Below are 72,089 nucleotides of genomic sequence, written 5' to 3' on the forward strand. Positions count from 1 at the left end.
TGAGCCAAGATCATGCCACTGCACTGCAGCCTGGCGACAGAGCAAGACTCTGTCTCAAAAAAAAAAAAAAAAAAGTTCTAAATTATATTCAGTTAAATCTGGTTAAGAGGGCAGAGCCATTTTTAACTCATTTTAGAAATATTTTCATAAAATAGTTTAATATTTTAAGTGCTATTACATTTAAGCTCCCTGGATAACTCACTTATATGTTTTATTTCATGTCCCAATGATGCAGGGTAAGCCACATTGTGTTGAATGCATCCTATACACAGGATTATAAATGCACTCACTTGTTTACTCATTAAGTAGAGAGCAGAGAGCTTCCTCTATCTCTACTTAAAGTGCTGTGAGTTCATGAGAGGCACAGAAAAGGTGATGGAGAATTACAGGAGGGATAGACACCCAACTTGAATATCAAGACAGAAATGGCCCTTCTTCCACACCTGCAAAGGCTGCAGCACATCTGATGTGCAGTGATGGGAGGAGGCTCTCCTGGAAGAAACAGGGAGTAGGGGCAGGAAAGTGTAGAAGGTACAGCTAGAGGACAGTGGGGTTTGGTAGGGACAGAGGAAAATTGCTAAGGGGTGGGTTATGACTGATGTGGAAAGATAGGTGGATGTTCTTGGCAATAAAGCATTTTGACTTTTACTTGTAGACTATGATACATGATTGAAGGTGTGATAGGATCAGAGCCGTGCCTTTAGAAGTATGTTCTGCAAACAATATGTAGGCTGCACTGGCATAGGGAGAGGTTGGAGACAGTAAGACCCAGGAAGAGGTCAACCGAAATAGTTCAGTTAAGAATTAATGAAAGGTCCCAAGCAAAGACTTGTACACGAACGTTCATAACTGCTTTAGTTGCAATGGCACCAAACTGCAAACAACCAAATGTCCTACAACAGGATAATGGATAAACAAATTGTGTTACATTCACACAGTGGAATACTACTCAGTAATATACAGGAATTAACTACTGGTACGTGTAACAACATATATGAATCACAAAATCTTTATGCTGAGTGAAAGAATCCAGACTCCCCCCAAAAGAGCATATATTGTATGATTTCATTTACATAAAATTATAGAAAATGCAAACTAACCGACAGTGATAAAAAGCAAATCAGGGGTTGCCTGGGGCATTGGAGGGAGGGATGGACTGCAAACAAGGCAAAAAGAATCTTTTGGGGATGATGGAAATATTTTGTATCTCAATTGTGGTGGAGGTTTTATAGATGTAGACTTCCATCACAACTAATCAAATTGCACATTTTAAATGGATGCAGCTTAATGTACATGCATCACACCCCAGTAACGTTTATTTTAAAAACTAAGAGAGACTTCTGGATAAAGATGATAGATGGAATTTATCTACCTCCATTCCTTCTATCACATAATAGTAAAAACATTGTTTTTTAAAGACATGTGTCTCCAAGGGCAGTAAAATGTAAAAGGAGTCATTAGCAGCAAAATTAATAGATGAAGAAAAGAATAGAGCAGATTTGAGATGACCTAATCCTGACAGAACACGGAGAAAGTCAAGGCCAACCCATCACTCAGGGCGGATGGAATCAGTGCAGGTGAGGTGAGGGCAGCTAAAACAAGGAAGACTGAAAATCTCCTCCTAAGCACTTAGCATTCTAAGCACTGACATCCTTCCCTACCCCTCTCTGGAGAAGACAAAAGGGAGTGTCTATGGACTGAGGGACAATAGTCATGGTTGAGGGAGGGGAAAATATGCCAAAACCAGAGGTGTCAAGAGATTGTCTACCTGTAAGTTTAGATCCTACCTGTTTATTTATTTAGGTTCCAGAAAGCTGGTAACCAGGCCTCCATCTTCCAAGGGGAGACCAGTAGAGTCTTTGGACAGTTTGATCAGTCTGAAAGGGACAACTTATAATACTGTCATTAATGTTTTCCCAACTCACAGCCTAGTTAGGTCATCTTATGAAAGAGAAAGCCAAGGGCTTCAGTTCCCCTCCTGTTTCCAGAGCTTTACGTTAGCATTTCATCCCTCCACTCTTAAATATGATAAGACAACCAAGCATATAATATAAAACATAGAAAACAAAACAAATGAACATTAAAAAGCAATCTAGTGGAAACCCATAGTATGTTAATTAGAAATAAACCTCTAAGAGATAAGATATTGCAATCTTGAAACAAGAACAGATTACCATAAAAAGGAATATTTTGATTAATAAAAGAGCTCAAAGAATTTAAAATATAGCAGAAATGCAACCCTCATTTGAAAACTTGGAACATGAATTGAGAATATTCCCTAAGAAATAGAGCAAAAAAATTCAAGTTGTTCTAGAAAGAGAGGGTAATTTTTTTTAAAGAAGGGGGATATAGCAATAAAATATTTAAAGAAAGCTTCCCATAATTGAAAGGCATTAGATGGTAAATTAAAAGGGCCCACTAAGTACCCAGGACAATGAATGAAAAAGATCTTGTAAAAGTGCATCAACACAAGCTTTCAGAACACAGGAGACAAAGAGAAGAAATTACAAGCTTCCAGAGGAAAAAGAGAAAAAAAACCAAGAACACATCATACACAGAGAATCAGGAGTCACAACGTCTTCAGATTTCTCAATAGCAATATGGAACCTAGAAAGCAGCAGAGTAAGACTCCAAATTTAGAAGAAAAATTAATTCCAACCTAGAATTCTCAACTCAGGCTGTCAAACAATTACAGGGTGGATTAAGGCATTTTCAGACGAGATCGGGCACGTTCAGGGTGGTATGGCCATAGACAGATAACGCATTTTCAAGCATGTAAGTGCCAAAAAAACCCCTTCTCCTCTGTATTCTTTCTTGGGAAGCTCTGGAGGAAGTGACTCACCAAAACAAGAGATTGAGTAGGTGGAAGGTGTGGGGTACAGGTGATAAGAGCTCAACATGAGAGGGAGGGAAAGGAAATTCCTAGAAGATGATGTAGGGAGACCCCAGAATGATACTTTTGCTCTGCAATTAAGAGTTGTTTTTCCTATTAGGACTTGTAGACACATGGCATCTCTTGTTCACTGAAAGATTTTTTTTTACATATAAAAAATAATCTTAATTACTAAAAGAGTTTTTAAACATTATTTTGTACAAAAGAATTACCCATAGGCTTACTAAAAATACAGATTATATTGCTTCCCATTCCAAGAGATTCTGTTTCAGGAGGTCTGGGTGAGATCCCAGGAAAATGCATTTTGATCAGTTATCTTGGGTGATCCAGTGCAGGTGGGTCATAGACCATGTCTGCAAAACATTAGTCTAAACAACAGTACCAATAGCTGAGTAATGTAAGCTCGGCTATCATTTTTATAATCTGCCAATATTTACTTTTTAAATTTGAGATATAATTCACATACCATAAAATTCATCATCTTAAAAGTGTGCAGTTCAGTGATTCTTAGTATATTCACAGAGTTGTCTAACCATCACCACTGTCCAGAAGATTTCCATCCCCACTAAAAAAAATTCCAGATTTCCATCCCCCTAAAAAAAAAAAAGAAAAAGAAAAAAAGCCCTGTACTCATTAGTAATTAAGTCCCATACCTGACTCCTCTTCCTATGGACATTACTTTCTGTCTCTACGCAATTGCCTACTCTGGACTGTATAAATGGAATCATTACAATATGTGGCCTTTTGTATCAAGCTTATTTAACTTAATATAATGTTTTCAAGGTTCATCAATGTTGTCACATACATAAGCACTTTGTTTTTTTATCTGAATAGTATTCCATTGTATGAATATACTGCACTTTGTGGATCCATTTATCAGTTGACAGACGTTTAAGTTGTTTCCATCTTTTGTCTGTTGCAAATAATGCTACAATGCATGTTTATGCACAAGCTTTTGGGTGAACACCTGTTTTCAGTTCTTTTGGTATCTACCCAGGAGTGGAATTACTGGGTCATATGGTAACTCTTTAACTTTTTGAGGAACTACCAAACTGTTTTCCACAGTGGCTGCACCATTTTATGGTCCCACTAGCAATATATGAGGATTCTAGTATCTTCACATCTTCACCTACACCTGTTATTGTCCGTTATTATTATTATTACTATTATTATTAATCATAGTCATTAAAGTGAGTGTGACCTGGTGTCTCATTGTGTTTTTGATTTACGTTTCCCTAATGACTTGCCAGGATTTATTCCTGCATACTCCTCATTCCCCCTGACTCCTACTTTTTGTCTGTGCTATATATATATGGTCAGATCATATAGCTAGTACATATTACAAATGTCCTTTGCTCTTTATTCTCAATTCCACACGTCTCCATGTAGAGAATGCTCACTATCAGTCATGACCATGTCTGACATGGTCTCCATGGGAATGGAGAGATCACATCAATGTCTCTCCAGTCTGAAGTTCATTCTTTACTAGATTCCTTAGGAAGAGTTCATGGAATAATTTTCCCTATATATTTGCATGATAATAATAGTTCATGTATGAATTATTTTTTATCTGAAGATCAGTTTTGATAAATTAAAATCCTTGGCTCACATTTTCTTGAGTATCTTAAATATGCCGCTCTGTTACTCTATTTTCTTATGACCCAAAGCATTGCCTTGAAATGTCTAACAATAACTAATTTTCTTTCCCTTTTAAGTTACAGGCTCTTTTGCTAGAGATTCCTTTTTTTCTTTACCAGCAATTTTACTAGTTTACTGCAATTTGTCTTGGTGTTGGACAAGACCCAGTAATTACATTACAGTATGGTTTTGTGTTCATTATTCTGGGTAACATTCTCAGGTACATAGCATGCTTTTTCAACATGTGTTTTCAGATCATTTTCTTTCTGATTTTTGAAAACATTGCTTGAAGCAGAGTTTTTAGTAGTTGTTCTGTTTCCTTGCATTAGATTTCCTCTTCAGTACTTCTGTTATCTATATTTTGTCTTCTTTTTTTTTTTGAAATTTTTCTCCTTTTCCTTCCCTATTTCTCTTAAAATATTACTTGCCATTTATTTCCTCTCTGTTCCTTCTGGATTACTCTTCTTCTAAAATTATTTTTCTTTGTAGTTTTTTCTTGCATTCTAGTGCCTCATTCCTGAGTTTTTCTAATTCTGATTTATGCTGTTCTTTCACAGCCCATGTCATTTTCTAATGTCTTTTAGCCTGTTTTGAAGGGGTACATTATAATTTCTGTGAGCTTTATATTTTTTTCACTGCCTGTAGGAATGTCATTCGGCTCCTTATTCTCTTTTAACTTTATATGGCATATTTTTGCTGTTATCTACATGTGACTTCAGTTTTCCTAAACTTGTAGAGGGAAGATTGGCTCAATGAGCTTTTCTAACTTCACAGGGTTCTGAATATTCTCTATCTCTCTCTTTCTCTTTCTCTGTGTGTGTGCATGTGAGTGAATAAATATGTTGGCTCGCCTTCTGTGAATTTCTGGCTGTTTCCCTCTGTAACTGTACCCTGCACCTTCCCTTTCCTTCTTCATCTCTGTTCTCCCTAGTCTACCCACTTCATTCTCAGTTTTTAGGAGCTCTGTGGACTCCATTTTGAGAGTTCACAGGGGCCCGGCTGCTCCAGCCCCTAAAGGTTTTATTGCGGGTGTCTTGCACCTACCCTTTCAGCTTTACCTGTTCCCAAATTGTGTTGCTCTGCTTCCCCGTGCATATCTGGTGTCTATTCTGAAGTTATCCTGCTCTCCAGCACATACCTGGTGGCTATTTGGAAGTTTTCTCTGATCTCTCAGATGCCCTGTTGCTTACCTCTGCTTTCTCCTGCAGAGATGCCAATTATAGGCAGGTCTCTAAGTTGTTAAAGGGTTTTCCCCAACCACTTGAACGCTGGAGTTCATGGTTTGGGTGTCTAGTTGCTGTGACTTTTTTTTTTCTTTAATGTGGAGATTTGGAGAAATCTAAGAACTATGTTGCCATCATCATCACAATCTTGTGGAGTTCACTAGTTTAATGGGTAAGCAAATAGCCTAGGGGGGAAAAAATGATAGAATAGGACAGGGACAATTAACAGATTTGTGGATTGTTTATATATACCAGCAAATTTAAAACAACAGTCTTCTTGCAAAATTTTTAAAGTGAAGAATTAGTGAGGTTTTATTCAAATCTGTATATTTGGTTTCTCCTTAAAACAGAAGACCTGGTAATACTGGGCCTCTGTGTCTGGCCTACCAATCCCTACTCCACACATGTTCTCATTTATGTTATTTATGTTATCTGTCTGTTCCCTGAAGGCTTTGGGGTTAGAACCTCCTCCAGTCTAGAGTAAAAGCCACCATGCCCATGTGATTCAAAGCTCAAGAACTATGAATGAAACACAAATTCTAAACAGACATGTTAGCTCATCATAATTTTAAATTCCTCAATTAATTTTACCAAATATATACATATATAAGCTTATTTTCTAATAAAGTGTGATTAGAAAATAAGGTTGGTTTGTCTATTTAAAAAATTAATGAATGCTACTGTCACACACAACATGAGTATATCTCACAAGCATAAGATGAACAAAAGAAGCTTGACACAAAAGGATCTCACACTTTAAGATTTCATTGATATGAAGCGCAAGAACAGGCAAAACCCTCTAGGATCAGAATGGTGGTTACCTCTGGGTGGAGGTGGTGATTGACTGGGAAGAGATGTTAGAAATATCTTGATCCAGGAAGAGGTGGTTTCATGGGAATTACATATAAATTCATCAAGCTATGCACTTAAGATTGACTACTTTTACTGTATATATATTAAAACTCAATAAAAATTTTTGACTAAGTGTCATTTTAAAACTATGCTACAAATATGTACTACGTACATCGATTGGAGGTGGCACAAGAAGCATCAGTAAGGAGCCTCCACATGGCCACCACCACCACCAACTTGAAAATAGGTTAGTCTCAGAGGATTAAATTCCAATTCTGTGCCTAAAAGATGGGCGCACAGACAAGCAAAGTCACTTTAGAGAGACCCAGAGGACATGAATCTGATAGAATGTATTGACATGGAAAAAGGAAGAAGGCACCCATCAGAATGGTGGTGCTGGTGCCAGGTGGGTCGAGGGGCGAGGAGTCTGCTGAAGTTTAGAAAAGGGAGTCATCATGGCTAAAGATAGCTGACTGCGATTTTGGGCCTCTTGTGTCATTTTCTTACAAGAGGAGACGCTAATCCATGGATGCAAGAGTCCAGTTCCCTGGGGAGTTTCGTGTCTTCTTGTAAATTAATCAATTAGCATCTTGTTTACATAAATTGGGCTCTTATAAGTAAAGTCAGCACAAGTCAGCTTCACTGCATGGGAATACCTCTGAAACGCTGGCAAGGCCAGATGGCTGGGTCTGCACAACTGGGGGCCAGACTCAGACTCTGGCAACTCCCCCAAAGTCTAGCCTTGCAAGAAAACCTCTCTGTGGCCAAATAATGGGGAGTCTTCGGGGTGGCCTCAGCCTGCACCATTGTGGCCCCTGGGCCCTGCCCAGGCAGTGGCTGCACTACTGCCCTGCAATGGGGACATGGAACATGTGTGAGCACGCAGTGTGGGTGGCTGGGACTCTCATGACAAACAGCACATAAGCTGGAGGCTCTTTGTGAAGAAGCACTGACAGCTCTGGTCACTTCCCATCTGGCAGGAACCCCTAAATATTTATTTATTTGAAAACCTCAACTGTAATTCTCCTAAAATTCTCCAGATCAAAAACACTTTGTCCTTTCCTAACAAAATAGAATCATTTGAATGGGATTATTACAACAATGCACCAATTTCAAAGTTCTTATAAGCCACAAAATGAGGGGAATTTGTGTTTAGATGTCTTTCAAAGCAATGGATTTTTAGTTAAAAATTGAAAGTGGAGGAAAAGCTCAGCTGTAATGGAAGGGCTCCATATCCATGCTCTGGGTAGTTTACTACAGTGACAAAGTTGATACAGTTTTTATATTTGCTAACTAGTATCACATTATTCAAAAATTATTTTGCCGATGGATCTTCAACTGAATCATGCTTATAGTTACTCAGAAATTTTCTGGCATATGTCCTTTTAACTAGTTGATGATAATAATAGGAGTGATTTTTCACTATGCTATATCCATGTCCTCCTAAAGTATTGCATGTCTGCATGGCACCAAAGGCCAATGAACCCTCACCCTTCTACAGAATCCAGCAGGGAGAGTTTGAGGCCAGGGGAGCCTGGTCATTCTGGGAATGAATGGGAAGCACCCTTGTATGGTCAGTGGTCAAGCTGCTGCATTCCTAGGGATGGTTTTCCCACCTGGTGAAGCCTCTTTTAGAACCATGGTTCCTTTTAGAGCAGTGGTGGATCATAGCAGATGTAAAAGCTCTAAGTAGAAGCTCTTCAACAATAGAGGAAAACAGAGGCTGTGACTCAATGATGCTGCTCAGAGTGGGAGACAGGTGTGTAGAAAGGCTGAGGGCCACAAGCGATGCTCCCAATGGAGCAGGTTGCTGTGGGGATCTGGGGCGGGGTGGGCCCACATGCCGGCCCTGCTCCCATTAATTAGCAGCCCTGGGATCCAGAAGCCTGGACACTGTGTGGACTTGACAAATTCTACTGATTGTGCAAGTGCTTTGTTCAAGCTCTAAGTGTACCCTGCCTCCTTCTCCTCAGAGGACCTTTGCAGAGGCTGTTCCCTCTGCACAGAGCCCTCTTACACTCTCTTGTTCTAGTTCACTTTCTCCCTTTCTAGAGCTGAGCTCCATTCTCCTTTCCTCAAGGAAGTCTCCCCAATCAAGTCACATTCCCCATCTTACTCTCCCTCCTAAAACCACAAACTCCATTAGAGCATTTATCCCAGATAGACTTTTTATGTATCTGGGTGATTCTTTGATGACGTCTTTCTTTAGCATTAGACTGTAAGCTACAAGAGGGAAGTGACTGCACAAGAGAAGGCTAATTCTTCTTCTTTTTTTTTTTTTTGGCTCACCATTCTATCCCCATGACTAGTACAGTGCCTGGCATGTGCTGGCATACAATGCTAAGGGTGTCCTAAATGAATAAATAACTGAATACATTTCTTCTCATTTTGCTGAGTCTAGACAACCAAATTCCTCTGGTTCAAACTTTCCTCCTTCTCCTAATTCATTCATCTACCTATTCTCTACCCCGGGCAACCACAGCGCTCAAATGCACATCTCGTGTCTCCCATCCCTGTTGGCTGCACCAGAAGGGGCCCGTTGGTTGTGCGGGAGTTCATGTCCTAAGTATGCTGCCGCTGTCAGCTGCCATTCTTTGCGCCGGGTGAGGCCTCCATAATCCTACACCTCACTGGCCTCTCAGAAGATGGGACTTGAACTTCCATGCAGATGTGTGGTTTGCCCACGCCTTCTTTCCTCTCATTACCAGATGGCCCACTCGACATGCCAGGGGCCATTGTGTTACTAATGGACTAGCAGAGGTTCGGGCTTGCCGTTTACCATGGGTTTGGTCTTAGGAAAGTTGTGTAACTTCTTTGCATGTAAGCTTCCTCGTGTGCAAGATAAGGATAATAGTATATACTTCACAGAGTTGTAAAATTAAATAAGATAATGCTTAAGAAGTACTTAGCATGGTGTTGGGCACATAGGAAAAAATGGCAGTTCTATCTCAGTACACGTGAGGATCTGCACAGACTATGAAACTGACACCTGTCACACCGGGCCTCACACCCTGGCAGGTATCATGATAACGAAGTTGGTCCACCCTTGCCTGTAGGGTGTCAATTACTCCACAAGCCAGGTATCTGGTTGGGTACAGCTGAGCCTGGAGTCCCTTCCTGTTAAAGCGCCCTGAGCAACATATGTCATACTCTTCTTATCCAGATGAAATTGCACTTATAGAGCACCAAAGGCAGCCTGAAAGAACACAAATCTGAAAGGGGCAACCAAAAGCAGTGTTTCTCTAGCTGTACAGGAACAGTACTAGACGTGTGGGTGGTGATAAAAGCAACAATAAAGTAATAATAATAATTATACTTAGCTGCAATTGACCATGTTTTATTGCTGAATTGTCACAACAGCCCTGACCAAGTAGTTATTATTGCCCTCCCTAACAGAAAAATGACCCAAAAAAGTTACCCAAGATCAGACTAGTGAGTAGAACCAGTATAGAAACCTAGTTATCTGTGTATTCCATCCTCCAGGCGGCACACCACTGCCATCTCCTTTATCTTAAATGTGTGTGGGAGTAAGAGAGCCAACGTTATGTGTGGCTTTAAATTTTTGAGCCCCAGTCCATGGTACTAACCCATCTACTTTCCTTGAATCTCTTCCTAGACAGGCCCCCTGAGCCAGACAGCAAATCCACCGGTATTTAAAAAGATAGGCTATGTGCATGGTACATGACAGGCTAGCAGTAACTCCCTTCATCCTGATTTCCCACCCTCTTGCTGGGTACCTCAGTGTCCTCTTGTTGTAAAAGTCATTAGGTATGTTTAAAATCCGAATGCAATGTGTATCTGAATAAAGATGCTTATTCGCTCCTACCAGTTACTTTTCATTTGTATGTGTCAGAAAGTGTTCCTTGCATAAACAGGTGTTATTTCCATGTACTTATGCTCAGGTTCTTTGGATACCATGATCTTAGCTATCTGCAAAGCTGCCCAGGGCTAGAACTCCATTTTACCACCTCTGACATCCACTCTTTGCCGATAGAGAAACTTGCTTCAGGACAAGATCTAGCTTGGAGCAGGTCGTAGCAGAGGACAGACATTTTACAATGTTCAGAGATTATTGTTACGTCCACTTTATTATTTTTGGTACTAGGAAACATGAGGACCAGTGATGAAATGTTTGGGGAAGAGGTTTCAGTCAACTGTCACTATCTTCGGCATCCACCCAAGAGTGATCTAACCTTTGCAAAGCCTTCACTGATTTGGGAACCTCAAATGCGTTTTCATTGTTAGGTTGCACCGTTAATTCTCTGTTGCATTACCCATCCTGTTTAAAAAAATAAATTAAAACAATCTAAGAAGCCAGACAATGTTTAATGGAAAAGGGCAGCGATGGACTAATGGTTGCCTAGCAACCACTAGACATTGTTTTGCTGCTTCACTCTAGAGAAGCCAAAATGGCGGCTGTAATCCTTCTCCGGCCCCCTGGACAGTGTACGTGTGACAGTTCCCTCTGGGCCCACATCATTTTCTTGTCTTGGGCAGCAGGTCATTCCTTTCTCAGCTTCCAAATGGGGCAAACTCTCTGCCTGGTTCTTGAGTATGCTAATGCCTACACTTTCATCTTCTCAGAAAATCTATGGCTGAACTTTTCAGGTTCTTCCTTTGGGCAGTACTGCTTAAGGGTTTTCATACCACTTTCCATTTCCTGCTTTGAGCTGCCCTTCCTGTCAATCAATTACCAACCAACCCTGCTTCTGTATTTTTTTGAGGTCAAGCTAGGTACTTGATATGATTTGGTTTTGGAAAACCTCCTCCTGCTTCCAGAAGGTTTTGTTTTTTTTTTTCTTTTTAGACAGGGTCAGGCTGGACTGCAGCGGTGCGATCACGGCTCACTGCAGGCTCGACCTCTCGGGTTTAAGTAATCCTCCCACCTTAGCCTCCCGAGTAGCTGGGGACTACAGAGGTATAACTACCACATATGGCTAATTTTTTATTTTTTGTAGTGATGGAGTCCTGCTATGTTGCTCAGGCTAGTCTTGAACTCCTAGGCTCAAGCAATTCTCCCTCCTCGGCCTCCCAAAGTGCTAGGATTACAGGAGTCAGCGACCACACTTGGCCCAGAAAGGTCTTGAGTGCTCATTCCCTAAGGCCGAGGGAAGCTTGACAATTATTGGACAACTGGGTTTTCTCACAACTAGAGAATGGAAGAGAAGAGAAATATGGTTACAAAAAGTACATGTGGAATCTTCAGAATTACAAGCATGATCAGTAAGACTGAATGAACCTATTTTTACTAACAATTTTTCCATTAGCACGTCCTGAAAACCATAATTCTGTATAAATAGGAATCTAAAATACTTGAATTGCTTTAATCCTTTGCTATCCCTAAATCACAAGTAGATTGGAAGTGGGTCTTGTGTGGCCTTGATTATAGAGGAACAAAGTAGCAACTGTATTGAGGACCGTCCATGACAGCTTGCTGATTTGGGGGAGATGAGTGGGATGTGATTTCTTGGCCATCTTAATGGGCTGGACACCCTAGAATGGAAGTTTAAGCAGGGTCCTCTAGGAGGAAAAGTTCAGGTGGTCTCTGAACCACGGAAATTGTGTGCAAAATGCAGTGCTTATGTTCACATGTCCATCTTTCTAGAGAGAGGGTTTGTAGCCCCCAGCAGCTGAAAAGCCAGTGGCACAGAGGGAGGTGAGGAAATGAGGAGCTTTGGGAAAAACTTGGCTTTCAAAAAAATATACTGAGGATGATTTAATGCAGAAATATCTTGAAAGAAAAGATGAAAGGACGTATTACTTCTTTTGTTCACTCAAGCCAATTAAATCAACAAATATTTACTGAACACCTACCATGTATGAGTCATTGAGAAATATCCTAGGAATACAGTCATGAAAATTGAATGGCCCATTAAATCATGGTGTTGTAGCCTAGGGCACTGATTAACATTGGCTGAACACATATTATATGCTAGGACTATTATGCACATTAATAAAATCATCCAAAACAACCACATAAACTTCAAAGCATTATATATCATATTAAATCTCGAAGTATATATCCACTGAGAGCTGTCTGACTCCGAAGCCAGTCCTTTAGCCACCCACCTATAGGAGCTTAGCCCTGGGGAATTCTTTGGGCAGAATCCAGGGACATACTGAGTTGGGGTTTGGTGGTTCCAAGGAAAGCAGCTTCCACCTGAAAGGAAGTACAGTACTGGGGCCTTACTTCCCTAAAGACCCAGGGAGGGGAGAGAAAGTGCTCTGCTTGTCACTTAAGCATAAAAGCAATACAGCAACACCAGTAATGGTAACTGAGTGCTTACTGCATGCCAGACCTGTGCTAAGCTCTCTCCATGCACTATCTTAATATTCACAACCTCACAAAGTAAGCATTATTAGCAACAGCACTTTACAAATATAAATTTGAGGCTGAGTTGCCATAGCTGGTGAGCATCCACAGCCTACATTCAAACCCAAGTTTTATTCCAAAGCTTTGCTTTCCTGCTGCTGTACGTCTTTTGTGTCATCTTCGCATATTTAACCTCCTTGGCTCAACTGGGAACTCTTTGAAGGCTAGGGCCATCAATTACATTTTTGTTTCTTCCAGAAAATTGGCACGTAATGTAGAGTAATAACAACAGTAGTACTGACAAACACACACTTTCACAGAATTGTCAAGAACTACGAAGGGTCTGAGATTTCACCCTACTTGCAAGTTAGCAAGTCAGTTGGCCAGTTTTACAAATGCTGAAAGAAGACACTAGACTTTTGGTTCAGACATTTACTCACAATAGAAATAGCCATCAGCATTTTTGCATTGATTCCTCCAGTATGACAGTAAGAGGGCCAAAAGACACCTGTACACTGCATGGCTTTCATTCAAGAACAGAAACTCTGAGTTGGGAAACCAAATCTTTTGTAATGGGAGTAAGCATGTCTGTTCTTTGCTCTAGAGTGAGACACTATCTCAGTCTTCCAAGGATGTTATATACAAACATCCTTGCAAAGATAGTTTGGAACAAAAGGGTACTTAGTGCCTTGCTTCCAAGACGTATAGAAATGCAAGAATTGTCCAGAGAATTGTCTCCCAACAAGTATATTGTTTGCTATGTGTGAGAATCTATTCTCAGCACTTTCATATGCATTAGTTCCTTTAATCCTCACATCTCTATCAGATAGCTACTACTATTATCTCCATTTCTCAGGAGAACCCAAGGTACAGAGAGATTAAGTAGCCTGCCAGAGGTTACACAGCCTGTAAGTAGCAGAGCTGGGATTCAAATCTGGCTTGCTTCATAGTCCAGGGTGTAGCAGTTTCACTATTCTAACATTTGCTGGCATCAGCAACACACCTGCCTCCGCCCTGTCTTTTTCTCCATAGTTTATCACCATATGAGAGTCCAGTGGTTCTCACACTTCAGTGTCCCAGCAGAAGACACAAGGTCTTGCTACCACAGTTGAATTCACATCTGGCCTGGCGCCTGAGCACTTGCATCTCTTTATTTCCTAGGTGATGTTGTATGACACTGCAGAGTCTGCTTATTATGTCTTTCCCTCTAGGATATGAGCTCCATGAAGATCCAGCTGCTTTGTTCAGCATGGCATCCTCAGTGCCTGCTGTAGTGCCACACACATCACAAGCCTTCAATGCACATTTATTGAAAGAATGAGAAAAGGAAATGCAGGAAGAGGGATCCATTTCTTCCTGATTCTGTTATCTGACCTTAACCTTGGAAAATCCTCTAGTGCCATCCTGGCAGTTAAGGCCCTTGAGCAGCCCTCACTGCCACAGGTTACGGAGGTAAAGGAAGCAGCAAACCAAATCTTGAAAAAGGCAGCTTGCTCCCGATGGAGCTGCATGAGTTACAAGGTTTTTAACTGCAATTGTTGGAGCCAATTCTGGTAATATATGAATTTCATAAAAATGTTTTCCAAGGTGCACAGAAACATCTGAGGACTTTAATTAAGCCCTCCACCATCGGGAATGGAACTTTTATGTACATGGACTTTGGATTTTCTTTTTCTCTTTTTGAGCACTGCTGGCAAGGAAGCAAGTACCAAGCGAGGATTCCAATTGAGTTCTTTGACACGGAACCTTTCTTCTCCTTTTTTGGAAAATGGAAGTAATGTACTAGTACAGGCAGTCTGTTTGGGAATATGAGCATTTATATTAATGGCATTAGACTCAGTATTTATACCACAAGGCACCTCCTTCCCTATGGTTTGTGATAAGACATGTGCAAGTTGCACTGACTTGCTTTCCTCTTTCCCATCCCAGACTCTCCGTGTAAGAAGCGGGTGCTGCTCCAAGACAATCAGTCTTCTTTGTATGCACTAATTACAGAGGAGCTTTTTAAAATGTGGAATCCCAGGACCTGCCCCCAGAGACGGACCCTGGAGTTTACATTTTTAACAAGTGATTCCGCTTGTAGGTGGGCATGGATCCCACTTCAAGAACCACTGGAATGGGGTAGGGAAGAGGCAAAGGCCTGGCCTGGGTTCTAATGTCAGCCCTTTTATGCTAGATGAATGGCTGTAGAGTTCTCTTAAACTTCCCAGCACCTTGATTTCCTCATCTATAAAACAAGTATAATGTGTCTTTGGCTTTCTTAGAGGAATAGTGCAAGAGCACCGTATGGAAAGAGTAATGAAAGAAGAATTTCAGATTTTCAATCTGCTAGACATTTATATGTATGTAGAACCAAGATGTCTCTCCAAGGCAAGGAGCATATATAACAATGAATCCTCAAAGTGTTTTTAAAAAATTTACAGAACAGTAACAGTACTTCTAAGGCTTATATTCTCAGTCATGATTATTTATTAAATAGTTTAACTGGAAGGACCAGGTATGTATCCTCCACCCCTTCCATTCATCCCTCCTTTCATCCCATGTAAAATGCTGACACTGACAGACTGATACAGGGTTTAAAAGCCAGCTCCAGCCGGGCGCGGTGGCTCATGTCTGTAATCCCAGCACTTTCGGAGGCTGAGGTGGGTGGATCACGAGGTCAAGAGATTGAGACCACCTTGGCCAACATAGTGAAACCCTGTCTCTACTAAAAATACAAAAATTAGCTGGGCGTGGTGGTGCATGCCTGTAGTCCCACCTACTCAGGAGGCTGAGGCAGGAGAATTGCTTGAACCTGGGAAGCAGAGGTTGCAGTGAGCTGAGATCATGCCACTGCACTCTAGCCTGGCGACAGAGCAAGACTCCGTCTCAGAAAGAAAAAAAAAAAAAGAAAAAGCGAAAAAAAACAGCTCCTTTGCCACAAGCAGAGTTCACAGAGCCCTCTCCCCCCAGCACAAGGACAAGGCTTTACCCCTTTCAGGCATTCCCCTTCCTCATTGGCTTTGCTCCCTCCCTTATGAATGTTTCCTGAAGTGCATACTTTTACAAATCACCTCCACAAGAGATCTGAGGCACTGTTTCTCTGTTTCTAGGAAATCCAACCTAAGATTGCAATTGCACCATCTACTGCAATTCTGGTCTGGATGTCTGATTTGGCCAAGATCACCAGTGCCATCTGATGCTAACTCCAACAGCCACCTCTCCACCATTATCTTGCCTGACAGCTCAGCGGCATTTGTTCCTGTTGACATGCCACCTTTCAAGACCTCTTTCCTCAACCTATTTCTGCAACCTCCCTCCCTTCTGACCTCCAGATTGCTACATACAAGTGTCCATTTGACATTTCCATGGCATTCCACAGGTACCATGACATAGCAAGTATAAATATGACCTACTTTACTAAATACTAAATGTCTAACTCTATATTACTAAACTACTAATATAACATTACTCTTGAAAAGCCTGCTCTCTGACTACCTTCTTCATCCCACATCACCATCCAGACACCCAACTCTTCCCTGCACAAGTCCAATCTCCCCAGCATCTCTCAAAGTTGTGTGTGAGTTGGTTCTGGCCAGCTCTTTTCAACGCCATCTCTTTCTGCTGCTCTACTTCCCTGTTCTCATTCTCTCCCCTGGCCCCTGCTAAAGTCCTTGCTGTACCTCAAATGTGTCACGCCATTCCTTCTACCTAGGATGCACTCACTTCTATTCGCCTACCTGGTAAAGTCCCAACAGCCCTTTATGGCATAATAAGCACCACCTCTGCCTCACTGACTGAGCATGCAATGCTCTTTCAGCAGGTATCACACTGTGACACCACACCCATTACATGGTAATATGAGCGGCTACTTTGACTCAGCTCTGTCAACACACCCAAGTAAAAATGACTCCATCAAATCACAAATAGTAGTTTGTGCTACTCAACATCAGCAAAATGTAAAGTTACTACATCATATGTGATTGAGGCAATGTGGCAGATACTGCAAGCTATTTACTAAAATTTCTTTCCTCCCGGTCTACATTTTCCAGCCTCCCTTGTGGTTAGTGTGATGAAGTAAGGAAGTCTGAGCCAGTGCAAAGTGAGAACTAATGTGTTCCACTTCCAGGCCAGGCCCGTAACTTTCCGCCAGTGCTCTTCCATGCTCTTTTCCCTTCCAGCTGACTGGCATGGAGGGGACACCCAGGATTACTAGGGAAAGAAGGCGGTGAGTCGCTGTCAGCCTGGGTCTCTGAATGACAGCCCAGAACAGAGCCCCTGTTGATAGCAAGCAACATTCTCCTTTGTCTCATGAACAAGAAATAAGCTTGTATTGTGCCTGAGTCATTATATTTTGGGGGGCATATTTGTAGTAGTAGCAAGCATTACCCTAACATGGGAAGGTACTGTGGCCCACCCAAGCTAAAATAAAGGACACGTTAATGCAGTCTAAGAAAACTTTAAGCTTAAAATCACTGAGTAATGTGCAGAACAAATATTTGCATTCATTCCTGAGTCAAACCCCACCAATGCTCCTCATCTCCAGGGGAGACAGTCAGGGCATCAATCCCACCCACTCTGATGTGAGCACGTATGGATCAGTCACTAAGCTCATAAGCCACTGTAGCTGATGCCTAGCTAGGAAATTCAGCAACCTGTAGAGTAAGTATATACTCAGGTAACTAAAATTTTTAAGTCTACGTTACTTCTTATATGTAGATTATGTCTTTGTATTCAGCAAAGAAAAACTCACTGATTTTCTAATAGCCCACCTGAAAATCGAGTTGTTCAAAACATTGTTTACATATATTTCCTATTAGATTGTGCTTATTCATCTTTGCATCTGAAAGAGCTAGTTTATCTGACATACAGTAGGCATTCAGTAAATGTTCCTTGGGCATTATATAGGGAGAAATTCAAAGAAACGCAAAGCTTCATTGTTTCACTATTCCTTGTGACATTCATAATTACTTCTAGTATCACCCATCTTACAAATGAAAACACTTTTTATTGTGGGCAGTCATAATTGTATGCTATCCATCAAACAATAAAACCTTTATAGCTGAGACACATTCAGCCTGAAGATGAAGTGATATATTGACTTCTTGATCAAATGCCAGAACTTACAGATAAATATGAAACAGACATCAATAATTACAGCTTGCACTGTAGCTGTTGGTTCCTAAGGCTTTAAGTTCAATGAACAAGTAAAAACTGGACAGACACACCCTTCAGAAATTAGAGGTGGAAAAAGATTACCTCATTCCATACTTGTCACATAGCAGGCCCCCTGCAGCTGTTTAGCAAGAGGCAGCCCAGGGTCCAGGAGCGGGTGTGGGCTGGAGCTGCCAGGACGGTGCCAGTGGGCAGGCACAGGGGAAACCTGGCAGGGGAGCACTTAGAAGCCAAGGTTTCTCTTGGGCACTACCCTCCCTTCCCCTTTCATTCCCTTGTATTCTGCTTCCTTGAGAAACCTGGTCCAGATATAAAAGCACATACTTAAATTCAATTTCTTAAAAATGTCATCTCACCTGGAAAACAAACTTTACTTGAATCTAAAAATGAGTTACTACTACTAATAATAAAAAGATAATTATTCCTCAACTAATTCTTGATTTTACATGCACATCTAAAAACATAGCATTCTGCATGGCATTTAATAAACTTGTCTCCCAGAAGCCTATAGCTGTGTTCCACGGATTAAGATCATGAAAGCCAATGTGGCAGGAAGCTACTCTGAAGCATTGCTGTATTTGAAGAAATTCCGGAAAGGGAACAGACACCTCCAGAATACTCACTATTGAGTAGGAGATAATAAAGAGACAACACACCTCATTTTAACATTAGCACAAAATGGTTCAATGCCTCTCCAGGTTTCCTCGTGGCAATCTCCATCGGCCACATGCTGTCATGTCCTTTACTGAAGGCAAGAATCCCTTCCCAGGAAGTCTGTACTGATTACAGCAGTAACACTAGAAAATGTGTGTAGGTATTTTTTTCTTTTAAAGCAAGCAGTGTGGAGGGAAGATGAAATAATAAAGATTAAAGAATGCAGTTCTGCACATTTTATCAAAATCTACAGAGCTCCCCAACCTCAAAAATGAAAAATGGACCTTATTGTCTCAGTATCCTACAAAGGCCAAGAATATATATTGATAAAGTTATTCTAACACATATTCTACTTTCTAGCATAAAGTCACCCACTAATTTAAATTTGAAAACCTAGATACTCTGATTACCTCACAATAAAAATCACTTGAGATGCACTGCCGTGGGTTTACACAGCCTTCAACTTTTCAAAGTATTTTTTGACCCGTCACCATACTAGAAGGCACTGATGTCACAAATACCAATCTACATTTGGTTCTGGAAAAAGATTTTCATGTACATATTTTGTCCAAATATTACTATTTGTTTCATGAAAGTCAGAGCTAAGACTTTAGTAGAGTGTAAATTTTAAGCCAATGAATAAACAGTTGGCAGGAAAAAATATTAAATTGACATGCAAAGCATTTGTTGCTCTGCCAGATACTAAAAATAAAAGCAACTTCTGCCAAAATGGAAAACTTGGATTCAGTTGGTTCTGGATTAGACTAGGTTTCACTAACTTCAAAATGAGATCTGACATAACATCGGCTTGCCTCCTCAAACTTTATCATCTCTTAAAAAATAATGTACAACTCTCATTTTGTTTAAACAACAACCTCATACAGTATGTTTTATATTTAGCAAGACACACATTTCTTAAAAAGTAATGTCTTAACAAATATTTGGACATTTTATAAGTTATATCTTCATTTTTTGAGAATTAAATTCAAACTTGTCTTATTAAAGTTATTAATAAGCTAAAAGATAGTATTTTAGACAAAAGGTATAAAGAAAATCAGAAGATTTTAATGTGAGTTCTAAGTTGTGACTTAAAAGTTCAGATAACATTTTATTCCTATCCTTAGCCTGCTGCTCCCTTATCTGTCAGCCTAAAAAAATAAGTGTCTAAAATATGGAGTTTGAGATTTATGATCAGTTGCAGAAACCTGTTTATGTACTGATTTACAGTCTTGGCTGAGGTATTTTAACTCTGTCATCAGAACTAATTATAGCAAACCTAAGATTATATATTCAATCTCTCCTTTCGGTGAAAGACACAGAATGTTCTGCTGAAAACCAGAAACATCCTGAGGGCTCCCAAACAAGAATGCACTGCCAACTTCCCCTTCTCAGAAACAGTGCTGTAAAGCTCAAAATTACTGTTCTTTAGTAAGATGTTTTAGCCTAAAGTACTTAAATAGTAAATCATAGTTACATTAATGCCATACCAATGGCCTGAAACATATTAATCTCAGTTAACAATAACTGACGTTTACATTACTGATCTAACTCAGGCATTCTGGTGGTAGTAAATGCACATATTGAAGTTTTAGGAACCAAAGTTATTACTGATCCAAAAAGAATCGTTATTCTGCTGTGACTAGAATGGAGTAGACAAATGACTACATCCTTTGCGCAGCATGCGTACTCAAGGAACAATGTTCCTAGGAGTAAAATACCTAATTCCTATTAGAAAGGATAAAATAAAACTGCTCTCAAATGACATGTCAGCAGGGCCAATCCAAGACAACCTGTCCCCACAAATCTTCCCTCCAACCCCTTCTTCTGCTATACATAACGTTTTAGAGCTTTCCACAACCCATGCCCAGAAAAGAGTGAGGACTTGGGAGGGCTTTATTAAATGAGCCCCCGCTACACTTAATTCTGCTGAAATGCCTGCCTTCCGCTTAGTTAAGATGTCCCCATCTACATGAGAACCCCGAGGGGATGCTGAGGGGGCAACTGTGGGCATCGGAGCAGGCTGAAGAAGAGCTTCCTTGGCTGGACAGGATCCCAAGTCAGACCCTACAGGAGGCCACTCTGGCAAAGCCTCAGTATGGGAAGTGCAACATGCCTGCAGGGGTCACTAAATGCTCTAAGGAGTAGAAACAGAAAAAAAAAATGAGACTGAAGTCAAAGGGAAATGCCCATATCGGGGCCCCAAGTGTGAGAATATCTATACCACTCGCCTGCTCAAAAATAACATTTTTAGGATTTCAGACAAAACCACTGGATTGTATAGTGAATATTTCCCCCATAATGGATTTTTAGAGGAAAGGTTTCTATACTAAAAGTCTGTATTTACCTAATTTAGCAGTTTGAAATGAATATTGTAGGTAAGTTTTACATGATCATATCTGTAAAATGGAACAAGGGATATTAAATCATAAAATAAGACTTTCCAACATTTGGTCTGGATACTGAATTAGTATGACACATAATATTCTAAAACTTTGCTTTCTCTATGCTGGCTTTTCTCAACTAAATGAAAGCAAGATATGATTTTTGGATGCTTAAATAGTAGCTAGGTATTCTCTTATTCCAGAACATAGAAAAAAAAAGCCATTAAATGTGCCACTATAAATAAAATTTTGTTACTATTTTAAGTCTAAAAATAACAGTAATATAATTATAATCATGATTCATTTTACATGCTTCTGAATTTATATTATCAACCTAGAGAAAGTTTATATCAGACAGGTAGGAAACCTCTGACAACGACAGAAGAGGTGAACTGATGAAAACCATGCTGAGTGGTTCTTTACCTCTGCTGGGCACTGAGCAGGGAGGTGCCGACACACCTGGTCTTGTTCACCTGCTTGTTTTATGATTTTCCGGAGCCCCTTTCTTGTTAGACAGGAAATGTACATCTAATGAAAACGATTTCCCATGTTACCAATCCTCTCTTTCTGCTCATTAATTCATTCAATCTTTTAAGGAGGAATGGAGAATGGGAGGAAAACCAAACGAATCAGTTCTTAGAAGGTTCAAAGTTACATTATCTTGAGTTATAATTGTCTGTTTAATACAATTACACCATTTTCTCTTCTAAGAACCATCTCATAATTTAAAGAATGACATGGCTGAGAAAAATACTTAGGAAGACATTTTTAGGCTGAATTTTAAATCATCTTCCAAATACTACATTCTGCCCCTTTCTTTATTGTAATAGTTTATCTGAAAGTACACAAAAATTAACAAATTGCTTTTACTATGCAATTCTGAAATATCAAGTCTGCCTCCAATAAAAAAAACAGTAACTACTTTTATAACATTAAGGTCAAGTCATTTGTAAAGATAATATCAACTGAGACTTTTTGGCACTTACGACTAATCCATTATAAACAACTGTCAATCTTAAAAACACAGTTCCAGTAAACATGTAATTACACTGGATACAGATAAGAAAATACAAGGCCAGCATGGTAGCTCATGTCTATAATCCCAGAACTTTGTGAGGCAGAGGCAGGTGAATCATATGAGGCCAGGAGTTCAAGACCAGCCTGACCAACACAGCAAAACTCTGTCTCTACTAAAAATACAAAAAAAAAAATTAGCCGGGCGTGGTGGCGTTTGCCCATAATCCCAGCTACTCAGGAGGCTGAGACATGAGAATCACTTGAACCCAGGAGGCAGTGGTTGCAGTGAGCCAAGATCGTGCTACTGTACTCTAGCCTGGGTGACAGAGCAAGCAAGGCTCTGTCTCAAATAAAAAAGAAAGTACGAGAAGCTCACTGGCTGTGCTAAACCAAATGAATGGAAAGCGTCAAAAGTGATTTTATACCAAGGGTCCATCCATACAAATAAACAAAATCCTATCCTCTTCTTTCTATATTTTTTTCTTATTTCTTATACAAGTAACAGAATGCTTCATTTTATTCACTTCAATAGGACAAAGTCCTTAAAGAAAGACTGAAAAGAGCTGATAATCAAAATCCCAAATTTTATGCTTATTTTTGTTTTAGTGCTATCAATTTTCTGACATATTAACATAGGCAGGAAAACATTCTCAGTAAATTGAGCATTTGAGTCTACAAATGTCTTGAAGCACTCTGACAAGTTACATGTATCCCATGTTGCTTTTGGTTTCCCATCTCTTCTTTGCTTCAAACCTAAAATGAAGAACATACAAATCTCAATTTATTTCTTAAAAAAAAAATACTTTGCTGAACATGTTTACTTAGAGACCAAAGCAAAACAAACAAAAATTTTTCACATACTCCAATGATTACAAAACAAACATTAAACAGGATGAAGAAATGCCTCTATATTTATAATCCGATAAACATTCAAAGAAGAAAAAAATGTAAAATGAGTAACAGTTATACACGAACTAGATCACAAAATATATTAGCAGAATTTCTACGAAGTCAGGAGATTTACTACTAAAAATCTTAAGTAAACTCACCCCCATGCAAGTTTCTTCTTTTTTCGGGCAGCCTGTGAATTTTCAACCTCCTTTTTGGCTTTTACAAAGTTGTGGCAGGCAACTGCTTTGGCAATTTTTACACCAAGCTAAGAATTACAAAGGAGAAAAAAAAAAAAGTGAAAATAAATATTCCAGCTAATACAGTAATTACACTTATACAAATAATTGAGAACTTGCGGGTAAGAAAGCCATGTCTAGAAATTAGAAATTCTATGTTCATTCCCTCTCAAAGTATAATGAATGCAAAGATAGGACCCATATCTCCCGTGACTCCCAATAGACCCTTTACCCTAGTTATACCAGTCTCCTGGATGGAAATCCTTCTCAAACTGAGGCCCCTCGAGGGTCCACAAAGGTAGTAATGAGGGTCTTCAAGCTATTTCAGCATTGCAGTAGGCTGAACAGGAATTTACCCCTGATAAGGCTGCAGACACTGACAGAGACATCAAGTTTCTTTGCTCTGGGCTAGAATTACAGCAACTCAGTATGGTCACACCAGTTATCTCATGCTGATCAGAAGCTCTGATTGGCAGTCACAGATGTGATTAATAAAACATGGGAAAGCTAATTACTACTTCATAAATGCACTCTGTATGATGGGTAACAGCTTTTAATTCACTGAGAGAAAAAAGAATATCAGGGGTGCTAAGGTGAAAAGGCTGAGCACCAGGACCACAGTACTTAAGTGTCCCCTGTGCAGGGCCCTCTATGTGTGCCCCCCTTACACCCATCTGTCAGTCCTACAAGATCCATTCACAGTGAAATCCCCCCATCCCAGAAGTCTTCTTTAACTCAACCTAAAACAGTCCTTGTTTCTCCAGCCCTTCAGCTTTCAGTTATACACTCTGCTCTACACAGCGTTCTGGCTGCAGAGCTGTTCCCCAGCAAGTATCTCCAGGATAAGCATTGTGATGATATCTTCTACTTTTAGTGTGCTCTTATTTTTAAAATGCCCACCAATGTGGACAGCTCAAGAGTATCCATTAAGAACCCAGATTAAACAATAAAAACTAAGTACCTCTTTGGTGTTTCTTGCCTTTTCTATCCCTTGTACTCACCTGATGCATATTAGTAGATAGGCAGATTTGCAAAAAAGAAGAAATGACCTAGAAGCCACTCTAAAGTCAACAGGTTAAAGCCTAAGTTCTAGGGATCTGCTTGCCAATAGTAAGGCATGGCAGGAGGTTAAGAGCACACGTGTAAGGAAAGAAGCAAACTTAGGAGAGCAAGGTTTGGCACGCTTGACATGTCTTCAAGGTTTGGCACGCTTGACATGTCTTCCAGCTTATTCTTGGAGAACAGTTTCCTTTAGGATGAAATCGACAAGTAGTAATCAAGCACTGTCTGTAGTTTATAAATGAGGGCAAAAATAGATTTGATTTTTCAGCACAGTTAAGAACATATATATAAAGAACACAGACAAATGGAAGGAAGCTGACAATTGAACTACAGTGCCGAATTGGTCAACATCAACAGGAAAGGCGCCGAAGAAAGGATGACTCATTGTAAAGCAGATCGACCTCGGTGTCTTCCCAAAACTCAAACCCATATTTAGCAGTGCTACTGTCGTCCTCCTCTTTTTCAAAGGAATAACATTCATTCAACAAATTTTACAAAGGCATAAATGCATAATTTTGCCAGGCACTGTTCTAGGTGCTGGAGATAGAGCATTGAGCGAAATGGGTTGTTTTCAAACTGTGGGGCTGGGGAGAAGGAGTTGGCAGTTACATTTGACTGCTTTAGTACTGGCTTTGTTCTTCTGGTTCTCCTTTCAAAATTTCCAGTTCTTTATTGTAGAAAAGTTCATGTAAGTCAACCACATAAAAAAAGGTTAAGAATCAAAAGCCTGTATCATCATCATCCCAGGAGAAAATGAAACTCTGGAAGGAGGCTGTGGCATAATTTATCATTAAGATGAAGTCCCTATCCACTGAAAAACTATCCATTTGTCATACATGTAAAAAAAAAAAAAATTCAAGTTAACACCTGTCAACTAGTTAGGCTAGTCAACCTTGCAGTATCCAACAAATACCCAAATCTCACTAGCTAACTTTTATTTCTTATCTCATTTTAAGTCCCTGTGGATGGGCAGGACTCTCCTCTAATCTGTGATGCCAGCATCTCAACATGTGGCTTTCAGGACTATTATGGCAGCACAAGAGCTGGAGGGCCTCACAATGGCTCTTCGATGCTTTAGTTCGGCAGTGACACAGATCATTTCTGCTCAGAGCCCACCGGTCAGAACTACTCACGTGGCTCCAAAACAAGGGGGCTGGGAAATATGGAGGTACAGCAGGCTATGAAGGGAGCAGTAAATATACCTAATAAACTCTCTTCTGCCGTAAATCATAGCTGGCTATTTGTGTTTAAGATGCATATAGGTCTCTCTACATTCAAGTGGACAATTCAGTCTCTTTCCTCTTCCCCGTCGCCAAAACAGAAAACAGAAAAATCTCTATTTTTTCCATGAACTCCATTCCTATCAAATGCAAATTCAGTTTTGCCAAAACCACCCACCAAAAATGACCCACTCAGCTAGCTTCTCTTATATTTCAACTGAGACTATACTGTAAGAAACAAAAATGATCTGAACCATATTTGCCATGTACCATTAACAATGTCAGAAAATTATTTTTTAAAAGTGTTGTCAATTAAGACATAGCTTGTATTTTTCTCATTGGAATTTCCCAACATGGCTGTCCTTGTTAGGACAGCCAAACCAAGCCAAAGAGCAGCTCCCTATGTCTGGGCATGCAGTCATTTGACTTCAATAGACTCTTCACCTCGACATGTCATGTACTCTAAGAATGTAAAAGCTTTTAGTGCTCCAGCAATGCTAACGCCAAATCCAGCACAACTAGCATCACAGTAAATACTTAACAGCGTATGTTCCTTAATACAGTATATGCTTGTTAAAAATAATTCATTAGAACGTATTAATAAGCAGCCATTCACATGAGAGGGCTCCATCATTTTGTGAACTTAATACATATAATAAACAACTAGGTACATAGGCAACACTTTCAAACAGACCTGATCCTATAAAAGGTATATTTTCTAACTGTATTTTACCTTGGCTTAGGTTAAATAAAATGTTCTTCAGCTGATAAAACACTAAACAAACCTGGTCTATGTATTTTCTACAGAAAGAAATCTTTTAGCTTGTAATGATGAAAACTCATAGCCTTTTTGTGTCCTTCATATAATTAAAATGAATGTGTCTCACTTATTTCTGTGGAGAAAGAAAAAATATCTGAAAATATAAAAGGATAATAAGACTTTCTATGAAAGAGGCAGTTGAGAAGAAACGCAGTTTCCCAGTCAAGATGACTAACCTGGGTTCCAGAATATAAAAGAATATCGTGCTGTGTTGCAGTATTACAAACAAATAAAATAAGCTGAAAAGAATCCCCCTTCCGCTTCTATAAAAAGAAAAATGCATCTTCATGCTCAATGTAAACATCACAAAAGCTTGGTCAATGGTTTAATATTTAAAAAATGGTTTTGGGTCATCAGATAACTATAGCAACACAACGTGGAAAGAAATTTTTTTAAATGAATAAAATATATACAAAATTTCTTGTATGTGTAGCCAAAGTATCAGCATTTTCCATATAGAACATCCAATATTTTGCTGCATTTTAATTAAGGTGTCTAAACATTATCACAAAGAACTGCAAATTGGTCAGAGCATGCAGTAAGGAAAATTAAGCTCTAAAGGCTTTTTATCACCATATTTCAGGAACCAAGGGTGTAAAATGTTCTAATTTGGGATATATTAAAAGCCATAAAAGGTCTTTCAAAAAGATTAATGGTACTTTGCTTGGATTTAAGATAAGGGCTTTAGCTGGTTGGAAAAGCAGGGCCCTGGCTGGACCCTTGAGGCATTCATCTTTACAGCCACTTGGAAGATTTGTAAAAGCGTCTGCATAACCTCAAGCAAATGCACGGCGACATTTTTTTAATTCCTTTCAATTTTACAGGTTTAGCGTGTGTAAATCATATTGGGTTGTAAAATAGATATAATGACACATCCTTGTAACACAGTACAGATTTTTAAAAGACAAACTTCAAAATAAAGTTAGTTTTTCTTGCAAAATCTTGTCATTATAAAGTTTGCTGATAATGATTTGAAGTATCTGATTCAAACCGCTTAATCTAGCATAACTGTAAATTTCTTATCCGTTTCAGAATACATTTTACTCATCTCAAAATTACTAGCTTGTAACAGATTTATAAAGTTTTCCTCCCTTTTGAACACTTTCAAGGCACTTATTTAAAAATACCAATTATCATACTTTAACTTTTTATGGAATAATAGGTCTCTATGAAAAATATTTATGCCATTCTCTTTTGTTCTTTAATTAAATGAAAACAGATGTTTTCTGAAGTAAAGCGGAACCATTACTGGAGTACTTAAAGTGTTAAGGTCTTTAATTTTTATATCAGTTTGGTCGACAATTCTTGATTGTCTTTACTCAAGCTCAACATTAATGTCAAGCAAGTTACCTAGGAGACGAAAGAGATCAAAGAGACAAAAACCCCTCCAATGTCTGATTAATCAAGCCTGCAAACAGCTTATTTCTTTTAGCCTGCATGCAAGTATGAAAATGAGATTCTGGGAGCCGAACATTGTGCAGATTTGTTCATTCTTATCAGAACAAAGCCAGCGGCAGCTTATTTCATGGATCATTGGCACTGTCATCAGTGCTACACAGAACGGGTGACAGCTCCTCATTTTGAGGCTTGAACAAAATTAGCAAAAAGTCGGCACAAATTAGCCTCTCATCTTTTTAGTAATATGACATTATTCATTTACTTTTTATCCAATTTTTAATTTTTTCCTTGTCAGCTATCCCTTTCTAGTGTCTCTTGCATGGCATCATAAAATGCCTTCCAAAAAACAAGCAAAGAAATAGCCAAAGTTGAAATAACATACAAAGTTCAAGAAGCAAATAAGAAAAAGCACTTCCAATGACTGGTAACACTGTGTTTTTAAAAAATAACTTTCGAAACTCTGCATTAATATTGATTTTTAAAAAACAGCTCAGAATGCCTTGCAGTGAAGGAGTTTTAAGAAACGGGTGGTATATTTAAACAAAGAATATAATGTGACCAATGTGTTTCACTCAAACCACAATTTAATATGGTATGTGCTCTAGTAAATTCAAGACATCTACATTTGAACTGGTACCTTTCCCTCCGTGGTCACACCTGAGATGCCAAAGCCCTGGTGAAGCAAATAAGCTAGGCCATATCCAGTCACTTAACTCCTTCTTTAAATCAAATCATTTTCTGTTCTAAGAAATAACCTAACTTCACTGTCATCTTAAAATGTGCATGCACAGGTTGGCATATGTTTGCACGTTTGTATACTACATATATCTATATGTATGTACGATCGTATACACAGCTATCATTTATTTTTATACCTACAACTCCTATCACTTTATTTCAAAGCATAACCCAACAAATCCTGTTTTTAAAACACATCAAATATATATACAAATATCTTTTATAATATATGTGTATATCCACATATCATTCATATATGTGTGTATATGTGCATATATGATTCATATACTCAACTCTGATTTCATAGTGAAATCATTTACATAACACCTGTTTTAATGATGACTATTAAGGCTTCAAATTATATGTGGATTACAGTATTCCAAAGGAGGGAGAAGATGATGTTCTACTGTTGAAATTACTCCTGGATACAGACGTTTATATTCAAGCAACTTATGCCATTCATAAGGGGAAAAAAGCATTAAAAAATTAACCATAAGCTGTTAGATGCTTTACACAGCCCCCATAAGAAAGACAGTTTTTTAAAGAACTGTAGTACTGTTTTCAGCAATTTCTTTATCTCTGTTCTTCTACGTAAGAAAGCCTATTAACAAGCTTTGAACTTAAAATCACATTTACAATAATGTGCCATCAACAGTTTTATAAGCTAATTAGAAAAAGATTAATTAATGACTGGCTGCTAATAAAATGGCAATCATGAAGAAAGAAACCAAGGGTGCTAAGCTTCAACTACCACCAATTAAGAGCTAATTACAAACAAATTATATATGTGTTTTGCTGTGGGCTTTAATTTACTAAAATGGTTTTAATTAAAAGAGAAAACATGCTGATTAATTGAACTGCAGAAAAAATCTACAGTATAAACTGTGCTTTGTCTGTCTCTTTAATTAGACTTGTAACATCTGAAATCTTTTTTTAAGGTTAGTTAAAAGCACAGATAAACATAATTAAAAGAGAGCATAAGGAACACCATTTGAGGTGATCACCCAATCATACCCCAAAGGTTAAAAGAAAACATCCTCAATGTAATGAGATTTGAATAAGCACACCTAAAAACCTGAGAGAAAAAAAACCATCACTGAACACCAGCCTTATTTTTCTGATGTTAAAATGCTGCAATGTCACGGCTGTGCACAATTTTGTATGGGAACAAACATATCTTTAAACTAGATGTAAAGAAATTCATCCAGGCCCTCTCTTACTTGGGAAGTCACAGCTTATTTTCCATACATTGTGCCAATTGTTGATCTACATGCAATAACTGAATTACCTGTAAGAACCAAGGAGAACAAGGCTTCAAAGAATTAAAATAGCCCTTTAAAAGCCCCCCAGATAATGTGCGGAATACAAAATGATACACAGAGTAAACTTTTAAATTAAAAAGCACTGAAAGATGACCAAAGTTAATGAATGAGAGCGAGTTCTAGATGATCCTCAACAGACACACATACCCTTCCCAAAGGCAGAGTTCCCACCTTCCCTAAGTGGTGAATTAGCTGCTGATCAACACAAGCCTATTTGGTGAGAGATTTTTTTCCCTCCCCAGTGTCCTATATTCTTTCTCATTGCGGATTAGTGAAATATACCAAAAAGAAAATGGTCTCCTATACTCTTTCTCATTGCTGATTAGTGAAATATACCAAAAAGAAAATGGTCTCCTAAACTCTACTGTTTTACTGGAAAGAGTAATAACAAACAAGCAAACAAAAGAAAAAGTAAGGGACAGAAGGCACAGTAATAAAATTTGAAAGAGAGACATAAAATATATTTTGCCAGAGTGCAGACATTAGATGACTCTGTATGAAATGATCATTTAAACAAAAAACAACCATTTGCTTTTACAGCAAAACCTAGATTATATTCATCATACACATCCCTGATACTAGCAATGAAATAACTTCCTTTCCATAAAAATAAAATGTTGAAATGGAGATCTTAAATTTAAACCCTTAAAATACATATAAATAATACTTAATGCATTTTTTACTATGTTTACCCAATCTTCAGTGGCTAGAAATCACAATTAAGACAATAGAAAAGATCTGCAACCTTTCCGCAGGGTCACAGGTTCCAGTGGTAAATTGTTAGAACAGCTAATTGGAATACACCGTTCAGCTTCGTATCTGAACAAACAGTTTTACCTCAGAAACATGGCTGTCAAGACATTTCTACACAAAGTATTCACAAGAACAGAAAACGATTTTGTTTTCTGGATTACAGAATAAAGATCTGCTTCACTATAATATTGTCTTTCAATTCAGTTTTTTTCAGTTTTTTTTTGATGCAAACGTAACGGCCCTGAATAGAAGTAACTTTAAACTTAGGTTTGAGAACATCTCTAGTCCAAAATTTAAGCAAATGTTTTGAACTCCAGATACAATAACACTCCAGGTACTCTGATCAAAATTATATTATTTGGGAAGGGCTTTTTTTTTTTTTTTTTCCAGGGGGAGGGGACTTCAAGCTCCTTTTCCATCAAGATAACAGCACTTACATCTACATAAAACTAATAACTGAAATGAAAAGGAAGAATTGTAGTCGAACCCTCTCTCAAGGAAACCAAAAGCTAACAATAAACTGACTGGAAAAGTCCTGAATACTAGAGCAAGTGCTACAGCATCCACAGCACTTTTGAGAAAGGACTACTTCTCAGATGTTAATATAAAATGAAAAATCTGTCTCCTCAAATGTATATATAAAGTCCTCTTCTAGGAGAATGCCTTCAGATGTTCTCCGCAATTGCTTTACAGAGCTTAGGCTACAAATTAACAGTCTGCCCAAATTTAGAAAGCATTTAATTCACTTAGTTATAAATTACAACTCAATCAATTCAAACTTTATTTTTTTAATGGCCATTCCTACCTTCTTGAAATACTGACAAACTATTACTACTTCAACATTATTAGCTTTATCTGTATTTTGAAATCCAAAAATTTAAGCAGTCTACTTCATTTATAATAAAATTAAAATTCAATTTCTGGCACAATTCATTCTGCCAATATAACACTTACATCTATAAAGAGGGTACCATTAAAATGAGATATATTTATCATTTCTACTTTTGATACACCGTGGTTATATTCTCAATAATATTAAGCTCAACAGCACTAAAGGCTGAAGTCATTGCCTTAGTTCCTTTTTTATAAGTTCAAAAAATGAGCTTTCAAATATGAAAAATTTTATCGTATCATGACTCCAAATCAAAGGGTTTTAGATTCAGCAAAGATGGCAGCGCATTATAACCACAGGATCTGAGATGTAAATATTATATCAAATGCCTTGCAAATCATCAAAAACCAATATGATTACTCTTTATAGCTTGTGCAAAACTGTTATAATGTTACAACATGAAGTTCTGGTGTTTTCAAGGAGTCAGGTTTACTCTGCCTTCAAAGACCATCCTGTTTCAGCTACTTACAGAAAAAGCATTATGCTTTTATGTCTTTTTTTAAGGGCATATGCCTTTTTTTATGCCTTTTTTTAAGGGCATAAAAAAGCTCAAATGAAATTCATAGGCAACCTCTCTTTCCCCATTCATTTCTGCCATCACAATATACAGGTATAACTGAAATCAACCTAAGCAATAGGTATGATGCTTTGGATGGCAGAAACTCACTGTCCTGCTGCCAAACCCAGTTGGTTTTTACCTATAGCAGGCTAACATGAAGATGCCTAGAGAGAAATCCCCTTTTGTGAGGTTCAATCTAAGTAATCAGTAGTAAGCAGTTACTACTTTAACATTATTAACTTACCTGTATTTTAAAATCCAAAAATTTAAGCACTCTATTTATAATAAAAAAATTAATTTATTAAATAAAATAAAAACTTTATTAAATAAAATAAAAACTTTATTTATTAAATAAAATAAAATTAAAATAAATTATTTTTATTAAAATTTTTAGTTAAATCTGCTTCCTTTGTTAAATCTAGGCTTTAGCACTTAATCTTAAAACACTTGTTTCTATCATTTTCTATAAATTGGTATGATTTAAACAAACATAATGTATAAGAAAAGAAAGTACGAAAGCGTGGCATTTTCAATGATCATTATCAATGAATGGAATGTACATCAAACCAAGTCTGAGTTTAACAAGCCACAAATACGCTCAAATACTTGAATGTGTATTTTATACACATACACACACACACATATTTCAAATTAGAACAGTTTCATCAGTATGACACAAACCCAAGTATATGTTTCTACTTCATCTCTCCTCCAAGACTTTTAACAAAGTATTTAATCAACAGGAGGGACAGTCTCAATCACATTACATGACAAAACCAAAGATTACGGCATAATCTAGGCTTCAAACATGTGAACGTGACTGAGACATCCCCCCAAACCACATTCTACACATCTTAATGCCGTCATTAATTTAAGGGAATATGATTCTGGAAAACTATGTTCTTGCTGTATCACAACAAGAGCACACTAACAGTCTTATTTTGGAATACCGTTTTTGTGTGTGTGTGTGTGTGTATGTGTGGTTTTTTTTTTTTTTTTTTTTTTTAAGAACTGTTTTCAAGGCCTATTCTCAGACATGGTTCTACTTTTGGCTTCATTTTTCTCAATACTGATGCTGCCCCATTGGTTTCATAGGCTTATAAATGTTAAACATCAAAAATTAGTTTCACTTATTATGGTTGGAAAAGGCTTTAAGAACTCTGGGATCTGTGCCTCTGAGCAAAGGCTTTATCAGCAGGTCCCAGTCACTGCTGCTTGAAAAAAGAAAATGGTACTGATGAAAAACCAATATACCTGATTTCCAAAAGGACACCTACCATGCACATATACATTTAATTCATAAAGGGCTTCTGCCCCCAAACTCACACTTAGTTCTCAAAATCCCATCTCTCATATCCACGGTTATTGGTACCAAGGAGATAAATATGTAAAATTAAATCTCAAACCAAACTATTCATTCAAAAATTCCATCTTGATTATTCTTCACGGGTGCTTAATGAAAGTAACATCAGTATCTTTCCAATGCCTGTGTCTGAACGGCAAACATTTTCCAGATGTTTTTCCACTTACACAGGGCAAAGAACAGGGCCTAAATTATTTTTCTTTCAATCAGAATGCTACAATCCCATATTAAATACATTTATTTTACCAGAACAAAACATTGTATTTGTATGAACATAAAAAGAACACTGAGAAAAACATTTACTATTCTTACAAGGGCTGAAAATCTCATGTATTTCTGAAGCAATCTCATTTGTCAAAAAGTGTGACAGGAAATAGCCCTTAAAAAATGGAAAACATCTAGTCAGCATCATACAATTCCCATTTCTAAAACTGCAGTATGACAAAGCAAAAAAAAAAAAAAAAAAAAAAAGAATCCTAATATCCTCAAAGGAAACTCACATTTCTGAAACCTCTAAGGTGCTAGTTCTGTATGTTTTGACAAACAGCTTCAAACTGCACATAGAAAGGAAAGCTTACGGTGAATAGTAGCAAGGTAGACAAGGACAGAGTTCATATGCACCACTGGTGGGCAGAATGTCACATGGTGACCCTACACCAGGCCAGTGCATCATTTAGGAAAACTTTATCCAAGTCCCAATTGTCCAGATTTACTGAGAGATTTAGCAAAGGCACACAAAAGATTCTATAATCCAATAGCTCACTTAAGCCAAGTTTTAGATTTAGTTTGCTGGGTGACGATTAAAAGTACAATGAGATCACATTTTAAAGATCAAAAGTCATTTGGCAGTCACCATAATAAAAACTGTCACAAGCAAGAAAATCAGCAGTGGACACTAAAACAAACAGGGAAAACATGAGAAAGAGAACATTTACACAGTCTCAGACTATCTCCTAACTCCCCACAAGACACTTATTTATTCCAAAGGAAGAAGCAATAACGTCACAGTGGAGAAATCTGGAGACACTACCTAAAGTAGTTAACCAAAGTAACACCATTAGGAAAGGGACAAAGAGACAGCACGAGTCTCTGGATCGCTGACACTGAGAAACACACAACATTACTCCCGTGATTTTCCTGCCAAAAATGCATAACCTAAAATTAATCATGAGGAAACAGCAAACAAATCAAAATTATAAGGGACATGCTACAAAGTAACTGGCCTCTTCAGAAATATTAAGGTCCTGAGAAACAAAGAAAGACTGAGGAACCATTCCAGATTTAAAAAACTAAAGAAACATGACGACAAAATGCAAAGTCATTGACTAGGAAAAAGAAGTTTCTTTTGCTATAAACGGAATTAGTGGGACAACTGGCAAATTTAAATAAAGTATGTCAAATTAGAAAATATGAAGGCAAATGTTGTAAAACGACGTTAGCATTTCCGGTATCTGAGGGAAAGGTAAATAGGAAATCTTTTTCCAAATTTCTCAACTTTTTGAAAGTCTGAAATAATGGCAAAATATAAAGGGTGTTGTTGTCTTTTTAAGTAAAATGTGTTCAACTCAAAACTTCAGCATTACTAACTCTACTAAAAGGAACATAGAACCTGCAGTAAAATAAATGCTTCTCTGCGAATTCCCCTTGTTTCGGATGGGGGTACTAATAAGCAGAAAAAGATAAAAAGATGGACAGTTGTGCATGGATCACATGGAGCCCACATTTTAACCCTAAAGACTAGGCTTTGCCTTACCTTTTCTTCCTTTGGCAAAGCAAAATCTGAGGAAACTGACTGACTTGGGGGATTCTGCTGGTCAGTCACTTGCTACTTGGAAGAGATCACACAATACGCAACTCTGGGATCTTCCAAAAGGAAGACTGGACAAGCAACAGCAATAGGACACCAGCTTGTTGCGTCCTGTGATCCTGAAGAGACCAGGGAAGAGAAAAAATCCATACCATTTCTAAGAACAATAGGGAAGCCATACTCTATGTCCCTGCTGGTTTTTCTTATGCGCCTGTCTTACGCTTTACTCGGAACTATCTCACAGACTCCAGGGCAGCTAGCATCTAATAGCAACTGGTAACACATTTCCAGAATTGTTAAAGGGATTCAAGAGACACTTGTTCAACATACAGCAGGACATGGAATGCTTTCTCATCACTAGCAATGCATTTAAGTATCAGTTATCTAGAAGGTTCTGTTTCTGATCCAAATGAGGTAGATATTCAGACCAGACTGCCACCAGCTTCTGCATCCCTAAGGACTGGTTACTGCTGCCTTGTGTGCTTTTCAGTCCCTGAAAGCTCCCTTAAATCTTGAGCCACTCCTCACTATACTCCCCCATCCTTAGAGCCATGAAAGGTTATCTACGCATTGGAGTCTCTTCCAACCTCACAGGTACTGCCCCTCCCTACCATTCCCTGACATTTTCATGGTCAAGTCTCCAAAATTTGGAGATTAGATATTCTACTGGTATAATTTTGCTATACTTTCAAGTACAATTACTTGAAAGTATATACTATACTTGAAAGTAACTATACTTCCAAGCTGGATAAGAAATGAAGCTACTATTTCTAAAAAGACTTTCTAAGGAAATAAAAGTTCCAAGTGCCAAAAGAGTCTACTTACTAACAAACAAAAGATATAACGTTTGTTGAATAGAATTTTAAAGATGATTTTCGGCACAGAGCTCTTCATAGGGAGAAGTACTCCTAGTTTATTCTTATTGAAGAAGCCAATGTAATAATAACAACTAACACTGAAATCCTACTGAGTTTATGGCACCATTCAACACACTTTCAAATTCACTTTATTAAAATGAGATACCTGTACCTTTCTATTCTAAAATAGATTAATAAAATGCTGTTATACACAATGAAAGCTATACTCAATGAATCAAAATATGGCTACCTTAGAGATGAAACAGAGTAATAGTCAAACTGCAAGCACAAGAACTTATAAGACAGGAAGGGGAGAACTGTATCTTACAAGAAAAAAAACCAAATAGTAAAAATACTTTGTGATCTATCTCGCACTTTCACTTCCGCGTACATATGCAAAAGAACTGAAAGCAGGCATTCAAACAGATATTTGTACACCAATATTCATAGCAGCATTATTCGTAATGGTCAGAAGGTAGAAGTAACCCAAGTGTCCACTGAAAGATGACTACATAAGCAAAATGCAATACAAACCCAGAATGTAACAAGTGCATACAATGGAGTATTATTCAGCCTTAAAAAGGAAAGGAATTCTGACATATGCTGCAGCAACATGGAGTAAATTTGAGGACACTATGTTAAGTGAAATATGCCAGATGCAAATGGACAAATATTAAATAATTCCCCTTATATGAGATACCCACAGCAGTCAAATTCATGGAGACAAAAGAGTGGCTGTCCAAGGCTGGGTGGAGGGGAGAATAAGTACAGAGGTTAATGGGTACAGAGTTTCAGTTCTGCAAGACAAAAAGTTTTGGAAGAGGGTAGTGATGGTTGGACAGCAATGTGAATGCACTTAATTCTACCGAACTGCACAGCAAAAAATGATTAAGACAGTAAATTTTATGTTATGTACATTTTACAATTAAAAAAAACCTTATATAAAATGTCAGTTTATTTTCTGAAAGGCCATATAACTGCCATTTATGTTATTTCTTGGCTATTTCCCTAAATGAAGTCCATGGCTTTATAATTTCCTTTATATTAGTCATTAATATATATTCTCTCTCACACACACACACAAACACATACACACACATTAAACACAGAAGTATTTAATGTGACAAATGATTTTAAAAGGTTTAAAGAAAAAAAGATAATTTCTGAATCCTCTTTCTGAACTTGTTTTTTCCCTACGCCAAAATAAAAAAATCACAAGATACTTAAAGCCTGCAGCCAAAAAGAAAAAGACAAAACGAAAAATGCAAAAATCACAACAAACATCCATCCACAGTAGATATTTTTACATCAGATATAATGATGGAAGAGTGCAACAGTATTTCCATAGAAGAATTTGCTAAAATCACAGTTATCTCTGGTCTCAGTTTAGGATAAAAAGTCCACCTGCAAGTCAGAATAGTGAGTGTGGCCAGTAATTTTCCCAGATAACCCATGATGCTCTCTATGTAACAAAACACTATGGAGTAGTTACAGTCTGAGGTGAAGGAGGGAAGGATCAAGGCACTAAAAAAAAGACTATGGTGGAGATTTTTTCCTAGAAAGGAAAAAAAGGAATTACAAAGCAACAACAATAATAACAAAACACATGCCACTATGAGCTCTTCAATCTATATTGACATTAATTCTCAACTGGGGGAATTTGCCCACACCCCACCTCCAGGAGTATAAGTCAGAATCTTCTTGTGGCCTTCTGTACTTGGAAAAAGAATATCCAATATATCTATTAGTTTTATATTATAGAAAAAAAGAAAAAAGACCCAAAATTCTTTAGGGCTCAGGGGGATGTGCTGAGCAAACACTAAGAAAGCATTTTACTAAGGGTTAAGAAAAGGTTGAGGGATGTGACCTTAGAATACACAGTTGCCCTCAGAGTTCAAGTGAGTAAAAGATGCAAATGGAAGAGAAAGCTAGCATTTTAATCATACCTGAAACAACCCTCTCTGATCCAGGTAAAATCTAAGGTTCAGTATCAATTAGGGATTATTTCTAGCAAGTTTTAGACCAGAATGATTTAAAAACATTAAAGACAAAATAAAACCTAGCATTTCAAAATAAATGACAGAATAAGAGAGAAGAAAATGGACAAAAAGGAAAACCTTCGATGAAATATTTTAATTCTGAACTTATTAATGATCATAAAAAGAATACACATTTATTTTAGAAAATTTGAAAATACAGAAAATGTGTAACCCTTTTGACTCACCTCTCGAGTAGCTAGCTGGTTGCTGAGTTCCTCAGCCTTCTCAATATTCCACTCCTCCACAGCCTGGTCTATCCTCTTTTCAAGGCCTGACTAGAAAAAAAAGAAACCTAAAATCAAGGGCTGGAAGGAAAGCAAACATTTGCTAGCCAAGACCATGTCACAGAATTATACTGAATGTGTTACACATGTAACCATTAATTCCCACAATAACACCAGAAGGTGGCGGCTACCATTCCCATTAGTACCAGAAGGCTGAGACAGTAAATGGCTTACCTGAGGTCATGTAACTTCTTGAACTAATAAAAATGAGACACAAATCCAGATTTTTGTGAATCAAAGCCTATGCTTTCCCTTAATAACAACAATAATGTTAATGATAACAATAGCTAAAAATTATGGAGTGTTTATTACGTGGCAGATTCTGGGCTTAATACTGTAAAAAAGCTCATTTAATTCTTATAACAACTCCATGAATAATAATGCTATCCTATTTTAAAGATGAGGAAACAGAGCCCGACTCCTGAACTTGGCCAAAGCCAGTGTCTGTAAGTAGTAAAGCCATCACATGAATTTAGGTTTGCTCAGAGCCTGCATTCTCAACCACAAGTTTCTTCTGTCTCTTTTCTTACTGCCCATTCCTATAGCTCAAGACTTTCAGTCAATAGCCTCCAGTCTTTGACTATGACCATTAGGCTGAATATTAAACAGCAGAGGAAAATTATACATAAGAATGATTTTATTTCTTATGTATATGTTTTTATTTACTAAAGATACTTCAGGAAATCATAATTAATATTTTCATGGGATTACCAAACAGACTACAGTAGAATGCATTACACATTTATAAAAAGATGCTTAGACTTAAATAACTGGAGTTCTAGCTTGTGAAAACAGTTGCTACAGATAATAAAAAATTTAAAAGATGGTCTAATATATGCTTCTTAGAAGCAAATTTTATCCCAACAATGGCTTATCTAGTCCTTTAACTTCCACATTCACAGTTAATACTCTACCTCTTACAGACTTCTCCTCCTTATTTAATAACAGAAGTCCTAAGAATGTCTCTTCCATCAGTCTATTGTTTGATTATGCCAGTCAACTGAGAGAATTTTGTTCCTGTGTAGGCTTTGTTGAGATGAGATGTAAAAAACAACAACATAATTTGCCTAAAAAGATTACAGAAACAAAGACCAGTGAGGTTGTCACTGATGTCTGTTGCTAAGAGAAGACGATTCCTTCTCACAGACCCCACCTAAGTACTTAATACCTGCAAGGCCAACAGACTTTTCTGCTTGCTTTCCTGTGTAGCTGGAGACCATTCAACAGCGCTTCATAGTCTTTGACCTGAGGCCATATGGATCTAATGTTCACCTCCCATTCTTGTCCTGTGATCATCTATCAGTCTCCAGAAACATCCCTTTCTTCTATTTCTGCAGAATTCTTCTTCTGATGGTCCAAACAACACCCTGGGACCTCTAACTTGATGCACTTCAGAAATCTATACTCTAGGCCAGTGCTGCTTCAGTCGTGGCCTGTGTACCAGGTCTGGTCTGTACACAGTGCCAATCCATGAACTGCTTATTTTGGTCCATGTAAAGATAAGGAGCTTGTGCCAGAATACAAATCAGCTTCATGACTAAACACAGTTTTGTACTGGCCGGCATGTTGACACACACCTTTAGTTCCAGAGCTACTAGGGATGCTGAGACAAGAGGATTGTTTGAGCCCAGGAGTTTGAGGCTGAAGTGGGCTATAATCATACCACTGCGGTTTAACCTGGGTGACAGAGCAAGACCTTGTCTCTTAAAAACAACAACAAAACAGTTTTGTCTAGATGGCTTTTGCTGGGGGTAGTGGGGGACAAGAATTTCTCCATGAGGAAAGTAGTACACTGAGTTACATTCAGGCACATACTCCTTATCTCTTTGTATATCAATGCACTTGGAGTAAGATTGCTGTATGTCAAGTTATAGACATTGCCTGAAAGTTCCGCCTCCAAACTTCATAATCTAGAATTCTACTCCCTGATAAAATTCTTCCACTCACCCCAAGTCTTTCTACCTAATGCATCTGCTTTGCCTTTACTGGAATCTCATTCCCTGGCACGGTCCTTCAGTCCCTTCTTGGATCCTCTTCTTCTCCCTCTCTAACTTGCAACCCACAATTACCATTAACAACTAAACTCTAAGCCAGTGGTTCTCAAAGTTTAAGTGCTGGACTAGCAGTATCAACATTACCTGGAAACTTGCTGGAAATGCAAATTCTGTGAAAAACTCTGGGCTGGTGGGCCAGCAATCCATATGATTCTGATGCATGCTGAAATATATGTCAACTGTGTCTTTTTTTTTTTTTTTTTTGTGACACGGTCTCACTCTGTCGCCAGGCTGGAGTGCAGTGGCGCAATCTCAGCTCACTGCAACCTCCGCTTCCTGGGTTCAAGCGATTCCCCTGCCTCAGCCTCCCAAGTAGCTGGGACTACAGGCGTGTGCCGCCATGCTCAGCTAATTTTTTGTATTTTAGTACAGACGTGGTTTCACCATGCTGGCCAGGATGGTCTCAATCTCCTGACCTCGTGATCTGCCTGCCTCGGCCTCCCAAAGTGCTGGGATTACAGGCATAAGCCACCACACCCGGCCATGTCCTCATTCTTAAAATTACCCACTATTTCCTCTGGTTGTCCCTTAATCACAGTGTTCCTCAAGTTTCTCACTAGCATACTTTTCGTCTTACTTTTCACCCTCCCCAGTAATCTACTCTGTCCCGGAGCTTCAATTACTTTCTATGAGCTGGTTTAGCTCTCTAAATAATTAAAAACACCTGACTTCTCCCCGTACCAATACTTACATCTCCAGCTACTTGCTAATCATCTTCACACTGAAGGCCTACAAAGGCAAGGTCTTCAATTTCATGATGTCTGTAATAAGCCCAACACTTGCTGCCCTGCTTCTTCTCCTCCTTAGTCACCCTTGATAGAATCCTCAGTTATCTTCAATGCTTCCAACACTTTGTTCCTATCTGAACTCTATTTTGGCAAAAGTCTCTCATTTCTTTCTTCTGTGCTTCTTCAGGGGCATGCGATCCCTTATTTGGAATATTATAGCCATCTCCAAACTAGTCTTCTCTTTCTGAAACAGGCATCATGTCATTACCCAGCTTAAAGCATTACTTCATATTCCCTCTGAATAACATCCCACTCCCTTCACGATGGGGTCCCCAAATACTTTCTCAACCCCATCTTCAGCAATGCTACACTTTTTAATCTCTGGTCACATTTACCATTTTCTTAATGTTCCCTGTGCCTCTGATGTGCTTCTCTTTGAAAAATACTAATCATCCCTTTAGGCTCACATCGAATGTTACCTTCTCTATCTATGCAGAGCTCCTCAGCCCTACATTCCTATGACCCCATCACCCTCCCCAAACCCCACACCAGGCTCTCCACTCTGTGCTATTGCTGTACCTTGTGTCCCTTCAGCACCTAACTTGTCTGACACACTACAGTGAGTTGTGTATTCTCCCCTCTTGGGTCCTATACTCAGTGAGAGCAGGCTGTGTGTCACTGGCTTGGTGTGTCCCAGAATCCAGCCCAGTTCCTTCTACATAGAAGACATTCGTTCAGTCTGTGCTACTGAGCTGATATTCACACTGCAGTCATCCATGTTTGCATTCATAGTGAAAGGACCCCACTCAAACTGGGAACATTTATTACATACCAACTACTCTGAGAAGCTTCCAAGAGAATTCACAACTGTAATATTGAAGTAATAATGCCCCTATGGTTAAAAAAAGGTACATGTATTGTACTCATTTCTATATACATCTATCCTGGTAATAGAATATATACATTCCTCAAGGGCATGGAGAGTATCTTCTCCATCTTGGGCTCCCAGAGCTTAAAATAGTACCTGCACCTAGAACTTTATTTAATTTATACTGAAAATAGTTATTTTCTTTAAAAAATTTAAATACGGCCTCACTTTCCTGTGCAGAATATTAGGCATCGACTCAAATGTCACTGACATATATTTGTATGTGTCAAAATGTATTTGTACAAAACATTAATATCAAACTACAAGTTTCCTTGCACTACAAATTCTTGCATAGCCTGATACCTCAACTCAGAACTTACCCCATCTCACGCAGGGAAGCAATCAAACTAGACCTGCTCCAACCTTTCAACTCAGCAACCTGCTCACTAACAGCTTCCATTCTTATGCCTGTCCATTCCCCCAGCCATTCAGATCAGAATCTAAAGGTAATAGCATATTACAGTGGAAAGAGCACAGGACTAGAAGACAGGAGATGTGGTCAAAGCTCTGGGTAAATGACATACTTGACTCATAAGCCTCTGTTTCCTCAAAGATAATGAGAAGACTGGCTTGAATGAGTAACCCTCCTAGAAATAAAAATTCTAGGTTTCTATCACATTTTCAACTTTGTTTTTAGCCCTTTTCTCTTTCTGACAATTTATTTAAATAAAATGTAATAGCCTCTTATAGCTCTGAAAAACTCCTGGTTCCATGTACACTCAAACTTTGTTTCCATAAGAGCTTATTAATATTCCAAATACACTCAAAACACTTAGTAAAACATTCCCATCTCCTTAAAGACTGTAAGTTCACAGCAGCTCACAAAGAGCACAGCTGGTAGGGTCAGATCTAGGTTCAGACTAGCTCCTCCACTTATGAACTAAGCAACCCTGAGTGAGTTTCTAAACCTCTGTGGGTTGCAGTTATCTCACATGCAATAAAATAAGAATAAAACCACATTCTCTGCAAGATTATGATGAGTCAAAGAACATATATACAGAATACCTAGCCATGTTTTTAGAATATAGTAGTCATTCAATAAATAATAAGGTGCTCCTATTATTAAACCTAAATATCAGGATACCATTATTGCAAAAGAGAAGGCTTATCTCTATAAGGCTACAGACTGCATCATACTTCTTCAAGCTCAGACCCAAGTACAAGACCCAAGCATTCCGCTTTGTCAGTAAGTAGTCTCATGAAATAGAGTCTGAGTATTAAGGCTTTTTGAAAAGTTTTAAGCTGGACTCAAGAGTAGCCTTTATTTGACTTATCTAGAATGTCTTCCACACTATAGGAGTGGCAGGAGGCACAGAGGAGCTACTGATAGCCTGCAGCGCCTTGGTGTGCTTCTAAGTTGCCTTTTGGCTAGAATCATAACATAATTTATGATACATCTCAACACAGACAAACTTAGGAATGGCAATTTGGACACAGGTGAAAAATTTATCTAAACGAAGTATCTAACCCACGAGGCAACAATTGCCAATTAATAAAAGTTTTACTATAGATGTCAAGAAGATAGGACTACAAATATCTCAGAAATGTATGGGTACTTGGTTTAACATTGTGGGCTAACATCTATATGTGCATATGTAGAATATCTTTTATATGTGGTCAAAGCTTGTAAAGTCAAACTATACCACAATATATTTATATGAGAATTCTGCTATTAAATATTTATTCAGTTAATATATTCAATTTTTAAAGCTTAACACAAATGAATTATCCAATGAAGTTTGCATTACTGAACCTAAATATCTAGGAAAAAATGAGGCAATCTCTTCATAAAGAAAGGCAGTGGAGGGGCGGAAGACGTACTTTCATACATAAATGTAAATCATATATTTATTCATAATTTTGTTAACTTTATATATATATATATATAATCATACCCACTTAAAATCACTTGAGTCGGCTGGGTGCGATGGTTCATGCCTATAATTCCAGCACTTTGGGAGGCCAAGGCAGGCGGATCACAAGGTCAGGAGTTCGAGACCAGCCTGGCCAATATGGTGAATCCCCATCTCTACTAAAAATACAAAAATTAGCTGGGCGTGATGACGCACACCTCTAGTCCCAGCTACAGGAAGCTGAGGTAGAAGAATTGTTTGAACCTGGGAAGTGGAGGATGCAGTGAGCTGAGACTGCACCAATGCATTCCAGCCTGGGCAAAAGAGCAAGACTCTGTTTCAAAAAAAAAAAAAAAAAAATCATATGAGTCAGGTAAATAAAAACCAGGTTCAGAAAAAATCTAGATTTGGAACCAAATGACTTGGGTTTAAAGTCTCATTTCACTTCTCACCTGGTTTGTTTTCTTAGGCAAATTATGCTGAGCTTCAGTTTCTTTATCTGTACTATGAGAATAACACTGGACCTATCAACCTACCCCACAGAAATCACATAGGAACCGAGAGGCAATGGTTTGCAACTGATACCAGGGGATCTTCATGGTACCACTACAACACTCCCCATACCTCTCTCACCACACCCCTAAACCTCCCTCTCCTATACCTCCTCCCTCCACATCCCTATGCCCCTCCCTCTACATCCCTATGCCCCTCCCTCCACCAACTCAAGGAAGCCAGCCTTTTAACTGATCTATGTATTGGAGAACCATGTAAGAGTCTGTTTGGAAAAAGCACTCTGCTAAAAACAAACAAAAAAAAACAAGTTCGAAAAAGCTACACTATACAATAGCAGTTTCCTCTCATAAAAAACTTGAAAAATTCATCAAAGACATTGTACAATTACTCTAACATTTAATAAAGTACCTCTGGTTTGGTATCCTAATGGATACCAAAAAGTATCCATTAGGTATACATAAAACTAGTTCAATAATGACTGCTGACTAATCAAACTGATTCAACCAAAGAATACTTGAGACATTTATAGTGAAATTAATGAGTGAAATTTATTCTAAAGAAATTCCCACAGATTCAAAATAATTATGTTATGATTACAGAATTACTAGTAAGTCCCAGAACTGCTGCCAGAAACACAATTATAGCTGTATTTAATACAAAGAACACTTTAAAACAGCTTTGGATATTAGGAAGATTATGTTTAAAAAATACAAGCCACTGCATTGTCTGAGAGGCAGGTGACAGCCGTGCTGTAAACAGACATTCTTGGTTGAGCAACAGTTTCAGCTTGGCAGTGTTCCAAAAAAGAAAAAAGGGGGGAAAAAAAAAAGACTGCACAATAGACACATATTAAGAAGTTTGTTTTGTTTTACCATCCTAGAGGGTTGAGTGAATACAAAATAAAAAGGTTCTCTCAGATATGGTAACAGATCAGCCTCTGCTCCAGAGAAACAAAATAGTGGATGGAAATTCATGCTAGTTTTGTTCTAACTACATCACAAATTTTCATAATCATCTCTAGATTTCATGAGCAGTCGCTACTATGTGCTGGACTTACATTTATTTAGTTTTTATCTCAGCATCTCCAATGTGGACATTCTTTAAAGTTTATTTACTCTGTTGGATTTGCAGTAGAAACTTTAGGAGGACAGCCAAAGGAGTACCATTTAAACCAACGATCCCAAACCAAAGAATGAGTGGGAACCTGCTGGCATGCAATTATACTGAACTACCAAGAGAACATGAAACATGCAAGAATCTGGCTTCACTAAGTCCTTCCTTTCCTCTTATGCTTGTGTTTATTTGTGGAATATTAAATGCAGGAAAAATCCTAGACAGATAGAAGCCTAGCCAGCTCAGGCTCCTTGCTTAGAAAACCACCATAACTTCCTTAGCCAGATGTAATTTATATGGATGAATATAAATTACACGCAAAATTCTGTTTTGACAGTTCCTTAATGTGTGCACCTCAATGACACAGTACCATGCAATGATGGATTTAAAATCAGAGATACTTTAGAAGAAATACAGATGGATCAGAAAATGACAAAGGTCTCTAGGTACACACAATAGTCTACAGCAATGATCCATGAAAGAGGCATCTGTCTATTACACACAGGATACAATATACTTGGGCTTCAACTCACCCCCTGCGCCTCCAGCTCTACCACTCAGCACTTGATTTTCATGCTCCAACATTTCCCTGTGTGAATAAGTGAGTTACTCATTCACACAAGCCTCTAAGTATTAGTATGTCTAGAGACTGACAACTACAAATGTGCATCTCAAGGTCATTATACCAACCATCAACTCTGCTCCTGCTTTCCAATAACACTCAAGTCCCAAACTGAACTTTGGCTAGGTCCCACTCTCAATCCTTTCCCTTCCCCAAATTTCTCTTCGTAACATCACTATTCACACCACTGCTTAAGCCAAAGCTTTGAATGATTCTCTCTCCTTCCATATGCCCCAAACCCTCCCTATCACAAGCAATCCAGAGGCAAATATCATCAATTTTACTTCTACAATATGCCTCAAATCCATCCACTTTTTTCCTTCTTCAGCAGAACCATTCTGGTTCAATCCATCATCATCTTATGCCTAGAAGTCTCTTAACTGTTCTGTTCTCATCTATTTTTGCTGCCTCACAATCAGTTCACTAGGTAACAGTCATACGAATCTTTTTAACATAGGTCATGTCATTCCCTTGACTTAAAAGCCTTTATGACTCTCAACTGCATTGTGAATAAAACCCATTTCTTTACTAAGCCCTTTGAGGTCCTACACAATTTGGTCACTGACTGCCTGCCTCTATAATCATATAGTGGGTTACCCTCATCCTCGCTGACCCCATTCCAGCCAGGCTGGCCTTCCTACGGTTACTGGAATGTCCCAGGACGACTCTTCCCTAGGATCTTTACCCATGCCTCTGCGCTAGCATTCTTTATATAGACAGTATTTTCCATCCTTCAGGTCTCAGTGACTTGGCACCTTCTATGAAAGGCTTTCCCTGACCATCCATGCTAAAGTGAAGCCCCCATTTTAATGTTTTCACAACAACCTGTTCTTTCTCTTAAGTTTTTTAATAATTTGTAACTATATATTTACTTATCTAGCACCCTTTTTGGTACGCAGTAGGCATCTTAACTTTTTAACTGAATGAATTAATGAGGACAAGTGCTTTAGGCAAGGCTAATCACAAACGTATCCCACTAGCTGGTATAAGATGCAATAACAAAGATATTACCTTCTCAACTTTTTTCCTTTTAACAGGTGGGTCAAATCTATCATTGACTCCAAAATACTGAGTAAGCTCTTTCCACTGGGTTTCATTTGAGGATGACGGTTCACTAAAAGATAGCAAGTTTTGTTTTATACAATATATACTGTCTTTACTTTCACTGTTTTTAATCAGTTACTACAATTATACTACAATTACTAGTTCCTATGTTTGATTACTATCAGAAACAATTAGTTCAACAATTTCTACAATGGCCTAAAATAGATAACTATTTTAAATTCTACCTACCTATGAAATTCTTTTTCATTCTTCAATTTATCTGAAAAGAATTCACAAAGTGTCAATACCTAACTTCAGTAATTTCAAAACCATATTTTTAAAAAATGGTTAAACTCAGTCACAACTTAGCATTAGCATGACTAACAACCTGAATTAAAACAAAACACCTTTTCTGGAGCGTTTTCTTCTTTTCCCTCTGAATCTTGAGGTTGTGCTTTTCTGTTCAGAATGTTTTTTATGCAATTCTTGAAATTTCTATGTAAAAGAAAAAAAATACTGAGAAGCAAATATACTTTCCAGAAAAAACATGCATTTAAAAAATAATGAAGTAATAAAACAATTATATTTCAGCGTGTATAAAGATACCAATTTAATGATGGTAGTCAGTTCTTGAGATGCTCTATTCTCTGAGACTCACAACCTGAGTTTTGATATTCACTTGTTTTGAAATAAGTCATTTGATAATTTGAGAGTGAAGCTCATGTAGATAACAAAAAAGATAAATAAAAGATAAAATAAAGACAGAAACTTCTCATGTACCACGCTAGGCAAACAGCTAATCCTACATAGTGGTTTGGGTTATTTTTTCCCCGCTTCGTCTTTCTGTGAAAAACAAAACAAAATAAAAGCAAGTATCTAAGTGGCCGATGCCTCAGAGAACAGTAAAAGCATTCTGAGTCCATCTCCCTCCCTGTTAAGTCCCAAGAATACATGCACATTCTGACCAGGGCAGAGACACACAGAGGCATGTGCACACGCACAGGCTGTAGCAAGAGCATTTCAGAGAAAACCTACATTCCACATATCTATGGGAATTCCAGAAGGACACTCTTCATAGGCATTTACATTTGACTCTGTTTCAGTTTTTGGTTCATCTATTGAGAAATCTACGATTTCTGTTTGTCTGATGCTCTCATCCTCTTTATCTTCCTGTAAGTTAAGTCCAGAGTTCTCCAACATAGCTTCATGTTCCGAGTCTGACTCAGCATCACTTTCATTTAGGTCAGGAGGTAGCAGCCCACTCCACATCTTTTCTTCTATGAGGAAAAAGATTAATTTACACATGTAGAATAACCACAGAAATAATTTTAAGACCGTTAGAAGACATTCCAGGTGCCTAATAATTATAACAATGGTTTGGGAACAGTCCATCTAAACTTTTTTTTTTAAATCTAAAATGGCATAGAATGAACCTGCTATAAAATAATTAAAATCTTCACTTGTGTAAGTAAAAAAAAAAAGTTTAGAAGTTTAAAAGCTGTTTAAACAAGTTTGTTACAACATACACCTACAGGTAAAGAAAATAGAGCCTTGATTCTCTAATATATGAGTAGTTTGGTCTAAAAAAACATGAAATTCAGTAAAGCATTGCTCAAGAATGTTAAAAACCTAACAACATACTTTGCAAGCAATTTAGGATTAAAATACCATATTTGAAGTTATGCCAAATTAGAGAATAAAACTGCATGTTTCACCTATATTTAATGGACAAAGCTTTCAGAGGGCATCTAGTCTAAGGAGCAGGAAAATAACTAAAGGAAAATTTTTAAGCTACGTAAGTAGTTGGAGGAAGGTATCGTAGTAAAAAGGATATCCTACTTTTTAGTTTAATACTGTTCGCTAAAATAATATTAAATGAAATAGAATCCTAACAATTTAACAAAAATGTACAGCTTTTTAAAGTAACAATACTATATTTGGGAAACTAATGGTCAAGTTCAAGATAATATTTAGCATTAGCTATACAGTCCATTAGTAGAGAGAACCATTAAGTTTAATAAAATGACTTAAAATAGCAGAATTGTTATCATTTGCTAAAAGTATAATACTCAAGTACATATTCACTATTGATCTCCATGGCACAGTCTATTTTAGCACATATATTGAGCCAAAACCAGTTCCTTCAAAAGATGCTTAAAATAGAGAAGCTGGTTGTACTGCTCATGATTTACTATCAATATGAAGGAATAAAATGGAAGGACAGAAATTTGTTTTGCAGTTTTCTGTCCTATATTGTGATTAACCTAGTTAACAAACAAACAAACAAGAGAAACCACCATTCTCTCTGAGACAAACACATCAGGGATTTTGCGATAACAGATTTCTGTTATCTTTTAAAGACCTCCTTCCAGGTCCAAAGAATCAGATCTTACTTTTTGTGGCTTTGGTCCAGCCTCTTCAGTTGCTGGCTCTCTGAAATATCCTCACCAAATATTCTGTTGGCTTTTTATGAGGAAGGACTCTGGCATCTAACTGCTCCAACTAGAATCTTAACTCTGCCACTACTAGTAGTATGAGGAAATCATTTGACATCTCTGACCCTCAATTTCTTTATCTGTAATGCAGGGATAATTATACTGCTTATAGGGCTATTCTGAGGATTAAATGAGATAAGCCCCTCAACACAGTGTTTAGGAGGTCCTAGGGGCTCAATAAATGTTAAGTTCTTTGCTATTATTATTTCTGTGGCCATGTATTACATTTTTATCATTTCTATTTGAGTGACAGGGTTCATAAGACAGTTTTGAAGTTTCTAGTAATTGTGGTGCACTCATTTAGCAACTGATGCAATCATTTGCTTCCTTGATAGTCACAATCTGATGTGAAATGTCTATAACAAATGTTAGTGTTTGGTTTTCTGAATGGAGGAATAAAATGAGGGCAAATTACCAGGAAGATAATGGTAACCTTAAGCTCCAAGATTCCTCATCTGCACAGGTCCTTCCAAAGCACTGTACCTAGTTTTCTATTCAGAATTTGCATTTCTTTTTTTAAAGGAAGAGACCCGAAGTTATATAAGCTCCAGGCCCCATAAAACCCAGATCTATCCCTAAACCTGTCTGTGGATTTTTAAAGTTGGGACAGCAGTACTCTTGAAATACTCCAATAGCACAAAAGACATCATGTAAAATATGCCAATATTGAAAAACAGGTGTCATGCTATTAATAAAAAAGATTTCTCCTGTTCTGAGAGCAAGGGGAAGGAAGCAGTAATAAGTTCCAGTATGACTTGGCCACCGCCATATAATATACCTTTAGGCTTATTATCATTTAAGGACTTAAAACAGTAACAAATTTCAGGTTTGGATTTCTTAGCATCACTGGAGTCTATGTTAGAAATAACTCTTTCCCTTCCTGTCCATAAAATATTTTACATGCCCACTTATGTGCCAGACACTCTTCAAGACCCTGGGGACAGAAGTATATAAACAGGCAAAAATCCCTAGCCTCACGAAATGACAGCTATACACATAGCAAGTTTCTGTTCAATTGTTGAGCCAAGTATTCCTTGACCTGGACTTTAGATGTGACTGCTCATGAAACGTGTATGCCTCTCCAATGGGCAGTGGCACAGGTTTCCTACTAAACCACTGTTTTAGCATCTCTGCAGGGTGATAGTCTATGCTCTGGGCACCCAAACATGCTTCCCTCTGGGGAGCAGTCTCAGTTGCCCTGAAGAAGGAATGCTTTTTGCTGTTGTTGTTGTTGCTAATCAACCTTCAAGTAGTTAGGCATTTTTTATGGCTTTTTAAATTTTCTCAAAATTATATATTTTTAGCTCCTGCTGATGTGGCATTAAAAATTGTCCTCAGTGTGGCATCTGCCTGGTATGATAATTTCTTGAGTGTACCCAAAGGAAAAAAAATTAAAATAGTTTGAAAAAAGTGGAATCCACCTCTAAATCCAGGCAAAATTCAAATCAGGTAGGTTTTGAACTCCACTCTTTAAAACCTTTAGTCATGTTCCATTTTCCTGTGACTCTCAAAAAAACAAATACAAGGGCGAATGAGCAGTCACTGATAAACACGGATAACTGCTGCCACTCACTGTGCAGCCTGCAAAATGGAGTTGCCCGTGTGAGCAGCAGCCCAATTACAGATCAGCCAATATGGAGTGGCTGCTTAGTGACTTTTGCTTTAGACTCATGTTTCAAAACAGTCTTTCTATTCATAGCATATACTTGTCATTCATAAAGTTTCCAACTGGCACCATGTTAGGCCTCCTGTTATTCTTGTTTTGGCTGCTGTAGAGGATGATTCTCTATAAGTGTCTCTTACTTATGCCTTTCAGAGCGTATTTCTTTATTTTAAGGCAGATAATCCCAAGTTACCCTTTAACTGTGAAAATTCACTCAGCCTGTCTCAAGAAATGTGGAATATCAGAGAAACAGAAACTTAAATTTTTTTAGTATAGATTATAGCCAAGTCCATATAACAGCCAATGTATTAATTCATAAGCTTTCATTTTTTTACCCTGCAACCCAAATAATTTTCAATTTAATCATTTTAGCCCCAAGGAAAATGTAAATGACTCAGAATCCTTTTTCTCTCTATGGTTTTGAATACCACCTTCTTCATTTTACACACCCTCCACCTCTAGAGTTAAGATTTATTCCATCCCACAATTATCCTCAAAGACATTCTGTGTGTACTATGCAGAACACGTCTTTAGTCCTGGGCTAACACAATTTGCCAGGAACTGAAAATGTTTATATTCTGTCCTAGTCTGAATAACTAGGGTTTTTTGTTTGTTTGGTTGGTTGCCCTTGAAAACCCCCCATCGTCATGATTTAGCATACTTGGTCAGATAACAATGAATCAAAAACAGGGTACAGTTCAGTGGCTCCTAATCTAAGTATGAATATAGTAACAGGAGTCTCTAAGCTAATTTCAAAAAGCCCAAACTATTTTATTTTTCCCCTCAGTAAGACTGTACCATTCACCATTACAGGAAAAGACAAATTTAGTGAAGCACTATTTTTCACCACGTGTTAATCAGAGGTTCACTGGTAGTTATAGGTCTGATTTTTATCAGAAAAAAACATTCATAAATAAGGTTTAGTAGACACAATCTTTCAAAATATAGCAGCCAGGGAGAAATCAAATTATAATAAAAACCGTTCTAGATTGTGCACTGGTTACAGGGGGAAAAAGTCTCCAAAGTTGGAAAATGGTTTCTAGTCCTGAGCAACATAATTAGGAGAAAGCCACTGCATTTGTCTGGGCCTCCATTCTTAAGCTATAAAATAAAGGTTTGAGCAAATGATCTCTGAGATGTCTTACAGCTCTAAAATGTCTCTTTATGATTTTGATATTATAAGTGCCCTAAATGCCCAGAGTCACCTCACTCCTGGATGTATCACTTCATTCTCTCTAGCACTGCAATCCTGATTAGAGCCCAGTATCCCAGTAGATAAGGTTTCTCTCCTCTACCTAGCAACTCAGCCAAGAGGATGTTTTCAGAGAGACTCTACACTTCAGGACACTGAGAAGGGGAAGGAACCCTAGTTACAACAGGAAACACTAGAACCAGAAAGGGGAAACAAAGCAAGTCACTGCTGCACATGGCATACAAACAGTGTGGCAGGCCTTGGTTTTCCATTAATCTTCACAACAACCCTTCCACTAGGAATTACTACCTATAATACGCCCCTCCCCTACCCGCCCCGCCCCCAGTTTACAGATGGGCTAACTGACTTGCCTAATGCATTCTGATCCATTTGTTTTACAAAAATAGCCCCATGGCTTTAGATTATGAATTTTACAGAGCAGAGTTGTAAGCGGGGACAAGGATTTGTGACTGGGTCTGAGAATGATCTTAGCCTGTAATTACAGACTTGTTAAATTTGGTTAAGAATTTTTTTCTGTACTTTTTGAGTACAGAAAGCTATGTAAGATGCTATACTAAGTTGCATACATCAAAGTGAAAGTCACAGTCAGAGGTTTGAGTAATAATGTCGTATTTTCTGGACAACCAGGCAGCCGCTTATAATCAAAACCCAAAAGATATATTTGAGCAGCTCGATGAGTAAATGTTTTCCGTCTCTATTCCATAATTTAAATTCCATTTTCATCGTATAAGGCTGTCTTATTTCCATATTTTGTATTTGATTAGAAATAATTCCAGAAGACTGAACTTCGTCTGATCTAAAATTAACTTCACTTGTATACTAATTATAAACCACCACAATTATTTAACAATCTGAAGATTGTAATTTACATCATAATCAGAGTCTGTGACTTAAAAATAGTTACTATTTTCAAGCATGTTAACATCAACATTAACGTAAATATCCTATTTACTTTTATGAAATGAATGTGTTCCTTTTTTCAAAAAAGGTATATAGAAAGGACAACTGAATTACAGGCCTGAGAGCGAATCCAGAAAAACTACTTATTTAGCAAGATTTTGCATGTATTCAACTGTTTTAATCAAAGAGAGTGTTCGTTTACTTGAGGCTTGGAAAACATTTTCCCAGACCCAAGATCCTGCATGGAAAGACAATAAACCAAGTTAACAGTTCAACGCTCATTTTAAGTCGATTCCGCTGTGAGAATACTTACAGAGTCCAAGATTGCAAGAGGATGGGTCTAGAAAGGTACACCGTTCCTGCTTGGCTGCACAACCCGGAATTCTGCAGGCTTTCTGGCGGCAATGCCACACTCCAATCCCAAAACAGGGAGAAGCCCCTCCCGGGCACAGAACTAAGCGCTGCAGATTCCGGCGAAGGATGTCTAGCCTGCTGGCAGTCCCATTAACTGGAGCTGTTTTCCGGGATACAGCAACTGTAAACATGAGCCTGTTTTCCCTATCGACAGCCTCCTCAATCCCCTCTCACTTTGACCGGGGTGGGACGGAGAACCCCCTCCCCATAACAGGCTGGGGAGGCCGCTGCGACGCCCCTTCCGAGGAAGGCTGAGGGCGGCCCCGCCGTCGCTTCCGCGGCCCCGGGCCGGGGGCTTTTCTAGCCTGCTCCGGGAGGCTCGGCCGAGGAGCTATGAGGCCGCCCATGCCGCCTCCCTCGGCTGCCCACAAGAGGCCCTCCCAGACTCATCATGCCGGAGCCCGAGCCGGCGGGTAACCAACCCTCCATAAGCCGTACTCACCTGTCAGGAAGCGGTCGCCCGGCAGCCATCTTAGGACCCCGTCAACATCGCGCCTTCTCATTGGCTCCTGCGTCTCAGCCAATGGGCTGGGGCCGTTCTGACCCTAGGGTCGCCTTAGCAACTGGCCTTCTGGGGCTTCCCTTTTTAGTCCGCCCGAAGGAAGTGGTTCTTTTCTTTCCTTATTTTCTCTCTTTTATCTTGCCGTTTTCTCTTTCTTCCGAACATTTTTAAAGACTTTGTTCTTTCTTCATTCCCTGCTGTAGGCCAATGCGTCTGGGCGACGAAAGGGCTGACATAGACCTTGAACTGAGAGTTGATGCCACCAGCAGGGAGAATCTTGCAGAGTGCTTTCTTTCTAGGCCCTTCTGCAAACGTCTTCATTCATTCATCCTTTCCCCTCACTCTCTTCCTTTTTTTTTAAATTTTTTTTCTTTCTTCACCTATTTATTGGGCGCCTACTTTGTACCAGGCATCATGCTAATCTCTGGTTAGCAGAAAACAGGCAGACTCTTGCTCTCGTGGCGCTTTATCATCTGGTGATGGGGTCCAAGGTGCTTCACTGACTGGACCAAAAGTTTACCGAACTTCTTTTTTTCTTATTTGTGGCAGGCACTGTGTTATGCCGTGAAGAGGGTGCTTGGGGAACATAGAAAATAAGGAAAAAAAAAGAGAGAGAGAAAAGCACTGCAAAGAGGATAAAATATCCCATGTGATAGGGATAGGAATAGGGCTATTTTAGAAATATTTGCATTTTCCGAAATACTGTTTTATAATAAGAATAACATTAAGTGTACCTATTTGCTAATTTTGTGATGATTATATAGGAAAAGGCTGGGCAACAGAACCAGACCCTGTTTCAAAAAAAGAAAAGAAAAGAAAATACAGTAGGCTTCCCTCATCTGTGGCTTCTCTTAGCCTGATTTCAGTTACCTGGGGTCAACCAAGGTCCAAACACATTAAGTAAAAAATTCCAGAAATAAGCAATTCAAGTGTTTCATTGCAAGCCCATTCTGGGTATCCTGATGAAATCTGCAGTGTGAATCATCGCTTTGTCCATGCATGCTGGTAGGCTACCAGGTTCTTAGTCACTTAGTAGCCATCTTGGTTATCAGATTGAAAAACTCTATGTGGGGTTCGCCATTATTCCAGGATTCAGGCATCTACCGGGGAGTCTTGGAAGGTATTCCCTGCGGATAAAGGAGGCTACTGTACACATAAAGACTTTAACATGTTACCTGGCCCACACTAATTTTCAATCTCACCTGTTTTTTGCTGTTAACATTATCAATAATGTCTTTCTTCAAAGCAAGCTAAGTGTGTATAAAATTTTGCATTGCACTCAGTAATATATCTCAATTTCGCATCAACAGATGGTTAAGCCTATTAACTATCCACTAAACCACCTCACCTCCAACATCTTCCAGAAGATGCACCAAGTTTAGAGAGCAGTTTTCTATAACCCCAGAATCAGAGTAAAACCTGAATCAACAAGTTTGGATCGCCGAGGTCCCTCTTCCTGTTCACATTCTCTGATTCTAGAGTAGAAGCAAGGCTGAATGAGTTAAGGATCTGTGTAAAACTATTTTGGCCAAATCTGTTCAGCTTCTCAACAGGATTTTCCTTGAATCCAAATCTTTAAAAAGTTAAACAGTTAACAAGAAGGTGTGCCTGAGAGTGCTGTTGTAACTGCATTAGGCCTCTTAATTGCTCTTCATCTGCTCAGGCTGTCATAGCAAAATACTACAGACAAGGTAGCTTAGGCAACAGGAATTTATTTCTCACAGTTCTAGATGCTGGGAAGTCCAAGATCAAGATGCCAGCAAAGCAGGTTTTTTTTTTTTTTTTTTTTTTTGAGGCCTCTTCTCTTGCCTGGTAGGCAGCCACCCTCGACCTGTTGTGCTCTCATCACCTTTTCTTTGTATGCACAGTTTGGGGAGCTCTCCAGTGTCTCTTCTCTGTACTTAAAAGAACACTAATCCTGTTGGATCAGGGTTCTACCCTTCTGACCTTATTTAACCTTAATTACTGCCTTAGAGGCCACATCTCCAAACACAGCCACACTGTGGGTTATGGCTTTAAGATAGGAATTTTAGGGGTGCACAAACATTCAGCTCTTAACAATTGCTGTTGGTGGAAATGTGACTAGAATGGGGAAAGAGATAGCAGAGGGGGAAGAACTGAGGCATGGGGTAGGAAGGAATTAATGTTTGTATGTTTAAGAATGATCTGGGGCTGGGCATGGTGGATCACGCCTGTAACCCCAGCACTTTGGGAGGCCAAGGCAGGTGGATCACTTGAGGTCAAGAGTTCGAGACCAGCCTGACCAACATGCTGAAACCCCCTCTCTACTAAAACTACAAAAATTAGCCGGGCGTGGTGGCATGTGCCAGTAATCCCAGCTACTCGGGAGGCTGAGGCACGAGAATCACTTGAACCCGGGAGGCAAAGGTTGCAGTGAGCTGAGATTGTGCCACTGCACTCCAGCCTGGGTGACAGGAGCGAAATTCCATCTCAAAAAAAAAAAAAAAAAAAAAAAACTCGATTGTTTCTATATGGATCCCATCAAAGAATGCTCATTATTTAGTGCATATATTAATAAATGCAAGGGCTAGAGGTGGCATATAATTATAACTACTACAAAGATTTACAAACACCAGATTTCATAGCAAAGGTTTTTGGAAAATCCTGCTTCAAAAATATCTAACATTTTAAAATTAAGTTTCTCAATACTGATTTGAGAATTCTTAATTACCTAATTGTTTATCACATTACTGGATGCCTATAATAAATGTAAATAATAGCTCAGACTTTTCTTCTCGCTCTGGTTGTAAGAACTTCAGTTTCTGAATATTATTGTTTTGTCAGTTTTCTAGGGAAAATGTCAGTTCTTTGATTTATGTTAATCAATAAATTTACCTTTCTTCCAGCAAATTCCTGCCCTGGAAGCCTGCCAAGCCATGAGTTTTGTGAATGAAATACTTGTATTTGTGAGATTTCTATGAAATGTAGAATTGTTGGATACCTTTTACTAAATCATAGTGAAATATCTGATGCAGTTAGTGAATTGTGCTTGAATTGTGTTGCATCTGGCACTAATTTCAAGCATGTAGCTTTTATTTAAATTCTCAACCATATCTTTAAAAACACAAAGCAGTTTTTCTTTGCCAAGAAATATTATAGTTTATGAACAGTTTTTCCTTACATTTAACAATTTTTTAGTGTAGAGATTATAAGTTACACCCATGTTATAAAAGATTAATTGTGGAGTTCTTTTTGGTGGCTGCTAAATCCTGGATTGATGAATAATTTCTCAAAATATAATGAAACCCCTTAAATATTTTTAAGTTGGAAAAGTGAATACAACTTTGTTGAACATATAATAAATGTGCTTCTTGCTGAAACTGAGAAAGAGAATATTAATTTCTTTCTATACAAACACCTCTTTTTTGGCATTCAGAGGAAAAAGGGATTTAGTGACTTAAGCAAAAGAATTGAAACCAGGGAGCTCTGAATTTCAGGATTCATGTTGATATCCTTCATGATTAAGGAATGACAATTTATCTGGTTTTTTGTTGTTGTTGTTGTTTTTTGACGGAGTCTGGCTCTTTCGCCCAGGCTGGAGTGCAGTGGCGTGATCTTGGCTCACTGCAAGCTCCGCCTCCCAGGTTCATGCCATTCTCCTGCTTCAGCCTCCCAAGCAGCTGGGATTACAGGAGCCTGCCACCACGCGTGGCTAATTTTTTTGTATTTTCTTTTAGAGACGGGGTTTCACCATGTTAGCCAGGATGGTCTCGATCTCCTAACCTTGCGATCCGCCCACCTCGGCCTCCCAAAGTGCTGGGATTACAGGCGTGAGCCACTGCACCTGGCCCTCTATCTGGTTATTTTTAGGTTTGCAAACTGAAGCATCTATAAACAATGTTAGTCTTCCAAGAATATGTTGAATAACTAACACTGCGATATCAACAGGACTTGACATTTGAGAAGACAAAATTTCTGTAATATAGAATGTTGCCAAAGAAAAGCACTTTTTATTTACTGGTCATGTCTAGTACTTCCAAATTTTTCAGTTCCAATAGGTTGTACATAGGGAGAAAGCAGAACAGGAGAGGGAGGCTTATTGAGCATTTTTGTATGCTGGGAAATTTGTATCTAATATCTTATGTAATTTTATGAGGTAGCTATTACTGTATCCATTTTATAGCTAAGAAAATTTAAAACTTCAAGAGCTTAAGAAACTTGTCTAATGTCACGTGCTTAGTAACATGCAGAACCAGGGTGGGGAAGTTTCACTAGACTCAAAAGATCCTGCTGTCTCCACTATCCACATACTGCCTCTTTTAAGAAGAGGTTCCTGATGAATGGCATCACGATGCAATCAATAAAGTATGGATATCATTACTGCCCAGTGGCATGGTATACCCCCCGGGAACTCACAAAAAGAGAGGCTTTGGGAGCAAAATATCTTCTCTCTCTCCTTCCCCCTCAGGACCTAGTGAGTGATCAGATCCCATTCGAGGCATCCTCTTCAATTATTCCTGATTCATTATATTGAAATCTATATTAATTTCCTTTTTCTTAATACCTTCATCTTCCAAAAACATCCCAATGTCTGATTAATGTCTCTGAATGAAGGAATACATGTAAAGCTTTCACATAGAGCCTGGCATGTAGTCAGTGGCTAATAAATATTAGCTTCCTTCACTTGTAAAAACTCAGAAACCCATAAATGTTGGTAGAGTATTAGATTCATCTGTCAATATCTTCATGGTTGTTACTATGGGCCCAATGCTCAGTACTATGCTAAGGGTTGAAGACTCAAAAGAAGAACTGTATAGAAACTGGCCTCAAGAAGTTTGTAGTCTGAGACATAATAATATTTAAACCATAAGTACTAAAATTGTGAGGTTCATGATGTAAATATGAACTATGGAAGTCCTAAGAATGGAAAAGTAAGCCAAGTGGAATTTAGTATATACTATTTCCTTTGCCTGAAAAACCTTTCTCTTTTATACCTGCTAAATATCTTTTCATCCTTCAAAACCAGATCAAATATAAACGTTGGCTTTTTATCTATACCTTGTTGTCTTATTTTTTAATGGTCACTCTAGGGATTACAGTACTCATCCTTTTTACAGGCTACTTAAAGTTAACATTTTAACAATTTGTGTGAAATGTAGAAACATTGGAACTGCATGGGTCCTTTCAAAGCTCTTGGCCCACTCTTAATGTTGTCATATGCACTGCATCTACATACATTGTACATCCCACATCATTTTTATTTCCTTGAAACTATTATGTATTTTAAAGGAATACAGAGGAAAAAATAGTTTTTTACATTTACCCGCCTATTTACTGTTTCCAAGGCTCTTCACTCCATCCTGTAAATCTGAATTTACATCTGCTTTCATTTACCTTCATTCTAAAGAATTTCTTTTAGCATGGTTTGTAGTGTAGATTTACCAGCAATGGATTTTCTTAGTTTTATTTTATCTGAAAATATCTTTATTTTACCTTCAATCTTTTTTAAAGTGAGGCTTATTGAGGAATAATTTTATAATTTACATACAATATAAATTCACACCTTATGTGTACACTATGATTTTTGATAAATGCATATAGTCATGTAAACACTACCATAATCAGTATACAGAATATATCCAAGTTGCCATCATGCCCATATATAGTCAACCACTTCTCCCTCCCCAGCCCCTATAAACTTCTGAGATGTTCTCTGTCCTCGTAGTTTTGCCATTTCTGGAATGGAGTCATATAAATGAAATCAAGTAGTCTGTAGTCCTTTGAGTCTGGCCTAGTTTAAGGAGCTTAATGCATATGAGGATCATGCATGTTGTTGCGTGTATTGGCAGATTGTTCCTTTTTATTGCTAAGTAGTATTCAATTGTGTAGCTATACTTAGTTTCTCTATTCACCAGTTAAAGGATATTTGAATTGTTTTCAGTTTTTAGCAATTATTAATTATAAATAAAGATGCTAAAATGCTCACATAAAGGTTTTTGTGTAAAAAAAGTTTTCATGGCCGGGCACGGTGGCTTATGCCTGTAATCCCAGCACCTTGGGAGGCCGAGGTGGGTGGATAATGAAGTCAGGAGATCGAGACCATCCTGGCTAACACGACGAAACCCTGTCTGTACTAAAAATACAAAAAATTAGCCAGGCATGGTGGCGGGCGCCTGTGGTCCCAGCTACTCGGGAGGCTGAGGCAGGAGAATGGCATGAACCCGGGAGGCAGAGCTTGCAGCGAGCTGAGATCGCGCCACTGCACTCCAGCCTGGGCGACAAAGCAAGACTCCATCTCAAAAAAAAAAAAAAAAAAAAAAAAAGGTTTTCATTTCTCTTAGGTGAATACCTAGGCACGGGATTGCTGGATTATATGATAAGTTTTTATTTAACTACATAAGAAACTACCAAAGTGTTTTCAAAAGTGGCTGTACCATTATACATTTTCATCAGTAACATATGAAAATTCCTGTTGCTCCCCATTCTTCGGTATGGACATAAAAAATAAGTGAGTTCAAATAAGTGTGTAGTGGTATCTCACTGTGTATCAATTTTAATTTATCTAATAACTTATGATGTCTCTGTATTGTCTTTTGACTTTTTAACAGTGTGTTTCAAAGAGCAAAAGTTTTCCATTTTGATAAAGTTTAACACCAATTTTTTCTCTCATAGTTTATGCTTCATGTGTTATGTCTAGGAAATTCTAAGAAATCCTTGCCTTGTCCAAGGTCACAAAGACTTTTTTTGCTTTTTATTATAACTTTTTTTTTTTTTTTAGAGACAGGATCTTACTTTGTCACCCAGGCTGCAGTGCAGTGACATAACCACAGCTCAAGGCAACCACAGCTCACTGCAACCTCAAACTCGTGGGCTCAAACCATCCTCCCGCCTCAGCCTCCTGAGCCTCCATTAACCAAGACTGGCTAATGGTCACAAAGATCATTTTCGGTTTTATTATTTTTGTTTTATTCTACACATTTTTGTAGTTTTAGATTATAGCTTTATGATCCATTTTGCATCAACTATATATATGATACAAAGTACGTGTCAAGGTTTATTTTTTGGTACCTGGATGTCCAGTTGTTCCAGCATGATTTATTGAAACTCCTTCTTCCAGTGAATTGCCTTTGCACCTATGATAAAAAACAAATTGACCATATATATTCTAGACTCAATTCTGTTCCATTGGTCTATGCATATATTCCTTCTCCAATATACACTGTCTTAATTACAGTGGCTTTATGATGTGTTTTGAAATTAAGTAATGTCAGTCTTCCAACCGCATTCTTTTTTAAAAATTGTTTTTACTATACTGGCTTGTTTGCTTATTCATATAAATTTTAGAATTAGCTTATCAGTTTCTACAAAAATATACTGCTAATATTTTGATTGGGACTGCATTAAACCTATAGATCAATTTGGAGAGAACTGATATCTTAACATTATTGAGTCTTCTAATCCATGAAAAGTTTACCTCTAGATTTATTTAGGTCTTCTTTAATTTCTGTCATGAATATTTTGGGGTTTCAAGCATATGATCATGCACATATTTTATATTTAAAACTATTTCATGGCTTTTATGCTATAAATTGTTATAAACTGTGTTGGAACTGTTTTTAATTTCAATTTCCAACTTTTCATTGCTATTATATACAAATAATTTTTAAATTTTTATTATGCATTTTGTTGTTGTTGTGTGGATTGTTCTGCAAACATGAGTTAGCTCAAGTTGCTGGTGCTGTTCAGGTTTTGTATTTCCTTATTGATTTTCTGCCAACTTGTTCAATTGATTACTGAGACAGGAATGTTGAATTCTCAAACTGTTATTATGGGTATGTCTATTTCTTCTCTCATTTATATCAGGTTTGCTTCTGGTATTTGAAGCTATGTTTTTAGGTGCCCATATATTTAGGGGTTTTATGACGTCTTTGTGAATTGACCTTTTTGTTATTATGTAATAGTCATCTTTATCCTTGGTAATATTCCTTATTCTGAAGTCTATTTTCTTTGATATCTAGATAGTCACTCTAGGTTTTAAAAAATTTGTATTTGCATGGCATATCTGTATCCATTATTTTATTCTTAATGTATGTATGATTTACATTTAAAGTGTACTTCTTGGCCAGGCACGGTGGCTCATGCCTGTAATCCCAACACTTTGGGAAGCTGAGGCAGGTGTAATGCTTGAGCTCAGCAGTTCGAGACCAGCCTGGGCAACATGGTGAGACCCGTTTCTTAAAAAAAAAAAAAAAAAAGTGCAAAAATTAGCCAGACCCAGCTACTTGGGAGGCTGAGGTGGGACTATCACTTGACCCCAGGAGGTTGAGGCTGCAGTGAGCCAAGATCCATGCCTCTGCACTCACATCTGGGCAACAGAGCAAGACCCTGTTTCAAAACAAAAAAACTGTATTTCTTATGGATAATACATACTTGAGTCTTGCTTTTTTGTCCTGTCAATCTCTTTAAATTGCTGTAGCTGGAGCATTTATATTTGATGTAATTATTGGTGTAGTCATTTAAATCTACCACCTTTCTCGATATTTTCTATTTATTCCATTTCTTCTTTGTTCCTTCTTCCTGTGCTTTTCCAAGGTGAGTCAGTGCTCCCATATCATTGCTCCCTGAAGGAGCTTGTCATTTCTTAGATTTATAGCTGTTTGTTTGCCCTGTGAACTTAGTGTTCTGGGTTCAAGGAAAGTTATACTTTTGTCATTTATATGACACTTTCTTATTTTTAGGATGGTATTAATGCTGTTTGTAGCTTTCTATGTCCTAGGTAGAAGTGGAACTCATCTTTATTCCTGAAGGCTATTTTTCTGGATATAGAATTCTGGGTAGATAGGTTTTTCATTGATTATTTTAAAACTGTTGTTCCATTGTCTTTTAGCCTCTGTTATTTCTGATGCAACCTTTGAGGTCCTTCAAATTATTATTCCCCTATATGGGATGTGTCATTTTTCTCTGGCTGCTTGGAAGACTGTCTTTTTATCTTTGGTTTTCAACAGTTTGACTGTAGTTTTCCTAAATATGCTGTTTATGTTTTAAATATTTTGCTTGAAGTTCACTGAACTTCTTGAACTACAAAATTTATATCTTTAGCTAAAATTGAGGAATTTTCAGCCATTATTTCTTCAAATAACTTCTCTAGTCCATTCTCTCATTACTTTTCTCCAATATTAGATATTTTAGTATTTGTTTACAGGACTCTGAGGCTCTGATCATTTTTTAAAATAGGCCAGGCCTGGTGGCTCATACCTGTAATCTCAGCACTTTGAGAGGCCAAGGCAGGAGGGTCACTTGAGCCCAGGAGTCTACAACCAGCCTGGGCAACATAGTGAGACCCCATCTCTATTTAGAAAAAAACTATGCATTAAAAAAGTTTTCCCTCTGTTCTTCAGAGTATATTATTTTTATTGGTCTATCTTCAAGTTCTCTGATTCTTTCTTTTATCATATCCATTCTACATCTAAGCCATCCAGTGAATTTTTTATTTTACATATTTTATCTTTCTGTTTTAGAATTTCTATTAATTTCCTTTTTATAGTTTATGTCTCCCAACTAAGGTTTTCTATCTTTTCATTATTATATTTTCATTTCAGTCCTGAAGCATAATTATTTTTTAAATTCTTATCTTCTGATTACAACCTTGGTGTCATCTCAGAATTAGTCTCTATTGATTTTCTTTTTCTTTAAAGCTGTTTCATGTTTATTTGTATCTTTATATGACAAGTAATTCTGGACTTTATGCTAGAAATTGTGATGGATATGTTGTAGAAACTCTGGATTCTATTATGCTTCTTCAAAGGAATATACATTATATATAAATCAATGTATAATGTATATAAAATATATATATTATATATAATATATAATATATATATTTTATATATATATATATATATATTTTTTTTAAGCAGACAGCTAACTAGGTTAAGCCCAAAGTGCAAGCTCTGTCTCCCTGGCAATAGGTGGCAGCTCAAAGCTAAGCTCAGTTATTTTAGCCTTGGCTGGGCTTCTTAGAGTCTGCCCTTCACTTGCATAATTCAGCAGTCATCCAGAGATTAGTACATAGCTTATATGTAGAATTTAGGCTCACCCTTTCTGCTTCTCTTCTTTTCAAGATTCCAGTTCAGTTTCTAGCAGCTGTTATTGACCCAAACTCTTTCCCCAAGTAAGATTTCTATTCAGTTTCTAGCCTTCCTACCCAGCTTTGGCTATGACCTGGTCTCAGGATAAAAGCATGAAAAAAAAAATAAAAGGTAAACTAATCCCTTACCTTCCGCTTCTTCTGAGTATCTAACCTCTCCAATATTTGCCTGCTTTTGTTTCTTCTCCAATGCCTTCAAACAGTTATTTTGCTTCTTTCTAGAGTCTACGGTTATTATGTATGGAAAGGTTGGTAAGACAGAAGCTTATTTGAGAAGTGTGTTTGTAATTCAAACAGGTACATATCTCCTTAAACATCACTTGTGTTTTTCATGGAGTCTTTTCATCATCGTTATTGTTGTTGTTGTTAGGGTTTATTCATTTTAGTTTATATTATTTAAGATCAAGGACTGTTACTTTTTATGTTCAGTACCACTTTGACAATTGTATTATCTATCTGTAGTGGTAGATGCTGGGAACTTGGTAAATATTTAAATGATGAATAATGAGTAAACTTGGCATACGTTTTTCTTAGCTATACAGAATATATCCTTGTTGAGAAAAAGTATTATATGTAAGAAGACCTAATTAATAATTGCTCTTTTTCATTAAAAATTGCCATTAGAACAGAAAAAAAAACACACTCAGATTTCTTAAAAAACAGAACCTCGCTTCTCTTTTAAAATAAAGTTTTAATTCCATGTATTTAACATTGACTTAAAATCTATTGGTGTCAAAGCACTTTGGAGAGCACTATTTTTGTGTGAAAGGGGAGGATAATTAAATAAGACAGATAATTCTAAGAACCCTTGTCTGAAAACAAAATTTGTTTAAAAAGACAGATAAGATATGCTCCCTGCCATCCAAGAATCTAAAATCTAGTTGGGGATACAGACAGAAGTAAACAATATAAAGCAAAAAAATGTTAAGTGCTATATTGAGATTACAACAAACTATTACGTGAGAAGACATGGACACATAGAGGGAGCAACACACACTGGGGCCTATTGGAGGGTGGAGGGTGGGAGGAGGGAGAGGTTCAGGAAAAATAACTAATGGATACTAGGCTTAATGCCTGGGTGATGAAATGTGTACAACAAACCCCCATGGCACAAGTTTATCTATGTAACAAACTTGCACATGTACCCCTGAACTTAAAATAAATGTTAGAATAAAACTATCAAGATCACAGTAAATAGAAAGCAATGCAATCAGTTCAGGATTCCAAAGAGTTTTTTGGTAAAGGTAGGATATATACTGGCCTTAGGAAGAAGTAAAGAGCTTAATAGGTATATATGATAGGAAAATTCATCTTAGAAAAATTTGGAAAATTTTAGGCCGTGTTTAGGAAAGAGTAGCATGGTTTAATGATAAGACCTAGGACTCTGAAATCACAAAAATATGTATGACTGTGTTCAACAATCTAAACTTCCCCAAACCTCAGTTTCATCATCAGAAAAATGGGAAAGTTGAGTAGAGTTCAAATTGTGAAGACTCTGAAAAGGCGGGTTAATAGAGGCCCGTAGACTGTAGTTAGGGAAGCCTGCTAGTTGGCTGTAGCAATAATAAAGTAAAAAGTATTGGCAATAGGACTGAATCCAAAAACAAAAGACTGTGTTTTCTGTTCCAAGCATAGACTGGAAAAAGGTGAAAAAGAAGGAAAAAATATAAAGGATTTGGCCATTGATTCCATGGAGAAAGGAAAGAATGAAACTCAGGAAGTTTAATGGAAACAGCTAGAACCAATTTAATGAAACAACTCTGAAACTATTGTAAAGTAGATTATATATTATTATTTTATATGTTATATACACAGGATTCATTTATTCTGATATAAAGAGAATTATTTAAAATATATTTTGAAATAATCATAAACTATTTTAACTAGTAATAGGACTTGAAAGATGCTGCAAAAAGAAATAATTTTCAATGTTTGCTAATTTTTTCAATTAAAACTCGAAGACCTTTCTCCATAATTTTGCTTAACAGAATTTATATATATATATATATTTTTTTACTTTTCTTTTTCACTGAGGTCTTATTAACATATACTTCATGTTTTCCCATATATTACATCTCTTTTATAGCAACAATCCATTCATTAACACCTCCTTAGTACTTCATTAAAATGTTTTATCCAAATATACTGTTGGATTTTTTAATTTGTTTGTTTTGGATAGTGGGGAAATATTCACAGAAAGGAAATGATACCTATGGTTCATAAGCCTGGAAACTCTTACTAAATGCAAACAAGCTGACATTCATAGTTAAGTGACTACAAGAGGCAATAGCTTAAAAATCGTGCTGTTGGACTTCAATATATTTATGTCTTTTGTGTTTATTAGTATGAATAATAATTCACTAATGTGTGTCTGCTAGGTACAAAACACCATGCTAAGCATAACATACACATTACCTCACTTAATTTTCATGACAACCATGTGTGATACTCTGATTATCCCTAAATTAAACTAAAGGAAATTAAACTTCAGAAAAGGTTATGTGCTCGTGATCGCATAGCTAGCGAATGGCAGAGTTTAGATCTGAGTCTAGGATCACCTAACTCCCAAGCCCATATGCTTCCTCCTATACCTCATCGCCTCTCCTAGGAAAGAAGAGAAGGGCGAGGATGGAAGAATATATAAAAATGAACTGAGTCCTTCCTAACTGCCAAACTATTCCAAGTGCTTTTACATACACTGACTAATTGAATTCTCACAACAGTCATAGGAGGGAGGTTTCTTGTTATCCCCATCTTGTATATGAGTAAACCAAAAAAGGTACCCAGATCTTCCACATGGCATTCAACAGTTCTACAACCAAGATGTGCATAACAATTGAGAACTTTGAGCCAAATAACATCATTTGATGGTCACCGGGAACGTCTTCCTGGTCCCTAAATATCTTCTCCAAGGTTTTCCCCTATCGAAACAAAGATAATCCTGGGGGCGAGAACACAATAAACTTCATTATCCAACTGCACTGCAGTGAAACTGAATGACCCTCTGGGTTCAGGGGAGGTGGTTTTAACGAGAGGAGAACTAGCAGGCCAAAGGCACCCAAGAAGAAAGGGCTGGGGCACACTGGGAGGAGAAAGAAAGGAGTTACTGAGGATGGTTGAGATGCAGAAAGCCACCCTTGCCTACTTTATGTTTTTCTGGGCTTGGTCTTGCTGCAACCAAACTCACATTTGCAATTCACAAATGGAGATAAGACAATTAGATGAACACACTGTGTTCCAGAGAAGATGCTGAATTCAAGTATATTTCTTTTTATTATTCTTTATTTATGAAGAACATAAAGCACTTTGTGTGAGATTAGATGTTAAGAGCTATCCATCTGGCTCTGCCAAATATTAACTCAGGTTAATTGTAGGCTGCTCAGTCTATCATCCATGTGACGGCTTCACATTTTCAAACAATGTACTAAATGTTCCTCTGAGTTGATGTGATTCCCATACTATATATCACATGGGATTTGCCATCTTAACTGCATGAGTGTGTAATGCCGTAAGTGACCCTGTGGCAAAAAGACAAGCGCAGAGTGGGAAGGACTCAGGTTGGGCCCTGATCATACCACATCCAGGTGTGAAAATGAATTAAGTTAATCCGTGAGTATTTTCTTAACCATAGACTGGAAAACTCTTATTCCCAAGAAGTTGTTTTGACTTTTAAGCAGGGAATCCTGTAAAAGGTAGACTATTATAAACTCCCCTAAAGCAAAATATTTGCTTTATGTAAATAGCCTTCTCAAGGTAATAAATAATTAAGGAACCTCAAAATAAAATAATGTATGAAGCTCTGAATCCCTAACCAAAAAGATTTCCAAAGATTTACCTTCAGAAATAATCCATCTCTAAGGAGAAATACTGAAAACATACCAACTGCCCTAAGTTCCAAAATCATAAGCAACAATTAAGAGCAATAATTAAAATGTAGAGTCCTGTGTTCAGGAGTTGCAAAGACCTGGGTACTAATTCTTTTCTCCCAGGCAAGTTACTTAACCTCCCAGACTTCAGAAGTTCATCTGCAAAACAGGAATAACAGCACCTGCTCTGCCAGCTTGCACAGCAGTTGTGAGGATCAAATGCAGAGGTGGCAATAAAAGGGCAGCACCACCTGTACCTCTGAGACAATCCAGGTATACAAGGTACAATGGGGTCTGGCCCAAGGGCTGACCTCAGACTGTGCCTTACACTCTGTGTCTTACTGCATCATTTCTGGAAGGTTATTTCAGAAGGTGGTAATTACAGAGAGTAAATTAGGGCTAAAGCAGGATGAGAACTTGCTTGGATGTTCTGTTGAGGAAAGAGAGGTGGAAGGAGCAAAGGGCTCAGCACCCAAAACTCTGGGAATCACTCAACTTTAGAGAAAGAAAGCAAACAGCACTTTTAAAATGAGTTAAGTGGAAGACGAAGGGACAAATGAGGTAGGCACCCTGTCCTAGAACCTCTGGTTGGAGTGGGTTGAAGAGGGACCTGATAAGACTAGTGATTTTGTTGTCATCTTAAGAGAGTATCTAAGTAGAAAACTAGTCTGTAAAAATAGATACCAGAAACAAGCCTGTTACCGGGTGGTGGGACCATTGGTGGGAATGTGTGATTTTTATTCTTTTTGTTTATCTATATTTTCTACTATGAGAATTCCACGATGAGAATGTATTATTTCCATAATGAAAATGCTACTTCTGCAAAAAGTAAAAAAAAAAAATAGATTTTAAATTATATACTATATGTAAAAAGAAAATAGATTTTTTTTTTTTTTTTAGTTACTGGGCGCTGTATTTTACAGGTAACTTCTATAAAGATGGAGGTTGCTTCTGGCTCATCAGCCATCGTTGATGGTAACCAGTCCTACAATTCTCATCAGGCAGTTCTGTTACCCCACTATTTCCTTGGGGTCTGTTGTGCTTAGGACAGGATTGGTTGGGTAAAGGGGTGTGGCACAAATAACCCTCAGGAATACAGGCCACAGAGCTAATGAAGGGCCCCAAGGAAAGAAAGACCTGCCCATCAGCGATGAATTCTCTCCCCCAATGCCACAGACCTGAGGGCACGTGACCCAGGAATGTGCATCCAAAGATAATACTACCTTCAGAGAACTCTACTTATAGGTAAGTAACTCTCCTTTATAGGAGGTATCTTTGTGTGGCAGACTGTTTATGCGAGCAATTTGAATTGAACTTTAAATGAAAAAGGCATATCTCTGTAAGTGGTAATAATTTTAGTCATCTCACTGTGGCTAGGGGTTGTGGAATTCATTAGCACAGATTAACATATAAAGTGGGTGAGATATCTAATAGCAAACGGAGAGGTTTAGGGGCCTTAATTCATCACTGAATGAACAGCGTGTACAGTATTAGGGACTATGAAATTTTTAATTTACACAAAGTATCCAAGAATATAGGGAATAAATTTAAACCCAAAACAGATAATGGAGCCATGCCCTACCTGGCTGGCAAGTTGAATTGTTTTTACACTGAGTGAAGAAAGCTAATTAACCCAAGCACAAGGAGACTGCTAAAAATAATAAGATTATAAGGAATAATTTGCTGATATAATTACAACAAAATTGGGTACACACAATCGTCAGATACATGTATTGCTTGACCTGGGTGAGAAAGTGAAATAAATCCTTCTTCTATAGCCTTCGTAAATTTGTTTTTATCATCTCCAAGTGGTGTTTGCACAGGCAGCACAATTTGCATGTGTAATGTGGCTGTACAAATTGACAACAAGTAAATTATTCAAGGAAATAGGCTGGTCGCGGGTCTGAACTATCTCGCAAAGCCTATTCATTTTGAAGAATCACTGAGACGTGAAGCTCATACATCAACCGTTTTCTGACAATCCTCAGACTTATTGTCTCCTAAAATGTCATTATGGCTATTATTTATGAAGCTAATTCATTTATTAATATATATTTAACTCTGACTTGTCATGCACCTTAGCAGACATTCTGTGCACTGCATATTTTTGAATAGATGAAAGGCTTTTGCATGCTTTAATGATTACTGTAAGCTGCTATAGATTTATAGAATGCAGCTTTATTATCTACTTGCATTAATACCTTTTTATAAGTTTTTTTTCTTAAGGCCATCAAATATAAATGGCAAATGACATATTCAAAAGATTGTGTGGAATAAGATTTTCCTAGAGTTTGTTGAATTTTAGAACAAAGTGGGTTATCTGTCAGTTAAGGCCTAATTCACCTAAAAAGATGGGTATATACCAATTATGTTGAATTTTCCTGCAAAATATAGGCTGTGGTTTTTCAAGAAAAAGGAAAAGATTCATGATTCATTGAGCTCTTTCCTTGTGAGAAGAAAGGCCACTCTTTTATGTGCTGAAGTTGGACAACAGTTCCCAAGGAAGCTGAATTCTAGCTGTTTGTTGTTATTGGGTTTTGCACTATGCCCTTTATGTTGTCATTAATCAATAAATATGTGTGGAACAAATGATTAACTAGATGAATGATCTCCAGGTTTTCTGATAATGCCATGAGTAAAATCAGTAGAATCAAACATCTACCTAGAATACATTTTATATAGTTTTGCTTTCTGCTTTAGCACTTCTAACCTCTAGAGAATGTTCTGTAACTCCCACTATGATTTAAAAATAAGCCATATGTGTATGTAATCAAAATACACATGTTATTTTTACAGTCTGCATAATAATATATCAATACTAGACATGTATTGCTACTTCTTGTTGTCACTGGATAAATTCTGCTTACTAAATGTGACCTTGACTACTGTGTGTGTGTGTGTGTGTGTGAATGTGAGTGTGTGAGTATGTATGTGTCTGTGTGTGTGAGTGTTTATGTATTGGGAGGCAGGGAGAAGAAACTGAAGAATGAAAAGGAAGGACGATACAGTTGCCTCAGCTATTCTGCTGTATGTTTCATGCTAACAATTCAAATATTCACTATATTTCTAACTTAACATTTCTGCATTTTTGTAGGTGCAAATGTAAAGCTCTTAAAGTACCAACCAAACAGAAGGGCAGCACAGGCAAACCTAACACTGCTGCCATTTAACTATGGATTTGAAATTGTGACAAACCAGATGCTTCATTTTAAAGATAAAAATTGTACAAAGATGAAAAATGTCATTATATACCTGAATATTATGTTGAATATATTAGTCTTAATAAGGTCATGAAATCACCAAAACTTTGAGATAATTAAGATGTGTTGATAAAATGTTGCTTAATCTATGAAGATAGAAAGTAGAATTAGCTGGGTGTGGTGGTGTGCACCTGTAGTCCCAGCTACTAGGGAGGCTAAGGCAGGAGGATAGCTTGAACCCAGGAGGCAGAGGTTGCAGTGAGCTGAGATCATGCCACTGCACTCCATCCTGGGCAACAGAGCAAGACTGTCTAAAAAAAAAATGTAGATTAGTGGTTGTTTAGGGCTGATAGGAAGTGACTGCTAATGGGCATGGGAGTTCTTTTGGGGGTGACAAAAATGTTTTAAAATTAGATGGTTGTGATGATTACACAACCCTGTGAATACACTAAAAACCACTGAATTGTGCTCGTTAAATGTGTGAACTATAATGGTATGCCAATTATA

At 37.8% G+C, this 72,089-nt stretch overlaps 1 protein-coding gene across 1 annotated transcript; it reads right to left on the reverse strand.

Annotated features, from left to right (window-relative positions):
- Positions 1–21,764: 21,764 nt before the first annotated feature.
- Positions 21,765–55,201, reverse strand: FAM204A (family with sequence similarity 204 member A). Its single transcript, XM_024253858.3, has 8 exons — positions 54,349–55,201; positions 48,257–48,498; positions 47,629–47,716; positions 47,471–47,501; positions 47,189–47,291; positions 38,268–38,357; positions 23,175–23,281; positions 21,765–22,878 (listed from the first exon to the last, which is right to left on the reverse strand). The coding sequence occupies exons 1-8, from the start codon at positions 54,407–54,409 to the stop codon at positions 22,827–22,829; spliced, it is 774 nt and encodes a 257-aa protein (XP_024109626.3). The 5' UTR covers positions 54,410–55,201; the 3' UTR covers positions 21,765–22,826.
- Between the last annotated feature and the right edge of the window lie 16,888 nt (positions 55,202–72,089).

Source organism: Pongo abelii, chromosome 8 (genome assembly GCF_028885655.2).
Source record: "Pongo abelii isolate AG06213 chromosome 8, NHGRI_mPonAbe1-v2.0_pri, whole genome shotgun sequence".
Taxonomy (NCBI): Eukaryota; Metazoa; Chordata; class Mammalia; order Primates; family Hominidae; genus Pongo; species Pongo abelii.

Excerpts from the sequence above, each read along its gene's own strand:
- FAM204A (XM_024253858.3), bottom strand. The coding sequence starts at position 54,409 with ATGAGAAGGCGCGATGTTGACGGGGTCCTAAGATGGCTGCCGGGCGAC. Across the intron at positions 47,502-47,628 it reads AAGAAAACGCTCCAGAAAAG|ATAAATTGAAGAATGAAAAA; the intron begins GTGTTTTGTTTT and ends AATTCTTTTCAG. Across the intron at positions 47,292-47,470 it reads AATGAAAAAGAATTTCATAG|TGAACCGTCATCCTCAAATG; the intron begins GTAGGTAGAATT and ends GCTATCTTTTAG.